General features: G+C 33.3%; 6 protein-coding genes across 6 annotated transcripts; 4 read left to right on the forward strand and 2 right to left on the reverse strand.

Moving 5' to 3' along the window:
- Positions 1–10,245: 10,245 nt before the first annotated feature.
- LOC112038101 (nuclear pore complex protein NUP58) lies at positions 10,246–17,007 on the forward strand. The gene is made up of 6 exons (XM_024070927.2): positions 10,246–10,771; positions 11,173–11,287; positions 12,919–13,392; positions 14,192–14,729; positions 16,106–16,146; positions 16,435–17,007. The coding sequence occupies exons 1-6, from the start codon at positions 10,440–10,442 to the stop codon at positions 16,471–16,473; spliced, it is 1,539 nt and encodes a 512-aa protein (XP_023926695.1). The 5' UTR covers positions 10,246–10,439; the 3' UTR covers positions 16,474–17,007.
- Positions 17,008–18,347: 1,340 nt separating this feature from the next.
- LOC112038090 (pentatricopeptide repeat-containing protein At3g50420) lies at positions 18,348–21,067 on the reverse strand. Its single transcript, XM_024070914.2, has one exon. It carries the CDS (start codon positions 20,970–20,972, stop codon positions 18,852–18,854), a length of 2,121 nt encoding a protein of 706 aa, XP_023926682.1. The 5' UTR covers positions 20,973–21,067; the 3' UTR covers positions 18,348–18,851.
- Positions 21,068–21,664: 597 nt separating this feature from the next.
- LOC112038086 (uncharacterized) lies at positions 21,665–29,180 on the forward strand. The gene is given in 10 exon segments (XM_065776031.1): positions 21,665–21,920; positions 22,017–22,166; positions 22,640–22,726; positions 22,811–23,785; positions 24,094–24,573; positions 26,297–26,358; positions 26,442–26,547; positions 26,690–26,769; positions 27,100–27,429; positions 28,477–29,180. Coding segments are annotated over 10 exon segments (2,478 nt in total). The 5' UTR covers positions 21,665–21,746; the 3' UTR covers positions 28,511–29,180.
- Positions 29,181–30,344: 1,164 nt separating this feature from the next.
- Positions 30,345–34,803, forward strand: LOC112038087 (methyl jasmonate esterase 1). Its single transcript, XM_024070912.2, has 3 exons — positions 30,345–30,825; positions 34,028–34,159; positions 34,374–34,803. Exons 1-3 carry the CDS (start codon positions 30,460–30,462, stop codon positions 34,659–34,661), a joined length of 786 nt encoding a protein of 261 aa, XP_023926680.2. The 5' UTR covers positions 30,345–30,459; the 3' UTR covers positions 34,662–34,803.
- A 13,710-nt stretch (positions 34,804–48,513) lies between these two features.
- LOC112038016 (methyl jasmonate esterase 1-like) lies at positions 48,514–57,779 on the forward strand. Its single transcript, XM_065776002.1, has 3 exons — positions 48,514–48,870; positions 56,760–56,891; positions 57,297–57,779. The coding sequence occupies exons 1-3, from the start codon at positions 48,529–48,531 to the stop codon at positions 57,582–57,584; spliced, it is 762 nt and encodes a 253-aa protein (XP_065632074.1). The 5' UTR covers positions 48,514–48,528; the 3' UTR covers positions 57,585–57,779.
- Positions 57,780–61,939: 4,160 nt separating this feature from the next.
- LOC136068619 (uncharacterized mitochondrial protein AtMg00810-like) lies at positions 61,940–63,181 on the reverse strand. The gene has a single exon (XM_065776003.1). The coding sequence runs from the start codon at positions 63,179–63,181 to the stop codon at positions 61,940–61,942; it is 1,242 nt and encodes a 413-aa protein (XP_065632075.1).
- Positions 63,182–72,089: the final 8,908 nt, after the last annotated feature.

The following is a 72,089-nucleotide window of genomic DNA, read 5'->3' on the forward strand; positions in this document are numbered from 1 at the left end:
CTTTGTGAGAGGGCTTCTGTTTTTTGGTTTATTGCACATTGGATACTTAGCAACGTGACTCTTTCTGTGCATGTGTTTTTAGGGTGAGGTGTGTGTGTGTGTGTGAGTCTTTTTTTTTTCTTTTTTTTTTTTAATTTATTTTAGGAGTCATAACTAACCATTGGTTTTGTATTAGGTGTGATTGGTCACCTATTTATCTAATTCTTTTTAAGTTACCTAATTAACTAAACCAATTTTAAGGGTTTATTAATTAAGGTAAACCAAAAGTCTCAAAGCAAAGATCTTGAACTCGGAAGTTCGGTTATATGTGTGAAAGATATTAGGCACCCTATACTGCCGATCTAAATGATAGTATCTTATTTTAATTTAATTCTAACTTTATCCTTTTAGTGAAGAAATAACATACTTAGAATTTTTTTTTTTTGAAAATTTTTTGTACAAAATATATATATATATATATATATATATACACATGTGAGTATTTATTTATTTATAATATATATATATATATATATATAAAATTCAAGTTACACCTAATGTAATTCCATAAAAGTAAAACATTTTTAGACCATTGATATTTATGAGATCTAATGGTTAAAAATAGTCAACTATCACATCAGCAAAAAAAATTTAAGCGTGATTTTTTTTTCTCTCTCCTTATTTTTTACAACCATTGATTTCTCTCACCTTATTTATTTATTCATGTGGTCAAAATGAAAAAAATTTTCTCCAAATCATTATGGTATAATTTCTTTTTTTTTATCCCACCCTTCTTGCTATGGGGACTTAATGGCATAACATCACAGTGCTTCCATTCCATCACTTGGCGTTGCATATATACGTACATCGGTACATTTATATTGTTGTTACTATGATATATTTTAAACAAGGGGTAGGCGGGGTGTATTTTGGTGCCATCATCTGAAACTTTTCATGAAGATTTTCTATCCCAAACATTGTATAATTGCCATTCAATAGTTTGCAAGATCTGATCTGGATGCCAAAAGTCTAAGTAGTGGGTTAATGAATAAGTAGGCTAATTATTGGTGATGTCCTAATTTTACAATCACAGTAATTTCACCACAATCCAGGAGCAATATATTTCTGCTACTATGTTTATGTAGTATTTCCTTCCACAATTTATGCTATAAAAGAAACTGCAACTTCTACTTTTGTTGGTCTTGACAAAATATATTTCCCCTCTATTTTGTTAAAAATGCTTTTAAATTTATCACTACGAGTTAATCAATAAGGTAAAATAAAAATAAAAATACTTGAAAATGGAAGTGGATGAGGTCTACATACAAATACAACTTTGAAAAGGATGGAAAAATTATGCAAAGTGAACTGCATACACATACTGTGTGTATTGCTCTAGTGAAAGGAAATGCTAGCAATCAGTTCTTAAGTCAATGCTTATATGTAAATAAGGTGAGAGAAATCAATGGTTATAATAAATAAGGTGAGAGAAAAAAAACACCCTTAAATAAATTTGACTAATGTGGCAGTTGAGTAGTTTTAACCATCAGATCTTATGTAAACCAATGGCCTAAAAAATGTATAACTTTTATGGAATTACACTAAATGTAACTTGAATTAATCTCATATATATATATATATATAAAACAAGAAAATCACAAATAATTCTATGCGTCCCATTTAGGGCAAGACCAAAAATATTTGTTTGGGAGAGGCTAAACTATCATATTGATTCGCAATACTTTTTTTTTTTTTTTAATATATATATATATATATATATATATAGATAAATACATATCTTTGTGCATTAGTTTAGTTGAATTAACTAGAAAATACATGCTAATACCAAAAACTGATTAGTGTCTTGATCTAATAATAAAGAGCTAATATTAGGAGTGGACGCCATAAGTTGACACTCTCTAAAAAAACAAACAAACAAACAAACAAACAAAAAAAAAAACTTGAAAATGCCTATAGTAGTTCAAGATTTTTGTTACGCACTTTTAATTAGTGTAATTCATATTAATACTCAAAGCACTAACAAAATTGAAATTAAAATGACCAATTGAGCATCTTTTTTTTATTTTTTTTTAAGATAGGCATTCCTCATCGATTTCGGTGCCGCCCGGTGACCAATTCAGCATCTAATGGATAGAAAATAACCGTTATGACTCATGGAAAATGGAATGAAAAGGAAAATGTTTCTAAAGTAAGCCAAATTAATGGCTTGATTACATGAGGCGGGTAGGTAGTTTCAATAGTAAAAGGTTCTGTATTAATAAAACCATAGAAGTAAGTAAATTGATGGAAAAATATTAAAATGTGTGGCTTTAAGCTTCAAAGCAAGCTTGAAAAGACTTGCATTGACATGGCAGGGGGGCCAAAACTTTTCCTTTGAGGGGCCAACTCTTACAAAAATGGGTTGAAATTCTCATTTTTATACTATATAAAAGACTTTAAAAAATTGGGGGGAGCCATGGTCCCTCGCCCTACAAGTCAACGTGGTTCCATCCTTGATCCCATCTGTTTACATCTCTATTTTATCCTTGTTAAACTTATTGAGTGATTGAGTAATTGAAGAAGATGAGAAAAGTGAAAGTAAGAATTTAAAGTGATTTGGCCTAATAACTTACATTCACATTGAAAAGTCTTTGCCGGCTACATCTTGTCTATTTTAAATTGCGTTAATGAAGACACTGTAAAGTTTATACACTGGAAAACTCTAAACTAACCCTAGACTAACCAAGAGTTAGTTTGCTTGCTTTACAATTACTAACAGTTCCATAAAACATTGATCGATCCTACAATGCAATTTGAATGGTACTAATATATCCCATTTGAGTGGCAAGTGCTAAAATAGCTTATATAATTTGAAATAATTATTTATCTGCAGAGGGATACCTATATAATGTTTAGCATATACGACCTTTTATATTGCCGCATTACTTAGGATTGTAAATAAGTCAAATTTATATGAGGAAATACTTGTTCATGTTCGTTTATTTAGCAAATGAGCCAAGCTCAACCCTAACTTTAGGCTCGATCACTAAACAAATCGAGTTCAAATATAATGATGTGCTCGTAAAAAAGCTTATGAGGATGAGACTCAATTTAAGTAAAAATAATATTATGGATTACTTGTCCACAAGTATAAAAATATATTTATATATGTTAAGGTCATATTTAATATGTAATTGGTTAATCCTTTGACAAAATGCACTTTACTTGTAATTTGGTAGATCTAAGTTAAGTTTAATACATTAAGAAATATGTTGTTCAAACATATCAAGTGTTAGTGTTAAAGACACGAAGATTGATCTAAGAAACAAGTGAAGAAAAGCTGTTTTATTAAAGCTCGACAAATAGTTGCTATTGAGACTACGGGAAGCTCGACACAAGCTCAATTTATCGAGAATTATGATTTCAGAATTACAAATTTGTAATTTGGCCCAAGCTAATATATTTTTTTAAGATTTCTTTTCTCACAACCCTAGACATATATAAGACTTATTTTTAAGAGCCGTCAGATGCGGATACAAAGATCAAGAGTTTAATTTTCTTTGTGAGAAGCTACTATGTTTGTACACCATACCTGATCTTCATTGTTGATGAAGTGAAAAACTTTGCAACCAACAACAATCATTTAAATTGCTAGAGTTAGTCACGTACTGGGATTCGTGTAAAGGAGTTAGTCACAGATTGAATATTTGTGTATCAAAGGAAAGAAGGCTACTACAAAATCAAATCCAATTAGATATTGGAGCAAAAGTTCAACTGTAGGTTGGTATTTTGGGATAGGCTAGGGTAGTAGCTAGATTCCTCATACTTGTAACCGCTTAATTATTGATTAGTGGATTTTTGGAAATGGTGACCTTAAATTCACCCGATGGAGTTTTTGCCATGCGAGAGGTTTTCCCTATTTGTCAACAAATTACTATGTTAATTTATTTTCTGTAGCATATTAGTTTATTTGATGATTTGTTGGTGCCTCCACGATTTGTATATAATTTTTATCTAATTAATCAACTTGAGTAATTGAATCAATTAACCGAGATCAAGCTATCTTAACCCAACAATATAGACTCGAGATTGGTTTGTATAAGTTTGTAACTAGGTGCATAAGATATAAAATTATTATTTGAAAATTTGTTGATAATACAAAAATAGTCCACACTTGTAGTAAAAATTTTAATAATACAAAGTTGGTGAACATATCAAGTATATTATATTAAGTCAAAGCATAATTAGAATTCAAATTGAATATAAATTAGTTTTCAATTATAGTTTACTTTTGAGCTCTATGTCCACTTTAATTTTCTTAATTTATTTGCTAAGTGATTCATTCATAATACGATCTACGAGAAAGCCAAGATGACCACCTTACTACTTAGGTAAGACGATCTCATGACTGTTATTAAATGTTTCTGCGCATAAGCACAAGTTACAATCTAGTTCATTATAAATTAATAACCAACAATTGTTTTATCTAATTAGCTGAAGTAACTTGAAAATAAGCTCGACCTTGTTTGATAAGAAAATAAACAAAACTTGAGCATGTAATAGAGTTTGGTAATGAACTTAAGATATGCTTGTGTTCGAAATAAAATTAAATGAATAATCTTGAACTTCTAATACTCAGCTCAACTTGGTTAGAGCCCTGGCACTAGAGCTCCCCCATTCTCGATTGCTAATTATTATTTACTTTTGTCGTGGCAAAAATGTAGAAATGATTTTCTTCTGGTCAAGAATGGTGGGAAAAGAGAGTAAACAATAAACTAGAGATGATTTTCCTCATTTACAAGGGAGGATTTTGATACTTACCAGTTCAATGGAAATAACCATCATATATTGAGAGGGAAAGCGGAACATGATTCAATGATGTATTCCACCTCCTGCACACCAATCAGTGGCTGAGCCTCTGCTCCAGCCTCCAGTGTGCAAGAGATGGAATATACCATAAACCCATGTGAGTCGAGACTTGGATATAACCACCACCATGCTATAAATTAAGACAGATTTTCTAAAACCTTATTAGAGAGGGTGTCTCTTATTTGACCTGGTTTAGACGTTTAACGTCCAGCTTGTATACATGGGGATGGAAAAGCCAAGAGATATTGCCAATACTTAGAGGTATATAAGATGGGATTTGAGTCATTTGACCTTTGGGAGGGCTAGCTAGGTTCCTCTTAAATAAGTGAGGGTAGGTAGTATAATATTGTTTTCTGAACTGACTTGTTCAAAATTTATTTATTTATTTTTTCTGTATATGAAAACAATATCCTAGCATTATGGTTGTAGACTGAGGTCTCGATCATGCCTTTCTTTTAGGAATCGCACATATTGAAGAAGAATATGGAGAATAATCAGAGACTAATTGTAGTGCTCACTGACGTGGATTTTACCGACAATATTGGGCAACTGACATCAAAGGACGACTTAGAGGAGGTAGATCATAGATGTGATGGAGTTTTTCTTTTGTTTTGGTAGAGAAATACTATCACAGTTCTAATTAACATTTCTTTCTCTTACTATTGGAGGGTTAAATAACAAATATTTGCGAATATTTTTGTTTTTGAAAATGTTTCAATCCATGACGCTTGTTTTTAATTATATTTCTTTATTAATAGACTAAGACATCAATCGATTTTTGGTATTGAAGGGGATTGAATATCAGATTTCTTATTCAATTGTCAGAGACTTTACCAGTTGAACTAATTAAAACTCACTGCATCTTGAGCTTATTAGTGGCCACTGAGGTTAAGAAAACTTTTTTATAGAATTTTTAAGGGCCAAACAACTCTTTAAAGGGGTATAGTACAATAGATTAGGTTTCTTAATTGAATTCAAATATTTGATTATTTTAAATTTAATAATCATTGAAAAACATAACATTATTTATTTATTATAGGTTAATGGAATTAAATGTTTGAATTTAATCGATTAACCTAATGCATTGAACCTAAAATATTGTTGTACCTAAATTTTCTCTTTTTGAAAAACTCAAATTTTGAAACTTTTGTCCTAAAACTAAATTTATATAATTTTTTTTGATAGATAGCGCATATTTGAATATATGACATCCGTTTTATAGTTGCTGTTTTTTATTAGTTGGGTCAAAGCATTAATTAGTTTATGAAGTATGCGAAATTCAAATCCAAGTCCCTTGTTTGAGGATAATGAATTTTAACGATTAATATTACTAGATCTATGTTGTTTTTTTCTCTTAAATAATGTAAAATATCATGAACCACTATGATTTATTTAAAAAAGATACTCAATCCTTAAAAAAAAAAACTAAAGTATTAATTAAACACATTAATAATTAATAATTGAATAATTTAAATTTAAATTTAAATATGAAATAGTTACTTCTAGAACAACAACAACAACAACTACAACAACAACAACAACGACAACTGACTTTTTTTTTTTAATAGTAAAACATGAATCGTACCAGCTTCCTAATCAACGTTCATGCTTACGCCGTCATTCTTTCTGTAATTTCATTTCCTAGATATGTATATTATTCAATTGCTTTTTATTCATTTGAAAATCTTTTGTGTGATCTTTCAGGGTATTGTGCTGAAAATATTCTTCCTCAAATCCTGAGCGATCAAAGTGAACCATAAATAGACACTGCACAAAACGGGAGTTTCGTGTGTGCATAAGAATTACAATAATTTTAATCACAAAAAATTTCACAATTATTGATTTAGGCATGTAGCAAGTTAATTGTTAATAATAAATAATATGGGGAGTGATAAAGTGACGTTAACAATGACAATGTGCCAGTATAACTATACTCAATGTGCTGACGTGGTATTTTTCAAAACCTCATGATATCTATGATATTCTAGGTTTGAAACCTTTTACTCCCATGTTCGAGTTACTCCTAAGGGATTCATTTTTATAATATCTCAGTGTGAGTGTGGCATAGGGACTACATATGTTCAAGTGAACAATTTGATACTCGAAAAGATTTGGATACATTATTTGTCAAAAAGAGTGCCAATATAAGAATTAATAAAAATCTATCAACTTAAATGTTACCAAAAAAAAAAAAAAAATTATTGTGTTTATCACCAAGCGGTCAAAGTTTGGCTACAAACTTGATTGTAGTTTAAGACTACAACTTCCTTTAAAAAAATTAATTTGGCTATATATTCTGAAAATTTAACCGTTAGATTGCATGTTCTTTATACTCTTAATACACATGCCAAATTTTGTGTCAATTGAATGCTATTGACTATATGATTAATAAACTTATATTTTATGTATAATTTTACGCTACAAAAATGTGTAATTTAAACAATTGGTTGATGGCATGGCTATTGATTTTTAATATTTTTAAAATTTTGTAAACACGAAAGATATAAAAAGAAAATGTAATCTAATGGTAGATTTTTCAAAATTTATATCTAATAAAAAGATATTGATTGATGTTGTAACCTTTAGGTTACAGCGAAGTTGGTGGTAAAATTTTGTCCTTAGCATTGATCTTATGATTAAGTTATATATATATATATATATATATATAAATCTTATGATTAAGTAGTAGGTGTTGTCTTGCCATTCCAATTTATGTAGAGTCATCAATGACGTGATTAAAAAAACAAAAAAAGCTAGATCCAAAAATTCTCAAATCATGATATACTAATTTACTTAAAATTACGTTTATATGGGGGTGTAGGTGGCTAGATTTTTTACTAAAGCAATGCTATTCATGCACGTTAATTAGTTGAAGTTGGAAGAGAAGAAGACGCCAACAATTAAAAATTGACTAATTACGTTAGCAAGGAATGGTATATTGTCTGATTATTTTGGGAGAGGAGTAATTTTTTATTTTTATTTTTAAGAGAGTTTTAATTTATGATATCTACTTCTAATGATAGTTCTTTATCATCAGACTAAAATACAATCAGTTTTTGGTGTAGTCGGGATTGAATTCCAGATCTATTATTTAACCATAAAAAACTTTACTAAGTAACCACAGAGAAAGAGTAGCAAATTGAAATTATTGAAACTAGCCACTGAGCACGAGTGCGTGCTCAGAGGCTCTTCTATTTTTTAGGTAAAGATTAATAATTTACATTTATTATAATTTGGGATTTCTACTTTTTCTAATCACAAAAAAAGAAAAAAAGAAAAAAACCAAAACAAAACGTGGGTGAGTTTTGTAGATTAGAGGAGTTTTAAAACTAACAAAAGAGTGATCATATTTTGTAGAGAGTTAGAGAGTAAAAATAGATATTTAAATTAACGTAAAAGTAGAAGTTTATTATAAGTAGGAAGGCAATTCACCGTAGAAGTAGGAATTTATTATTTTTGTTAATTTATTATTTTAACGCCATTTTTAAGTTTTAGATAGGGATATTTTTTACGGTAAAAAAAAAAAAAACTAACTTTCTTTTGCCAATTTGCTATTTTAACTTTATTTTTAAGTTGTTGATTAATTAATTTAAGGGTATTTTTAACAAAAAAAATTAATAATTAATTTTTTGAATCCTCTTAATATATAGAGAAGAGATGACATAGAATAATAGTTGTTGACCCATTTTTTTTTTATTATCATACGTTGTTATTATTTGTATTTTGGGCTTTAAAGTTTGTATGCATGTGTAGTGGCAGAGTAGGACCTCAGGCCCATTATGTAGGAGTACTAACTCAGGCGCCCAACTCTAACTTTTCGCAAAAGCCCAAACCAGCAGTTGTCCACACTTGTAGTTGTTGTGACATATTTCTTATGTCAAGGCCCTCCTAGAGTCCTAGTCTAGGGCAATATCCAAGGGAAAGAAAAGGATTCCACATTATTTTAAATTTTTTCTTAATTTTTAAAGAAGAGTCCGGTTGGTTAGCAGGTGCATTACCACATTATTTTAATAGACAATTTTAAGAAAATTTTGATACTACTTGATGAAAAATATAAAAAGCAATAAAAAAAAGTAGTGGTTTTTTTTTTTGGAGAAATTATACTTTAACACCCTAAACTATATTTTAAATTATACTTTACACCATAAACTTTTTGAAATCACATTTTGTACCATAAATTATGACTCTTATTACACTTTGCATCTCAACATCAAGTTTGCTATTAATTTGGACAGAAAAATATGGTATCACGTGAAAAGACTTACTTGTCCCTCTTCTCAATTCCTTAAAAACAAAAATAATTACATTTTACCATCCTAAATATACTCTTGATTATATTTTACACCCTAAACATTGAATTTCTATCAAAGTTAACAGCAAAATTTAATTTTGGGATGCAATGTATAATAAGAGTTATATTTTGAGGTGCAAAATGTAATATGAGGTATAATTTATGGTAGTAAAATATAATTTACCCTTTTTTATTTTACCATATGATGATGCTATAAAATACCACCTTAAAAATTGTCCATATGGCTCGTCTACAGGGAAAAGAAAGAAGCATGGGCACAGCCAAATTACCTCGTCTGTCATAAACTGGATAAGGACGGACGAGGCCTTGTTCGTCCCGAAGGACGAACGAGGCAAGCATGTTTATGCTAAGGCACGTCCACCTCAAGTTAGGGACGGACGAGCCAAGCATTCATGACTTGAACCTTACCTATAAATCAAAACCTCCATTGCTCGTAATAAGGCACCGGTTCGGATAAAGTAACTTTCATGGAAGTTATGGAAGTTACCTCCGATTTTGGTGAATTCCCCGACAATAAGAACGGTTATCAGAGCAAATAATCGTTCCATACACTATATAAACACGACTCTATGTAGAGGTAAGGGATTCTGACTTTTTCTTTTGAGAAGAGAAGAATAAACACTTAGAAATTTTTTCCTCTCTATTCCAACCCACTAACTTCATCATCGGAGGACCATAGGCCGGCCTCCACCGGTCTTTTCTCTGATTGAATTTGGTTTTACAGGATTTAACTCTCAAGATTGTCGAAGTCCGAAGATTTTCAACCCACTGATTTTCCAGAATTATCACAATAAAAAATTTCTAAAAATATTTTTTAAACAAGTAGCCTTAAGATATAAGAGAGAAAGAGAGTAAATGGGCTAAAATTGTTATACGGGCCATTGTGATACACAGTTCGATCAACGAATCAGGCCAGCCCAAAGTTTTTCAGCCCGGCAACACATTGAATCTCGAGCTAGCTAAACCCGTGAGGCCCAAAACTTAAAAAAAAAAAAAAAACCTGGGGACTAATCAGCAAATAAAAGAGTTCCTATAACGAAAAATAAAATAGCTCACAACTCCGAGGCTCTGAATTAAAAATTCCCAAACAAATAACCAAAGCCCAAAGGCGGGTCTTTCTCTTTCACACTTTCACTTCACTTCCCCTCTTTCCCTCTCAACCTAGGGTTTTAAAGACTGGGGGTTTAGTATTTTTTTTTTTTTTCTTTCAATTCCATCCCCCAATTCCCAAATCAAAACCCAGAAAACACTTTTCTCGTTCAAAACCCAAAAACACAACATGGCGTTTTCACTGTTTTCTACTCCACAGCAACAACCACAACAACAATCGCTGTTTCAACCTCAAACTCAGTCTTTTCAACAAAGTAGTCCATTCTTTCCTCAACAACAACAACAACAACAACAGCTACAACTGTTTCAACCACAACAGCAGCAACAACAACAGCAACTGTTTCAACCACAGCAGCAGCAGCAACAACAACAGCAGCAACAGCAGCAGCAGCAACATCAGCGGCATTTGTTTCTCTTCACTAACGATAAAACTCCGGCGAATTATAGTACCAAGTGGTCGGATCTCCATCCTGAGTCCCAGAAAATTCTCCTCCAGATCGAGTATGTTTTTTTTTTTTCTTATTTCCTATATCTTGATTTTTCTTTTTTGCTGGCTGTGTTTTCTGTTTGGTTGCCGAGAGAATATGGGAAAAATTAACAGAAACAATGCAAAATTGAGTCTTTTCTTTTTCCCACTTGTTAAAGTCTCTTGGGTTTCTAAATAGAGAAACCTTAAAAATTCAAGTTCTTGATTTTTTTTTTTTTTGGTACTACGATAATGTCAATTATTAAAAGGAGCTTAGGGTCCTTTTTTTTTTTTTTCATTAACTAAATGTGGCATTAATTTTGGCTTTTACTTATAGTTCTTATTATCTTTTTGTAATATATTGTTGTGGATTGAGTTTTGACATGATAATTGTTGTATGAGCTTTTTGAGTTGCTAAAGTATTTTTTGTGGATAGGGAGCGGATATTGGGGTACAGAGATGAGAGCCAGAGGCTAGATCAATGTAATCGTCTTTATGATTCTTCGGTTTCCAATGAAGGGTTTGAACTTGATGCAAGCCATATTGTTCAGGTTTACTCTTCAATTTTATCAAATTTCTTTTCTTCTCTCTTCATTGAATTAGGACTGATAGGTTTGAATATTTTCTATGTTGTCTATATATGTGTATTGTCTAACAATTCTTTGTTATTAGGAGTCATAGTTTTTCTAGCAAAGGGTTTTGCTATAGCCTATATAAAGATTTTTTACATAGTGAATAAATTTGATAAGAGAATAATATAGACAAAGAGATGGAATTCAATAAAATTCCTGCAACATATTTTAGGCTTTGGGGTGTGATTGCTTTCTCCTACCTAAGTGTGATTGCTTAGGAAATCTAGGTTATGGGGAAAAAATGTTAGGGGATTCCAATACAACAATTACCATGTTTAGGGTATGGGTTTGTAGATCTCATTCCCATTAATTTGGTTGAAGAAAGGTTTATGGGCTTGTGTAAAGAATTGCAAGGTGGTTTGATGAGTTATTTGATGGCTATGTGATAGAAGAAAGTATGTGGGGTTTTAGGGTTTTGATAGGTAAAAGAAAGGGCTTGATTTGAGGTTGTAAAGGAGGAAAATGATAGAATTTTATGGAGTTTAGGGGCTGAATGAACAGCACACGTGAACAACACCAAAAATTAAAAAAATAAATTAAAAAAATAAAAAGAAGAAAAAAAGAGAGAAGAGAAAGGGAGGAAAGTGCAAACAAAGGCCCAATATTTATATTAATCAGCTCCATTGATTCTTTGAGTGCATCGAGCACAAGATAAGGACATTTTCTTGTACTAGAAGTATTAGGACTTCTAGCTTGACTAATAAACTAAAAACCTAATAAAATATAAGATACTTAGGATCCCCTAGAAAATTCTAGATTCAATTAAACTACCAAAATACCCTTAATTTGCAGGAATCATAGAAGTTATAGATTTGCTCCTGACTACAAAATTGACCATAATTAATAAAAATAAAAAGCCCAACAAAAACCTTATTTTACACTAAGACACATATCTAGAAATTTCAAACCACAAAATTGAACGTCACATGTGAACCCATAAAATAAATCTTGAGTGGGCAAATTTGTGAAGTAGTAACAATTAGTAGTCCCATGGCTGCATCAAAGTGGTGGTGGGAGCTATAGGGTGGAAGCCAGGCTCATTCCTTGAGTGATGCAAACATGGAAATGGAAGTATAATGGGTTTTTGATCGCATGAAAACACCATAATGTTCATTGGAACCTTGGAAGGAAAACAGCTGCAATAGGAAATTTATTCCCATTCTGCTCATTGCAGGCAAGCAAATGTGGCCTTAGCAGGAGTGACTTTCCATGCTACCATGTAAGACATTGAAGTTCAACAAGTGGAAGCTTATAACCAAGTCTTCAAGTTTGTTATGAGAGGAGAGTTTTAGGTGCTTTGGTAATATAACACACATACCTCAGTCTTGTTAAGTTTCACACAAAGATTTTTAATTCAATTTATCTATAGCAAAAGTGACAATGAAATCAGTTGAAAAAAGATTTTAAGAAAAGAAACTCCTTTTTATATTATACTATTATGAAAATCTTATCGTTAAGACCTTTCTTCTGAGTCTACTGCAGTGTTTTATGTGCTTGTTATCTGGTGAGTATATTGCATGAAAATGGATATCTTTTATGTTATTTGTCAGGAGCTGGGGGGAATTAGTACTGCCATGGAACGACAGAAAGCTCTGCTGCAGGAGCTGATGTCTGTTGTGAAAGATATGTTAAGGAACACGGAGGTTGCTGTTCGTTCTTTCATGATGCTACGCCCAAGGTTCCTTCATCCAAATTCTGGAGGTGCTTCAAATGCCACTGTACCATCTCAAGCTCCAGGACCAACAGGACCATCTGGTTCAAGTAGTCAAACAGCAGCAAACTCTATAGTGCCAGTTTTTGATTTCTACAGTGGGGTTCCAAGAAAACCATCTCCTTTTTTACAGCAGACAGTTTCTAGATTTGAGAAGTATCTTGGTGAGTGCCGCCAGTGGGTTGAAGAGTTAGAGCAGCTTCTTCTCTTAGATTCTGATAGAAACTCTTCCAATTTTCGATCCTCCTTGTTACTATCTCTTCCAAAAGTCATGTCAAATGTGCATGACTTTTTTGTTCATGTGGCTGCTAAGGTAAAATAACAAATTTTTTGTGTTCAACAAGCATTATTGCTGTTAATTATCTGGTGAAATATTGTCAGTTATAATATGTATTGATAATTGCTGATTGTCCCAAAAGTTTAAGTTGTTAGTAAATGTTGAATTCAATCATTAGTCATAATTCTAACATGCCCTTTCACATGTGGGCCTAAACTCCCCCTTAATAAGTGGGGCCCAACATGTGGGATTTTTAACATTTTGAATGGGAGGTTAGAGTGGAGATAGGGATTGAACTCAAGATCCCCTGCTCTGATACCATGGTGAATTTAATCCTTTAACCATAATTCTAACATGTATCTTTTTTGGCTTTGTTTGTATAACATATAGATGATGAACTAACCCTTCATTTTCTCTCCATATTTGTCTTCTGACAAGATTTTGTAAATTTTTTAAAAGAAGAAAAAGATTTCTTTTTGCCAGTCTGCCTTTTGGGATAAAAGCTCTTTTGACTTGAGTTGAGTTGAAAAAAAAAGTCCATAATGCTGGAACATTTCCCTTTATTTATCCAGAGTATTTTTAGAAATAGAGGCTGGTTAGGTGCCTTCATTTATGAGTATGCATTAGTGGTTGACTTGAAAGCAATTGGGGTTTCCTAGAACCAAAGCAAATGCCAAAAAGTACATTATGACTCATTTATATAATCTATAAAAAAATTCGTTACCTAGTGCGATGCTTTATGTAATTGGAGTTGATCACACTCAAAATGGTTTGGTATGCTGTTTCCTGATATTTCTTATGATTAATAGCAGATGCATTAAAATGTGTTCCTTAGGTGGAGAGTATTCATCAGTACATTGAATCCATGAAAGCAGCTTATCTTGCTGACCAGCGCCGCCGAGGGGATGGGAATGATCCATTCCTTGAGGCTGATCGGCGTGAAACAGCAAGACAAGAAGCTGCTGCTAAAAGGGTACATCCAACTTTGAATTTGCCTGCAAAGTCACAACCATCGACACAAGTTGCAGGGTTGCTTTCAAGCTCAGGGACTCAGGGGGTATCATCAACTGCACAACAGACATCTGCAGCCACAACATTTGCTTCTTCTGGGAGTGGGTTGTCACTTTTTGGTACACCTGCTTCTGCCCCTTCCTCTGTGCCATCTTCTCTGTTTGCAACACCAAGCACTTCTGCTCCGGTATCCTCTCTATTTGGATCATCTGGTGCTACACCACAGACATCACTTTTTGGATCCTCATCAGCTTCTTTATTTGGGTCTGCTTCAACTCCCTCATTGTTTGGGACTGCTGTTCCATCCTTTGGTTCAGCTACTCCTCCCGGAGGTTCACTATTTTCAACACCATTTGCTTCAGGTATCCTCCTTCCTTTTTTAGTTCTACAAAAGAATGGTCACACTGTAAATTTAGTTTTGGGCTTAGAGCTTGTGACATTATGTTCTTATTTATTTTTATAATTTTGCTTGCTCATTTTTTTTTTTCTTGTTCTCTACAATTTTGTGACTCCAATCATTTTTGTATATGGGCTTGGCTTACTTTATAATATGATCCCCTTTGTGACATATTGAATGCTCCCATAAATACTCAATTATAGTTGAGCATTTGAAGCTGTAACTTTTGACCTGGGACTTAGAGAATGATGAAACTTAGGGTTGTTCATCTGTAGTTGTAGTAGGATTTTAGAGATATTTTCTCAGCACACTGATCTCATCAGTTTCCTAAACTGCCAAACTGTGCAGTGGTTTGGAAAGTGACACTTTGGGTAGTGGTTTCTGTTGGGGGAAAAGAGGGGTGGGGGGGGGGGGGGGAGGGGGGGGGGCATATTTACATAGTTGGCAGTGGGGATGTATATTTTGGTGGTGGTTGGTTTTGATTGGTGGCTGCATGTGGAGGTTTGTCTTGACAGCTCATTACATGGGATCAGGCTTGGGTTGTTGGCAGTGTGGCATGGTATATTGAGGCGGGGTTGAGCAATTTGGCTAGAGTAGGGCTTTATAATTGGTGGCCACAAGGCCAATCTGAGTGGGGCAAAGGTGCAACAGTGTTGGAGAGGGGTGAGAAGAAACCCGGGGGTGGGGATTTTATGTGAAAATGGGAAGGGTCAATCGTTTTAGGTGGTATTTAAAACCTTCTGCTGATCACCACACTAACCTCGTTGGTTTTGAAGATTTTGGTAGAGACCACTGTCACTATCTTTGTTGGAGCCTCTGTGGACAGCCAGTTTGGCTCAGCTTGGTTGTTGCTTGGAGCTTCAAAGTTTGAACAGCCCCTGATAGTGGGTTATTGTAGTGATAGAAAGTTTAGTTTAAAGAAGAAAAAAAGTCCATATTATTTCTGATTATTCTGTCTTTATTTTATTGAATAGATCAAATTCTGAATCCATATTTTCCCAGTATGTAATCAGATTAGAATATTTAGCATAATAATAATATGGAAATTGATTAAATTATATTATAATATTCTATGAAAAATATGGGTCTCATTAAATGTAGTTCTGAATCATACTATAACATTTTCATCACAATATCAGCCTTTGATGGTACTTGTTGAACTCAATTTATGTTGGATTACCAGAAAAAAGGAAGATAAATCTTGATGATTTGCAACTAATTTACAGATCATAACTTTAATTTTGTTAGTGATTTGAACTTGTGCATTTACATTTTTTTATTTTTTTATTTTTTTTAATAATATGTAATTTTATTTGCTTAATAAATTTTCCTACTTCCCAGGTGCTGCAACAGGCTCTGGGGCTAGCTTTGGGGCTGCAACGGTGAGCAGATTTTCTCACTTTTGACTTTGTGTACAAGTTTATTCGATCTTGTACTTCTTGCTTAAAGAACCATAGGAACACTAGTCCTTAATAAAATTACCATTTTTCTTTTTGGTTGGTATAAATTGATCATTCAACGCGGCAAGAAGAGTACTAAACACAATTATCTTTGCTGCAGAGCTCCTTCCATTCATCAACAGCTTTACTTTTATATGATTTCCTTACAAGTTACATGGTATGCATCTGTATATAACTATTTTTTTTCCATCTATCTATTGTCTTTTGCAGAAATCATCAAAGACAAAATCTCGAACTAATCGACGGTAGCCACAGTGGCTTTGGGTTATGAAATCTGGAGGAAACCTCTTGTATTTCTGAAGATATTAGCATATTTTTATGTTCAGAAGCCTTATCTTTGCTCTCCACTTTTCGTAAATGCGGTTTATTATGCTGTGGAGTTTGTGTTTCTACAAAGATTTCTCACTCAATTGAGGATTGCATATTGAATGCTTCTGTATCATGACATCCCAATGCTGTGCTAATCCCTTGTGTTTCTGATATTGTCAGTGAGATGCTGGGAGATCCATGTTACTGTAACATTGTAGGGTACAATATTAGATAAAATGTCTGGATGTGGACTCCCATGAAAAAGATGTAGTTCATTTGTTGAGATATTAGAATGTGTCGAATAAACTATTCATCTGTTATCTTGCTTTGACTTTGCTGGATGAGTCCTGTCAATGCTAATCATGTACTTCAAACAGTTTCAGTTGATAGAACCTCTATTTGACATGTATTCAACACTCACAACTTGTGTATTTCATATTTTTTTTGTTATTATATGTTATTTTTTTGATTAAATGTTTTGGAGTGATAGAACAGATGGTACACAATTGGTCTGAATCCCAGAATTAAAAGATATATGCTTTAGCCACTGTTGCTTGCTTGTATAAATCGTGGTCAGATGGTTTAGTAAGTTCAATTGTGGGCGGTGCTCCGGTTGAAATAGGGTTTCTCAGAATAATATGGAAGTATTTATTTCAATGGAAAAATACTGACTAGGGGTGTAATCGGTTTGGTTCGGTTGGTTTTTTTAGTTTTGGCCAACCGAAACCGAAATTTTCGGTTTGTGAAATTCACGACCGAAACTGACCGAAATAATTGGAAATCGATTGGTTTTGGTTGTATTTCGGTTTTAGTTGGTTTTCGGTTTCAGTTAACATCACAGATTCACAGTTACAAAAAGAAAAAAACAACTCAATATCACATGGGGTTATCGATTTTTTCAATAAGAAAATAACAACTCAAAATCCTATTTAAAAAAAAAAAATCACAATCACAAATTCACAGAAAATAGCATTGATTCAGTATTAAACAAAACCCAAAATACAAAAAAGAGAGAGGGTAATCGAGAAATGTCATTGTGAGAAACTGAGAATGAAAAGATCAAGCCGGCGTGGAGAGGCCGGCGTGTGGAGGTGGCGACAGAGGCCAATTCGTCTGGAGGCGGCGGCAGAGGTAGATCGAGGCAGCGGCAAAGGTAGATTCATGTGGAGGTTGACGTGTGAAGGCGGTGGCAGAGATGTGAAGGTAGCGCAGAGGTAGATTTGCGTGGAAGTCGGCGTGGAGTGGAGGCTGTGAGAGGGATTGGAGTGGAGGCTATGAGAGGAGACTGTGAGAGCTGAGAGGGATTGGAGTGGAGGCTGAGAGTGAGGGTGAGAACATGTGGGTTATAGGGTTTTTTTTGTTTTGTTTTTATAGTTTAATTAGATTAAGTTTAATTATATATCTAATTAGTAATTAGTTTAATAATAGTTACTTAATCTAATGATAAAATGAAAAATGAAAACATGAAATGTAAAGCCCGGATCATATTTAGCAAAGAAAGGCCCAAATGTTTTTAAACAAAATGAAAAACCCAAATATGTATAGGAGGCCAAATATTTATAAAATTTATATTATATATAAAATATATTATAATATGATTCGGTTCGGTTCGGTTAGTTCGGTTCATTCAAACTTGCAACCGAAAACCGAATCGAATATTTTCGGTTTTAAAAATTCAAAACTAAAACCAAACCGAACTAAAACCGAACCGAAAATTTGACAACGGTTTGGTTGGTTTCGGCCGGTTCGTTTGGTTCGTTGGTTTTTTGCACGCCTCTAATACTGACTGTATTTGCTAGGGCTTGGAATATTTTTCTGAAGAATGTGATATCTATAGAGTTTCCTTACTGTGTTTATGAGGTGACAAATCTTACCATTTTGGGAAAATTAACCCGTACAAGAACTTTGAAGAAGGTCCAGACATTTTTGGACTGAAATATTGTAAGTGAAGGAAAATGTATTGCTTCGACGTTTATGAATATGACAATTTATTTACCCCAAAAAAAAAAAAATGACAACTCTTTAATATAATTGTCAGGTTTCTAAGACTGAAATATTGTTACAAAAAAAGAGTTTGAAGTTCCGCTTTCTTCTCATGCAAACTTGGCTGGAGGGCACAGATATTGGACATTTATGGCTTAAGAATTTTGTAGAACACAGAACTGTTAGTCGTGTTGCCTGATCAACCATGTCTAAGCCAAGCCTGAATTGAACGCCTTGGATTGAAGGTGAGCTTAAAACCCGTGTGAAGGCATGGTCATATGGTTGGTTAGGCTGCAGGTATATTTGCTATTGCTTTGTTTCCCAGTTTGTATATCCTATGTAGAATAAACCCTAGCATCAAATTCATCTGTTTCTGATATCATCATGTTTGGTTGTAGCCTCTTTAGTTCGTCTTGGGCTTTTTCAACCTTGGGGTGTATTTGGTCGCCGGAGGCAAATACGTGAATATTATTCTCGGCCTCAAACCAGCTTAGTCCAGGATCCTTTTCCAACATCAATCCCCTTATCTTCTGTCTCATTTCTGCAACGTCATCCCATCTCCCCGCAGCAGCATAAAGATTTGAAAGCAAGATGTGGGTAGCACTGTCTTCAGCATCCAACCTTAGAACTTGCTCTGCTGCATGAACTCCTACTCTCAAATTTCCTCTGATTACACATGAGCTTAGCAAAATTCTCCATAGTTCAAGTTTATCTTCACTAAAAGGTGATTCGATTATCATTTCCTCTGCCTCATCCAATAATCCAGCTCGACTTAGCAAACTTACCATGCAAGAGTAGTGTTTAGGCCCAGGTGATAAACCATTTTCCTCCATATAATTCCACAAGAACTTTCCCTTTTCTACTAATCCACTGTAGTTACAAGCAGAGAGAACAGACAAAAATGTTATTTGATCTGGTCTTAGACCGGAATTTATTATCTCTTCGAAGAGCTGCAATGCCTCCATCACCATTCCATGATGACCGTATCCTCCGAGCATTGAGTTCCAGCACTTTAAATCAGGGTTTGAAACTTGGGAAAATATTAATTGAGCTGAGTGAAGGTCACCATTTTTGACATATATATCTATCAAACTCCCAGTGACAGACATTTCAGCATCATATCCCCTTTTTACCACCTGAGAATGAATCATTTCCCCGGGTTTCAATATTACAAGGTCAGCGCATGCACTCAACGCTCCACTGAGAGCAAAACTATCAATCTTATGGCCTTCCCTACACATTCCATTGAAGAATTTAATTGCACTCTCCCCATCAGTCATTCTAGTATGGCCTAAGATCATTTCAGTCCAGAGAACAACATCCTTCTCTGAAATCAAATTAAAGATCTTCTTGGCAGATTCAGCTTCAGCATTTTTGAAATACATGGACACTAGTGTACTTCCTACAAAGACACTCCTCTCAAATCCTGCTTTTGTAACTTGGGCATGGAGAGGTTTCCCATAATTAGAGGCAAGGAACACACAAGTCGCAGATATGATGGCTGCATAAGTATACTCATCTGGTTTAAGAAGAGACATACCTTGCAACTGGACAAATAGAGCCATGGCTTCCTCTCCTTCCTCATTCTCTGAATACCCAGAAATCATTGAGTTCCATGAAACTAAATCTGGATTTTCAATTCTACAAAAAACACTAAATGCTATCTGGGTATCACCACAACTACAATACATGTCAAGCAGGGCATTTTGCAAAGGCAAATCAGCAAGCGCATCTGAAACAATAACTTGGGCATGGATAAGTTGCCCAGAATGAAAATCTCCCAATCTGCTGCACGCATTTAAAACCATTGAATACGTAAACTCGGTTGGAATAACACCTGTCCTTACCATCCTACCAAAGACATCAAGCCCTTCCTTGAGCTCATCATTCTTGAAGTTCCCAAATATTATAGAATTCCAAGCCATGACATCTTTATCATCTATAGACTCAAAAACTCTTTTTGCAGATTCCAAATCCCCACAATTTGAGTACATCCCAAGTAAAGAGGTTTGAACACAAACATCATTCAAGAACCCAAATTTCACAACTTGGGCATGAAGCAAAGACCCAACCAACCAATCCCCATACAAAGAGGACGCTTGTAACAAGCTGGTGAAAGTAGAACCATTTGGCCTCAAGTATTCAATTCCCATTTGAGCAAGCAATTCAAAGGCCAAGATTGCATGGTCCGGCACTCGAGAATACGCTGTAATAAGCGCATTGAAGGAAACAAGATTTCTCTGAGGCATTTTGTCGAACACCAAGTGGGAATCGCGGAGGGAGCCACAGCGTGCATACATGGAGAGGAGATTGTTGTTCAGATAGGGAGTTCGTGCATTGACAGTTGTGGTAGTTAGGAGGAGAGCGTGAAGTTGGCGCGCTTTTCTCAGTGAGGTTATAGTGGTGCATTTTTGTATAAGGCTTGCCAGGCAAGATGTCTCATGCAATGGTGGCATATAAAGGTTAGTACTTACTACTTATTAGTAACACTTCACTTTTACTTCTAAGTTCTTCTTACCTACAAAAACTGCAGAGAATTTGTATTTATTTTGAGTAGGCGCGTGTGTAACTATCATTTACTATATTGTTTATATATATATATATATATAAAATCAGTTATTATTTTTGATAGAGTTTAATTAGAGGATTTAAATAGAATTTTAAACCATATATTTATATTTTAGTGCTCCTTATCAATTTTTTTTCCTTTTGAAATAAATTGATGCTGGGGAATGAATAAGTGAAGTGGAGTTTGGTTTTTGGTTTTTTATTTTTAATTATTATTTTGAAATCAAAGACATAAATTAGTAAAATACTATAAAAGAGTTCTCAAAAAAAATAATATATATATATATATAAAAGATGCCATTTCTTTGAGAATTAAAGATGCCATTTCTTGAAAGTTGAAATCTTAAACCAAAGTTAAAATAAACTAATTAAAAAAAATCTCCCATAATAAGATATACACATTACACATATTCACAATAGATTCTAGTCTTTAATGATTGAATAAAAAATTTAGAGTTTAATTCTTACTTATGCATAAAAATTAATAGTGTTTTAAATTGATAATAAAAAATTATATTTAAGTGGAATAAGTTGAAACCAAAAAAAAAAAAAAAAAACAAAAAACAAACAAACAAACAAACAAACAAGAGCAGAGCTAGGCGCGGAAAAACGCATCGTTTTGAGTCTGAAGTCTGAGTCTGAACCGAAAGGCAAAGTTAAACATGTTAGCCGCTTCTTCTTCTTCTTCTTCAAATTGTTCACGTCTCTGCCGTCTGATCGACGACTCTCTCGATCAATTCACGGTTCATCATACATACCACTCTCACTCCACTTCTGTTTCTTCTTTACCCAAAGACAGAGACAAAGAGAAACAGATTCTGATTGCTCTTTCTGAGGTTCGCTTCTCAATCTCAAACTGCTTCTCCATTTGGACCCTAAATTAAAAATTATCTCAATCATAATTCTAATAATCTTTCTTTTTGGTATTTCAGGTCTTGAAACAAATTCAGCTTTGGACTCCAAAACTCAATGCCTACTACTCTCACAGTGTTAAGGACTTGGAATCGGCTTCGTGCTCAGGTGGATGTGCATCACATTCTGACGAAGACAATCACTGTTTGGCTAACATTGTAGCTCACTTGGTATTCTTTCTTTATTTCACTTTTATTTGTTCTTTTAAATATCAACCTTTCTATTGCAATTTATCAAAATCTCTCTAGGGTTTCTGACTTTTTTTTACGATTCTTCTTTTTCTTTGTTTTGCTTAAATTTGGTTCAGTTTCATTTTCATCTCCCTAATTTCAAAAGTTACAATTTTTTCACTATATAATTTAAAGGGGACTAGTTTATGCACAAGGATGAAATTGCAGCTTTTAAAATTTAGGAGGCAAATATTGAATTTAGACTAAATTCAAGGGCACAAAGTAGATTAATGACTCTTTATTTAATTTTTAAGAGTTGAGCCTGTTTTAGCAATGCCCTTGTTTTCGTTATTCTTGATTTTTTTTTTTTTTTTTTTCGATTTCTGTGTTCTCTAAATTTGTAGTGCGTAGTTGGCGATGCTATCATTTCAGTTTCTGCAATCCTTAGGTTTGATTTTGCTTTTTCATGGCAGATAGTTTTGCTTACTTTGGAGAATCAATATATTCAACATCTGGCAGGCAATGTCCTTAGTTTCATTTCCGAGTTTGTTGCGACATCTGTATGTTACAATTTTCTGTTTTGAAAGCTCAATTTATAAACCTTGTAGTCGGCGTTATATTCATGACTATGAATGTTTTTGCAGAAAACCAACTGGGATGGATTCATTCATTTGGTGTGTGTTTGCTTGGAATTGGCTATCAATAACACACTTTCATATCCTTCTGCACCATCAAGTAGTGAAGCTGAAGATTTTAATTCTGATTCATCGAAGTTTGATGATGTCATAAGACCAAGACTGACAAATGCTAACTGGTGCACAGTGGCTGGCATTATCCGAGTTTTACGTAATATATTGAAATATTTGAAGCGAGAAGACGATGGTCAACTTCTTGAAGTATATTTAAATTCTGTAGATTCTTGTCTTTCAAATGTGCATTGGGATTTATTTGAAGAGGTTCATGTTGGTCAGAACAGTGTCACTCAGAAAAAACTATGAATGTTTTTGCAGAAAACCAACTGGGATGGATTCATTCATTTGGTGTGTGTTTGCTTGGAATTGGCTATCAATAACACACTTTCATATCCTTCTGCACCATCAAGTAGTGAAGCTGAAGATTTTAATTCTGATTCATCGAAGTTTGATGATGTCATAAGACCAAGACTGACAAATGCTAACTGGTGCACAGTGGCTGGCATTATCCGAGTTTTACGTAATATATTGAAATATTTGAAGCGAGAAGACGATGGTCAACTTCTTGAAGTATATTTAAATTCTGTAGATTCTTGTCTTTCAAATGTGCATTGGGATTTATTTGAAGAGGTTCATGTTGGTCAGAACAGTGTCACTCAGAAAAATTTTTGTGCGGATGCCTTATTTTTCAGAAACATCAGTGGGTGTCATGAGCCAAGCATCATTTTTCTTGGAAATTTTCTTCAGCTACTTTGTTCATTGGTTGATGAAAGTGATTTCATGGAAGCTGCAGGTGGTTGCATAGATAAGCACCCAATTCGTTATAAAATCATTAACCTTGTGCCTAAAGTTTTATACTGGTGCCTTGGCAAGGAAGGAGATTATGTCGATACATGCATCTCTCAGTACTTTAGACACAAGTTATTGGTATGGATTGACGATAATTTTTGCTTATAAAAAGTAAAGGTTTGGACTTAAAGTTTTTGCTTGATGAACTTAATTAGAGATTCTTTGAACTTCATATAAACTCCAACAAGGATAACTGAATAGTAACATAAATAGCTGTTGGTATTAAAGATTCTAGGAAATATGTTGTGGTGATCACTTATATATATGTAAAAGAATGCAGCCCTGTTCATTGCACTATAAATGTGTGTTTACCTTACAATTCCAGTCAGTCTCTGTCTCTAATAAGTCTGGTTTAAGTAGTAAAGCAACTTAAATATTTTCTGCAGGTTCTAATGATCAGGCTTAGTTTTCAAACATGTCTGGAATGTTCCACTCTTGTTTCATGGTTGCAACTTCTTCATACTTACTTTCAAGAGCTTTTGTGGCAACCCATAACCCAAGCTGAGTCTTCTCTGGATGATTGTCTAGAAGGCTCTCCATTTTTTATTTGTGTTTCTGATGGAGAAACACATCTGCATTCACGCCATATACAGAGGCAGACTATTTTTCTTTTCTTAAAAATCTCCTTCACTTTGATAAGTCTGAAAGAAAACACTGAGAAGCAATGTCTGTGTGCAACTCCGAACTCATGCATAATGTATGAGACAAATTCAGGCCTGGAATGCTGCTTTAGGAAGAAGGGTATGTTAGAGCTCCATAAGTGGCTTCAAGGGCATTTTCCAACTGAAACATTTTTGGACCATGAAATGTATATGGAAAGATGTGTAAATTTTGCCTCATCCTTCCTCCAATTATTTATGCATGAGGTTTGTCTGTCCTACCCCTTTAACAATGTTGTGATTTTGTGCAAGTTTATAAGGTTGTATGCTTTGCTATATTCCTGAATTGTGCATGGGCAAAAATAGGTACTGGGATCCCCACAAATTTTGAAAAATTTATATATAAATTTTTTTTGTTCCTCTGCACCCCCACCCCCCCAAAAAAAAAAAAAAAAGAGTTAGTTATTTTAGATTCCAATATTCAATTAGGTTAAGACTTTCAAGTAGCAAAAATTATCTCATAGAATGAGAATAAAGCTATAATTATATGACATAAAAAATATAAATATCTTATTCACATTCATTTTTTTAGTGTAAAATTTAAGTCTATATAGTTCTTAATATTGTATGAAATTTTTTTATTGAGCTTTATACAATCTGATATGAAAGAATGATATCTAATCAAAATTCATAATGTTAAATATTCTAAAAGAGAAATTGAATCAAGACCTTCTTGGTGGTGTTTGTTTATATATGTGTGTCAATTAATTAATTAATTATATATTGAGATTAAAGTCCTCTCCCCCTCCCCAAGCAAAAAATCATGATTTGCACCTGAATATGCATATATCGTGAACTTGCATTTGTACATGCTGAGTTCTTGTACTTATTCAGCTTATATTTGATGTACTGAATACTTGTGTCATAATTTGTGACTTGTTAAAAAAAAGTCTATACTTCTTGTTGGTCTCATTTTTTTTATTTTTTATTTTTATTTTTTTTATTTTTTTTTATCTATTGTAACATTTGTTTTGGCTAAGTTCTTATGTTGTAGCTAAACATATAACTACTCTCAGTCACAGACAGACACACACACCCACAAAAAGCTGTGCATGCTTTCTTCACTGAACTCCGGCTTGAATAGTTTCCACTTTGCAGCCTGTCACATTCTGCTAGGAAGTACAAGGAAATTCTTGAACTCTGGTAGGAAGATTTTAGAGGTTTCAGTATCCATGCACATTCTGATCTGATAACATCCTGGATTGTGTGAAGAGCTTAGGTTGGCATATATATGCGATAGGAATTCCTTAACTCAACTTCTTGTTCTTTAGGGACATATCTATGCAAAAAACTGGACAAGTTGTTAGGGATTTGAAATTTCCCTAATTTGAGCAATACATACTGTAGACATCAGTTGACGATCAAAGTGGGAGGGTTTCCATTTTTGTTTTTACTCGTCTTTCCTCATATTTGTATGGTTAAGCAACGTGGTAGCCAATAAATTGCTGATTGGAACAGAACATATCCCAAAATAATTTATAATGTGATGACGTATTACATCTTTCTCTCTTCTTTTGGTAGGAAAAGAGGTAATATAGTTAACACTGATCTTAAGTATCAGTTGAGTTAATGCAGTTGCTTTAATAGCATAAGTGCTTGTAGAATAATAATTTTCTAGACGAGGAAGCTATTTTTCACAGGTTATTTGATTCATGGATTTCAATTTGTTTTAGAGGCATATTGTTTGTATTCAAAATAATTTATTTTCCTTGAACTCCAAAGCAATAAAATTGTATTTGGCTGCATAAGAATAATCATGTTATTGATGTATGGAAATTACCAAGAGAAAAGGCATATTACTCTGAGAATGCCATTTTTTGCTCACTGCAATGTACCATTATTCCAAATTCTGTTCTTTCTTCTTTTCTTATATATTTTCTTCTCATAGAATTTCTATATTCTAATTTCTTGTTCTTCTCTTGAACTGTAGGATGATATATTATTTAAAATGCTCTTGCAACTGCTTGGCATACCTTTTTGCACAGAGCAACAGTGAGCAATTCATGTTGTGGTTGTTTTAATTGATAATTAAGTTGGTTGGAAACTAATCTAACAATCTCTTGGGTTGTACCTAGGTATCACAAAGAGAAAGGGACATTTCAGGATGTAAACGAAGATAATCCTTCCCATGTTTCAAATGTTTTTAGTCCCATATGCCTGTTCCATCTATTTCTTTCGAAGGCAAGTTTTATGCAACCTGAAAAATGGAACATTTTGGACAATCCCTCCCTCTTATGAATGTTGTCTAATCATTAGTTTGAACTAAAGTCAATTTGAAAGGGAAAAAAAAGAATTATGACGTGCTTCTATTTATAATTTGCAGTTACACTATGATCATGAAGTTCTTCTTGATTACCTTATATCTAAAGATATAGGAATCAGTTGTGCAGAATATCTTTTAAGGTACGTATACTAGTTGCTCCCCACCTCAAAAAAGAGAAGATAAACTTTGGAAAGCTATTAACTTTCAATCACTGATGGGAACTTTTCCTGCTTTGACCTTCATGCCTGTATGCAGTTCACTAGTGATGGTTACTTAGGCTGTTAGGTTAGGCTAATTCAATGGTTTTACTTCATTAACTTTTGGTCTTCCTTGCTTTTAATGAATTCTTTCTTACATCTATAACTCAAGGCAGAAAACAAGCAGAGTTCTGTTTCTCATGCTTTCTTTATATATGATATTGCTGTAATGGTGACATTTAATTTCTCTGGTTTTTATATGTTTCTTCATAGGTGCTTGCGTATAATATGTGACTCATGGAGCTTATTTGTGGAATTTTTATTAAATTGGAAAGATATTAATCAATCTTCTTGCAAGAAAAGAAAAGTTTCATTGGATGGCTCAAATTTTGGGGCAGATGTAACACCTATGCTTGTGAAAAACAATGGAATTATCACATCACAGGAGAAGGAATATGAGAGAGACCATAGATATGGAAGTCAGCACTATATAACAAAGCCATTTGAAGAAGCCAAAGAGTGCTTGCTTTCATTGAGAAATTCTGTTGAAAGTCTTCACAAGAAGAACCTCTTTCCATATAATCCCACAGTGCTTTTGAAACGGTGGGTAGTCATAACATTGAACACATCGTGCTTCCAGTAAACTTCTCATCACTGTTACATTAAGAAAAAGGAAGTTGTGTTATTAATTTATTCTAAGTGGCTAATCTCAGTTACCTAAAACTGGCTGATGCCCTGTACAATATGGATGATATACTTAATATTTCTCAACATACTCATTTCTTAACAGCAGCTAAGGCTTATTGACGTCAACGTAGTGTTGTTTTTCTTTATGAATAATTTGGGAAAATGATATAAACTTGTAGTCTGTTTCTTCTTAGTACTAGTTGTATGTCTATAGCTACAATTTACATACACCTTTACATAATAATCTTATGACTCTGTATATGGTACTTAATATCTGGGAGCTGCATTTCAGTATTCATTTGTTTTGCCCCTCACAGTGCTTCTTAGATGAAATGACTTAATTCACCAATTTTCGATTTTGATATAATATTGGAGCATTCGTTCTATTTATCTTGTCCATAACATTCTACTTAATTTTTATCAAGAGTTTGAGAGATGTTTTAGATTCTACATTGAAAAAGGTCTCAGGACTGGTTAGTAAGCAGGTAATCTAAAAGATGTTTCTATTCTTTCTCAAAAAGAAAAGATGATGTTTCTATTGATGGTCCTTTATACATGTATTGCTCTAAATCATTTTGTCATTTCAGATTGTAAAAACTTAAAACTTTTGAAAATTCTCTTCAAGATACAACGACATACATATGGAGACTAATGGGGCAGTTACCTGTTGAAATTGAAACCGCTTCACCATGGTATCTGTAGAACAGGGGGTATGTGGGAATACTATTTGCTTTAAAAAAAAAAAAAAGAGTATTTCTTGTACACTTATCTGTAGAACAGGGGGTATGTGGGAATACTATTTGCTTTAAAAAAAAAAAAAAGAGTATTTCTTGTACACTTGTCTTGATTGCCTTCTTCTTTCTTTATTTTATTTTTCAATGAATTAAAGGATCAGAATTAATAAAGAACTTGGGGATCCTAGAGAGACTACAGTTATCTAAGCTGCTTGCCCTTGTCTTGCAGTTTGACAAGATTTCAGGAGCTCTGCTTCAAGTAAGAGAAATATTATTGAGGCATTGCTTAGGAGCTTGAACCCAACAAACTTCACAGAGCATCATTTATTTCTTTGGAGTAATGTCAGCTAGATGGCTTAGCTGTTCCAGATGTTTCAGATGAATATGGTTACTAGTGATGGAAAGATATCCAGGCAACTGGGACACAATTGCAAAGAGAACTTTGAAGCTCATCTCAAGTCTCTGTGTGATATTCTTGCAGACATTCTGTTGCGTTGTTTGATTTTACCAATTGAATGAATATTGAGCAGTGGATGAATAGGAGTAATAGCCACCTGACTGCAACAGCCAGTTGAGGTAGTTTACAGTTAAATCCTGTCATATATAATCCGCTTAGTTTTCTTCGGTTTTCCTAAAAAATGAGTAAAAGGGAAGAATGAATTGTATTGCATCATTGAGCAGAAAATGTCCGCATAGCCAAGTGGATGCTTGCAAGAAAAGCAAGGAATGCAGGAGCTAGAGAAAAGAAGAAGTAGAAAGAATGAGAGAATGAAAATGTATTTCTCTAACTATTTTGTAATCTGTACAGGTATGATATATATGCAAGATGTAGGCTAACTGCACTGACTAGAGAGCTCAAACTAGTAACAAATTTGTAACTGATGCTTACAAACTCTACATTTAAGTAATTTAACTAATCTTCAGTTTTCTTTACACGGTAGGACTTATAATACATTCTAGGTCTAAACAGCATGTCATCAATATCAAAGGAACCATCTATTTAGAAGACTAAAAAGGACTTGTAGTTGTAGCAGAGAGTGCTTTACTTGATTCGGCCTCTAGCTTATCTTCAACATCTTCAACTTCTGGTTTAACAATGCTAAGACACGACTTATACATTCCTTGAGTATTGTACCCACAAATGTAGACGTCATCTGAAAATGTTAAAATTAAAAGTTATTACAAAATTTCCAACAAAATGTTTACAAAGTTGTGTGTGGATAATTTAGCTCAAAATTCATTATCAGAAAAACAGAGTACAACACAAGCCATCAAAAGACCACCGGCAATAAACAAAGAAACTCACACTGCCTCAAAAGACAGGCACAATAACACTAATAAATATACAACGAACCAAGATTCTTTAGAGTTCTTAGGATACTCTACCACATAGAAAAATGGTTAAGATATTGTCTATAATCAATCACCAACTAAATCCCTAAAATAAAGACTTTTAGAAACAACTGAAAAGAAATCTAATGCCAACATCATTAAACTTAAAACAGTTTCTCAAAAATATTTTAGAGGAAATAATAAAACAGAATGTGTTCTTTTTGACCATCAACCCTAGTTCCACATAAAGAGAAATTATGTTTACTACTTTAGCTCGTTTGGAATGAGCTACAAATAAGCTTTAGCTTATTTTAGTTTTTAGCATCTTTTTGGTATCATTTATAGGTCCCATTATATTATTTAGCTAGTTTTTAACATTATTTTCTATACTTTTAATAAAAAATTATCAATTTCAGCCAAATGAGCTATTCTCAAATAGAAATGTGCGGACAAATAAGAAAGAGAGTCAAGATTTTACTGTTATTCATTGATTTTGATATAGATTGGCTCCTAAAGCTTTAACATCCCATTTTACTTTTTTGACAATTTGCTCCTTAATAACATCACTTCCATGGCTCCATGGAAATGTTTACAACGTACATGTGAGTTTTAAGGCTACCATGGAAAGTGTGTACAATGTAATGAATGTGAGTTAGATTTTAATAAGTATTATATAGTAAAATTTGTAATATTGCACGGTGACGCTTTAAGTCACTTGGGAGTAGCGCCAAAATGTCACGATCAAATTTTCTCCTCAGAAAGAAAAAAAGGCAAGCTAGCGTGACCTATTATTGAGACTTCTAGATCTAGTTTTTCTTCTACAAAGTAAAAGATGAAGCAATTGTCAGTAGACACACACAACTGACAACACAAGGGGGAGATGGAGAAGGGGGAGAGGCACTTTGTGCTGGTTCATGGAGCTGGTCATGGAGCATGGAGTTGGTACAGAGTGTTAACCTTGCTGAAATCGGCTGGTCATAAAGTAACAGCGTTGGACTTAGCTGCCAGTGGGATTCACCCAAAGCAAGCACATGAGCTCAGAACACTATCAGATTACCTTGAGCCTTTAATGGAATTCATGGCATCTCTTCCAGCAGGGGAAAGAGTGATCCTTGTGGGCCACAGCTTGGGTGGAGCCTGTAACTCTGTTGCCATGGAAAAGTTCCCTGAGAAAGTTTCTGTTGCAGTATATGCTGCAGCCCTTATGCCTGGTCCTGACTTCGATTTCTCTGCAGTATATGATGAGGTACTATTCTCTCTCTCTCTCTCTAAGTTGCTGCTATTAGATATATTGTAAGACAATCTAACTTGACAATCTTAAGATAATAGATGGGTATGGCAATGCCATGAAAAAAATGGACTCAGAAAAATTCTGAACAGGCTTTGGTTTCTTCTTAAACATAACTCATCAAATCTTTCCTCTACATTTGAAGCTTTCTCCCCCCAAAAAGTAATAGGACATGTTTGAACATAGTCAGATCATTTTATCATTAAAAATGACATTAAAATTTGTATGGCATAGATTTTATTATAAAAAAAAAAAAAATGCTTATGATAAGTTAAAGTTGAGGTCTCGATACTGAAAAGAAGCCTGTTACATATATGGCAAAAGGTGACCACCTTTTATCACTGCACGAGTCTCCACCCGAGCAAAGCCACTGCTCTGGTGTTGCAAGGTGAGCAATTACATGGATGAGCAGTCTTGAATTTTATTTATTTATTTTTGCTGAGTAAGACATTATTACCAGAGAAAGGAGAACATCACAAACAAAACCAGAGAAATGAGCAGTGTTGATTAGTAGACCCGTTTTAGTATTGTATTATTAGTTGAAAGGACCATGCCATTATTGTGACCCTTAGAACCATCCGTGCGGGGTTGCCTAGTAATGGACCAGACCAAGCTTATTTTCTTTGAGATTGAGATTTTATTCTTATGCAGGCCTCAGCCTCGCACGTGACTCGCTCTTTTCTCAACATTGAAAAAGTTTGTGGTTCTTTTTAATCTCTTATTAAAGAAGAGTCTTGTTAACTGAGTGTCTTTAAGGACACCAAAAAAAAAAAAAAACTCAATTATGAGTTATTATAATGCTCATTTTTTTGAAAAAGGAATGCACTTGTCAATATTGTAATGGCTTGCATAATGATCAAATTTTTTTTTCTATGACAATATTATACTGACTTGCATATGTAAATTCATTGTGATTGTATGTGTCTTTTGGAATGTGTGCCCAAATATACACATTCACACTGCTACAAATATTGCATATGTGTAACAAGAGTTTCAAATATTGGATCGTTCCTTACATCACCCATTAAAAAAATGTACATGATGATTTTAACGTTACACTTGTTTCAACATAAAATATCTTTTGGAAACTTCCCCCCCCCACCCCCCCCCCCCCCCCCCCCCTTTTTTGTTTTTGTTATTTTTTTCCCACGTATTTGGCATGATTGAAAATGGTTAAAACAATTTACACCCCAAAGCTTTAGAATACGAGACCTTCTCCCTCCCCTCTTTCAAATTTTCCACCCCCCATAACTACCACACTCCTCTTCATCAAGATCACCACCCCAAACCATTGTCAACCACCCACACCATGACTCAACATATCGAGACCTAAGGAGATCAGTGGTGCTTGTCTTGGCAACGTCGTTTTGATGGTGTTGAAGCGTTGCATGGTGGTGAGATCAGCTATTGAGATGACTCTCCCTTTCGCTCAATCAAATTTTTTTTTTCTTCAGATCTACAACTAGTTCGCAATGAGATTGGCGATTGGGAAGACTCTTCTTGCTTGATCAATTTTTTTTTTTCTCTAAATCTACTGGTAGTTTGTGGTAAGATTGACAAAGGGTTCATTAGTGATTTTCTATTCAGACTAAACTCCAAAAATCAAAACATTTTGCATCGAAACAAATGTGCTCTTATTTGCAATATCACTAAAGTCTATTGGAGTTTGTATCCTCCCTTTGTTTTGTTTATTATTTTTGTGTTAGAAGGTAGGATTTGGATTCATTGCAATAGCGTAATTGAGCTGTGAGAGGTAAAAACAAGGATGGATTTTTTTATTTTCTCAACACAAATAAAAACAAACTCCTTTTTCCTATAACAAAAAATCTGATCATTAATCAAATTTTTGTCTGGATGTGGCATCACCTCTTTGACGCTTTGCTGAAATGAATTTGCAAGAGGGTTTTTTCTTCTCTCTCTCTAAAAATCATCATCATTCTTTTATCATTATTCTTGCTATATGATAATATACAACGACTATGAAAACTTGTCAAAACAAGACTTTTTTTTTTTTTTGTGGGTGGATATTTTTGTATAATGTTTATAGCGAACTAAACGATTTTTGTTTGTTTATTAATGTTTAAGAATATTGTGATATATCAAAGATGATAATTTTGTATTTAATAAATTTATGAATTATGATTATTGTATTAATACTACAATTCGGCCTCCCCTAGTAAAAAATTTTGGCTACACCCTTGGGTAAAAGGTATCAAGGTAAAAAAAAGTAAAAAAAAAAAAGATAAAAATTTAAAAGGTTAAAGATTTTTTTGATTCAACGATTGAGACTCAAAGTGAACTTATCAAGTTTCAACCATAACCCTTAAAAGTGGTATTGCATGGTGCAATACCTACCAGATCTCAATCCTTGAATTCATGCCCCACTTTACAATGGTTTTAAGTCATTGTTGACCACTAGTTCAATGTGGTTATCAAGTTTCTTTACCACACATCAAGTCATAGAAGTTATGGGATGGGGCCTAGTGATCAACAACGGATTGAGATTAGGTTGAGATTGAGAATTGGAAAAAGCAACTTTCTATCTCAACCATTAAATAAAATAAAGTAAAAAATAGTTAAAAAGTGGGTGTGGTAAAACTTTTTGTAAGAGAAGAGAGGGTAATTGTATGGTGTAATTGCACTGAATCTTAATTCATCAACAACAGTTATATATACATGGGATGTTAAAGGGCCTTTTTAATCTAGCCTAATCTAAGTGTAAATGTCTGTGAAGCTCACTCCTAGAGACTTGAATCCCGACCTTTGTCCCTTACACCTCACAAGTACTTATAGTAACTATCGCGCTAAGGATGCGTAGTGGTAATGTTAAAGGGCTTGAAACTATTGAGAATAGACTTTGATTGTTTTTTATTATAAACAAAACCGTTGAGCTTGGGTATGTGATGTGATCTTATGGAGGATACACCTATGAGGGATAGTATCATAGGAATGTACCATGAAAAGATTAGCTGAAACGGTAAATGAAATTATTACACGTTTTGCTGTGAATTCGAAAATGTTTAGATCATGGATTTCCAATTTGCCTCTCTCAAATTTAGGACAATCAAAGGGGCTCCAAATCCCTCATTAAGTCAGTGGTCACTGCTCTTTCCCATACTAGTTCCCAAATGTGCATAATGATACCTTTGGTTATATGTAGTTCTTTCGGAGGTTGGAATCGTTCATGGACTCACAATTCACATTCAATCAAGGGCCCAACAACCCACCAACCTCGTGGCTATTTGGGTCCAATTTCATGGCAACCAAGTTATACCAGCTCTCCCCACCTGAGGTAAGATATAGAGTTTATACTTTTCTTTAACCTCATATATATTCAACACTGTCACACGTTGATTAGGAAGAAAACATTAAAAAGAAAAATCAGAAGAGTTAGTCGGGCATGCAATCATCAATTTAACTTGTATAAGTTTCAAATTCTTAAACAATTAGCTAATATATTTAAATTTTAAATTTACTTGACAATGATTAATGATGAACTGAATTAGGATTTGATGCTTGCCAAGTCTTTGGTGAGACCTTTCCGTCTTTATGGTGATGATGCATTGTGGTTAAAAGAAGCAGAACTAACTAAGGAGAAATATGGGTCTGTTCGTAGAGTTTATATTGTGTGTGACCAAGACAATGTTGTAAAGGAGGATTTTCAAAGGTGGATGATCGAGAATAATCCAACAGATGAAGTGAAGGTGATAACTGGTTCTGATCACATGGTCATGTTTTCTAAACCGAAGGAGTTGTGCTTATGCCTCCAAGAGATTGCGAATAAATATTCTTAAATTTCTTATTTATGCCGTTTTTGTGCTAGAGTTTGGAATGTATTTTTCACTGTGTATCTTTAATATAATGTATTTTTCTAAAAAGACATTATGTTAGGGAAATTACAAATGCACAATAACAAATAGTCCACCCTTGCTGTCCCTTATGAGGTATTGAATATGATTTACTGGCATTTTGTATACGTGTGCTCAACGCAATATTGTATTTGTCTAAAAAATGATGGGTAATTCTATGGTCCATATGAGACTATTATTGTGGTTCCATACAACAAAAGCAAGTGAAAAAATGCTCAATTTCAAAATCTGCACATTTAAATTAATTAACCATTCATAATAGTTGTTTCAAAATGTGGCATACATTGATAAAACCATCTATTTTGTTTAGTCCTAGCCATGTTTAAACAGGTGGCTACCTCCATATGAACATAATCCCCAACCATACTTATTTGCACTTAACAAAATTATACAATTTCATCAAAATAAAAGCTAAACTACTACCTTGCAACTTGCATGATAGTGTAACCATCCACAATTATAAATATAGAATTGTCTACAAACATAACATACATATTGTGCTTTATCTGAAATGATGTCAAAGTTTAAATACAGTAATTAAAGCTACAAAATGAGAATCCATTCAAGATCACAGTCAGATGATGAGTGATTTTGATTATGATAAGTATGAACACCCGATTCTCTGGCAAGTACCATTGTTGGCGTTAACTTCAACAGACTCTAAGAACAAACAAGAGACCCTCATTCTATATAAGAGGTACGCTCCGATCCACACCGCTAGTACTACTACAGGACATAATTCATGAATTCTTGAATTTTGAAAGTTTTTGTTCCTTACTCGGCAATATCTGCATATTTGATGTGACTTGTGACCAGCAGTGCTAGAGTTAGAAAATTGCTTACGTAACTTTGCTTGGAGTTACATTATCTAATAATTTATTATAAAATTCATATTTGAAAAATTCCACCGTTGAAATTACATGTTTTTATATATTCTTAACATTTATGCCAATTGGATGCTATTTACTATTCAATCAATAACTCATTTTTTATGTATTATTTTAAACTACAAAAACTTGAATTTAAACAATTAATTGATGACATGGCTATTAATTTTTGATCACCTTGAAATTTGGCAAGCATGGAGAATATACAAAGATAATGTAATTTAACGGTGGATTTGTAAAGTTCACATCCAATTAAAAAATATTGAGTGGAGTAACATTGCTTAAAGTTACACCAATTATAACTTAAACCTAACCCATATATATATGAGATGGGTTCAAGTTATACCTAGCATAATGTGATAGACCATGTCCTCAGCCCCATTTTTTTATGAATGTTGGGCTAAACCCACATGAATGGGTGGAGTCGTGTTATTGCCTTTTAAAATGGAGGTTCGACTGATTATATTTCCCCCTTTAGATTAAGGATTTTACAATGGAGTCGCTACTTATTTAATTATTGGAATAAATAAGAAAATCAAAATTGAAAAATTCATCATTTTATTAATTTGAAATTGAATTTATATTGATCATAGAAAATTACATGGCTTTGGTCCTAAATACAATCTAAGACAAAGTATATGTCTTTGTTTCTTAATTACAATCTAGAAATCGAAAATTACATGGAATAACATTTGCTCTACTAACCCTTGATCTAAGTTCAGAGGTTATGTTACAAGGTGGGAAGGTGTTAGGCACCCACCTTGCCCAGTGAAACCGGTCTTTTTAGACTATGGTGGCCAACATTTATATCATATCATCCAATATGTCAATCAATTTGCATGTTGAATTTAATGTGTGTATATGTGATAAACCCTAATTCAATTTAAGCATTGCATTTGGATTAAAAAAATAAATTTTAGTGAATGTGTGTGGATGGTGATATCTTAGATTCAAGATGTAAGGTTGAATTTAATCAACCATCTTGTTGGCTTTATTCCATACCAAATTTGCTTGTATTTTAGCATTTAGTAACCCTGTATTTAGGTGGGAATCTTGTAAAGGTAGTGAGTGAGAGAATGTGAAGAAATGATCAAGATTGTACAAAGAAACAGGGACTCGCGACTGGATTTCGCAGGTGGCTCGCGGCTTGCAAGTCACCAGAAGTCGCGCCAGCTGTCGCATTACAGGATAAAAGTCTCAGGTTGGCCAGACCGTTATCTCGCGGCTTGAACTTGTGACTCAGCCAAGTCACGAGGCCAAGTCACCAACTTGCCTTGTTTGGCAAAAACTGACGTTTAACATTTCATTCTCAACCTAGTATAAATACTCTTCATTCCCATGAAATGTAGAGAGCTTTCAAAGAGAATTTTGAGAGAGAAACTCTAGAGAAAACAAGATTGCCTCATCCACAATCTTTATCCAAGAGACTCTTCAAATTCCTTTACTCTCTTCTTCTCCATTGATACATCCTTGAGAGATTCTTGACCAAATCCTTTTCTCACCATATCCACATTTGTGAGAAGGTTCATTTGGTGTTAAGAGAAGCAGTTTGGAAAGGACCAATAACTATTGGTTGATGCTATGGTTTATAGTGAAATTTGGTAAGTTAGAAAAGAAAAAGGTTCGACGCAACCTCGTCAGAGCAAGAAGCTTGGAGGGCTTAGGTGCCTGGGTAGATTAGGCTTGGAGGGTCTATTGTTGTTCATGTATTCCAATTACATTTTCTAGTGGATTATTTACCACTTGGAGGGTGGCGGAGAGGTATTACGCTGAGGGCTTTGGTTTCCTCTTCGATAACACATCGTGTGTTGTCCTTGTGTTTGCATCTCTTTTCCTTTATCTTTGCCTTTTATTTTCTGTTGTGGATGTGATTATAATTGGCTTAGATTGTTTATCAATTCTGTGGTTGGCTTATGTTCATGTTCCGCACGTTAATTGTTTGATAATAAACTTGAATTGATATTTTGTAATTGGGGATCAAAACGTTCATAGTGTTTTCAACGCTATTTGAATTTTCACAAGGATTTGAAAGAATTATGAAACAAATATGTTTTTCATATTTTTGATATGGATTTAAGATTAAAACTAGTGTTATGTATGAAAATGTGATGAACAACTAAGAACATGTAAAGAATACATAAGAACATTTAAGAACATTCAAACATATTCAAGAGAATTTAAATAATTACTGTCATGCTTTAATCTTAAATTTTCATAATGGTAACATAAAAAACTAGTTAGGGAAAGGAGTTATACTCATGCAAGATCCATACGATGAAGGAGGAGACTCTTGATGGAGATCTTAAGGGTGGAGGAAAAGAAGAGTTAGGAAAGGGAGAATGAGTCTCACTCAATACTTTGAGTCTCAGGGACAAGACTACTCAACTTTACTAGAACTCAAGAGAGGAGAAGAGATGAGGTTTTTGTTGTGCTTTGGAATGGATGAGAGGGGGGTTTATATAATAGTGGTGGAGAAAATATAAATGGAAGGTCATTTAATGAAGGTTGACAAAGAATTGGAGAAAATATAAATGGAAGGTTATTTAATGAGGGTTGACAAAGAATTATGAATCTAAACCTTATTTTTAGCCTTTGGGGAAATCAGATTCATTAAATGTAGAGATTGGTGGTAGTAAAGAGCAAGTAAAATTCGGTTTTTCCGTAACTACTATAATGGCATGTAAAGCCAAATTCGAAAAATCATACCTTACTCAATTTTGATCAGAATTGTCTCGTTCTTATGCTTAAATTGAAGCATCGGATGTCTAGTTTCTGGAAAAATTAACATCATTTACAGATTCAAAATATTATGATAGATATCAACGAAATCATGAGCAAATGTCATTTGTTAGAAAACAATTTCAGCACAATTAGCATTAATAGGTCCCAAATTAGTTTTCAATTAACATTAATAGGCTCCAATTACTCTTATTTCAGACTTAATTACTTCCAAATTTACCCTAATTAAAAGATAATTGCACAAATTACTCATTAAAAAATTAATGTTTAACTATCTAGTTAATTAGGTGTGTGCAACCTTACTATAAAATGTAATCCTAACCAATTAAATTTTGACACATCATTAATCTTAAATTGATTATAATTATGACTAATTGAAATCAATTATTCATAATCACATATAGTCGAACCCAATTTGTGATAGTGCATCTCGGCCATTAAAACTTGATTTGATGATAACTTTCAATTTAGTGGTCCGATTAGGGCTTATGATCAATAGATTTGATCGTTACAACATCAAGATCATTTTGGTGAAATGAAATTAAGGATCTAATGACCAGAATCAAGATGTATATTTTCAAGGCGAAATTACCCTTTTACCCTCCATGTGAGGTTAAATGCGAGTTGCAAAATGGGGTGTCAACACGTAACTCAATAAAAGTTATACATTTTTTAGGCCATTGATTTACATGAGATCTAATGGTTAAAAATACTCAACTGCCACATTAGCCAAACTTATTTAAGGGTTTTTTTTTTTTTTTTCTCTCTCTCACCTTCTTTATTATAACCACTAATTTTTCTCACCTTATTTACATATAAGCATTAATTGGACAACTGATTGCTAGCATTCCTTTTAGTACTAGAGCAATACACATAGTATGTGTATGCAGTTTAATGTGCATAATTTTTCCATCCTTTTCAAAGTTGTAATTGTATGTAGACCTCATTTACTTCCATTTTCAAGTATTTTTATTTTTATTTTACCATATTGATCAATAAGCTAAAATAAATTTATCACTATGAGTTAATCATGATTAACTCGCAGTGATAAATTTAAAAGCATTTTTAACAAAATAGAGGGGAAATTTATTTTGTCAAGACCAACAAAAGTAGAATACTACAAAAAACTCATCCTACACCAACGTTTTTTTCCCAGCACTTTTCAAAACCTCTGTAATAGGTCAACCTATAGCAGTGTTTTTAGAAATTGCCAGTATAGGTTGACCTATTACAGCAGGTCAAAGTCGGCACTTTCAAAACCGCTGGTAAAGGTGGACCTATTATGGCATTTCACAAGCGCCGCTATAGGATTGAATTTTCATTTTTTGTTTTTTTTTTTTTTGTTTTTGTTTTGCAAACAACCTATACCGACGGTTTTAAAACCACCGCTACAGGGTTTTCCATATGTAAAACCTATTACAGCACTTTTAAAAGCATTGTAATAGGGTTTACTCTTTTCCTTCTGTGGATAGCCTATTACAACGCTTTTAAAAGCGTTGTAATAGGGTTTACTCTTTTTTGGTTTTTAAGAGGCTTTTCCTAAAATTTACCAAAATACCCCTTTAAACGTAGAAAATGACTAAAATACCTCCGAACTTAGGAAAATGACCAAAATACCCCTAATGCCTAGAAAATGACCAAAATACCCTCGATGCCTAAAATAAGACCAACATACCCCCCAAATCCTAAAAAATGACCAAAATGCTCTCATAAATGTAAATTGTGGAAGGAAATACTGCATAAATATAGTAGCCAAAATATATTGCTCTTCAATTGTGGTGAAATTACTATAATCTTAAAATCAGGACATCATCAATAATTAGCCTACTTATTCATTAACCCACTACTTAGACTTTTGGCATCCAGATCAGATCTTACAAACTATTGAATGGCAATTATACAATGTTTGGGATAGAAAATCTTAATGAAAAGTTTTAGATTATGGCACCAATATACACCCCCGCCTACCCCTTGTTTAAATAAATCCTAGTAACATCAATATATATGTACCGATGTACATATATATGCAATGCAAGTGATGGAACAGAAGCACTATGATGTTATGGGTTGAGTTAAAGTTACACTTGGTGTAACTTTAAACAATGTTACACTACTTAATATTTTTTAATTAAATGCAAATTTTAACAAATTCACCATTGGATTACATTATCTTCTTGCATTCTCCATGCTTGCAAAATTTCGAGATGATTAAATATCAATAGTCATGTCAACAATCAATTATTTAAATTTAAGTTTTTGTAGTTTAAAATAATGAATAAAATATGAGTTTATGGAGTTTTATTATATAATATATTGTTAAATCATGCAACTTGAGGAAAAAAAACAAAACAAAAAAATGTGGGGTTGTGTGGGATTTAAGTTTAGAAATTTTTTATATCAAACTTTTTGTTTGAATAGAATTTAAATTTATTTTAAATTATTGTTAAATATTATCCCTTAGTCAAAACATGGGTTGTTGTTTTTTTAGAAAGAAAAACGTTGGTTGTTATGTGGGATTAAAGTTTAAAAAATTTTATAATATACTTTTAGTTTGGCTACAATTTAAATTAGTTGAAATTTAAATAATAAATTTTTACCCAAATAAACTATTGTTAAATATCATCCCTTAATTGAGGAAAAATATTCTAACAAAAAATATATATAATTAAGTAACTAATTAATGAGAGTAGCCACTTGACACAACCATGGTTTCTAAGCCCAAATTTTATTATATATATGTGTGTGTGTGTGTATGTGTGTGTGGGTTGGGTTCAGGTTACATCTAGTGTAATTTTTAAACAATATTACATCACTTAATATTTTTTAATTGAATGCGAATTTTAACAAATTCACTATTGGATTACATTATCTTCATGCATTCTTCATGCTTGCAAAATTTCAAGATGATTAAATATCAATAGTCATGTTATCAATTAATTGTTGAAATTCAAGATTCTGTAGTTTAAAATAATGAATAAAATATGAGTTTATGATTGAATGGTAAAGAACAATTGATTGACATGAAAATTGGTATGAATGTTAAGAATGTATAAAACATGTAATTCAATGGAGGGATTTTCAATATATATATATATATATAAATAAAATATTTATTTATTACTTATACATGAAATATTTGTAATTTTGATTTAACATATAATATTAGACTAATAAGTTTTTTTTAATAGCCCTTTAAAAAGATCATAATATTGTCGAGGAGGCAAAGTGCGATTTTATTGAAGCAAATTGCTAAAATTACATATATATATATATCACTGGTATTTTTTTTTTTTTTTTTTGAAAATTTTAGGTGGGGCCATTGCCTCCCCAGTCCAAGAATAGCCGTCCTTGCTTACTGAGTTACTTAAAAAGGTCAACCTACAATATTACAAAATTTAGTACATAATACTTATAAAGTATTATAAAGTGATGATTCACCAATCAATGTTGTTATTAAAATTGTCACTCACATTCATTACATTGTACACACATTTCATGGAGGTTTTAAACATCTCCTTGGAGGCGATGTCATTAAGGAGCAAATTGTCAAAAAAGTAAAAATGGGATGTTAAATCTTTGGAAGCCAATCTATATCAAAATCAATGAATAACAGCAAAATATTGACTGTTTATGTTCTTTGTCGTCACATTAAGTTGTAAATATAATTTTGTGGAGATACGGTAGAAAGAACACATTCAGTTTTGTTATTTCCCCTAGAATATTCTTTGAGAAACTATTTTAAGTTTAAGCTTAATGATGTTGGCGTTATATTTGTTTTCAGTTGTTTCTAAAATTCTTTATTTTAGGGATTTAGTTGGTGATTGATTATAGACAATATCTTAACCCTTTTCTCTATATATATTAAATCATTCAACAATCTCAATAGATAGAAAATCAAGATTATAAATAAAAATATGAAAATATTGATATTTAATATATTTGTAATGGTAAAAATTAGGTTCAATATTTTAGGTGTTATACATTATAAATAAAAATTGAAAATATAGATATTTAATATATTTGTAATGGTAAAAATTGGGTTCAATATTTTAGTGTTATACCTTAAATTTTCAATCAAATTCAACCAGACAGTAAGTTTAATAATTCAATATAAATTTTGTTATCTTTATTTTAAGAACAATAAATTCAATCATATGGTTCATTGATCAATGCAAACATGTGATTTAATTTTAATCAAAGATCCTAGGGTACAACATCAAAGAAATAGTACCTAAATTTTGCTCAAATAATAAAAGATGAAACTAGCTTTTTTTTTTTTTTTTTTGATAATTATGTTGCCATATTTCATAATAGTACTTGAAATACTAATTAATAAACTATTATAATGAATATTAGAGCATTAGATTTGTAGTGAAATTGTAATATTTTGTACAAGTATAATTGGGGAAACTTAGTAATTATTTTATATTTTTATAAATAAAAAATAAAGAACATGAATTTTTCAAAATAATTTTCCCAACTTATAACAACCCAAGTTTGTAGTGACCGAATGCAGGGCTATTGCATGGCGTTTGGAATAGTAATAGAGCAACTGATGCTCTTTGCCAAAATCGGTGTAATCAATTTGATGTTTTTGTTTTAAACTCTTGCCTAACTAGTAATCAATCTTTTCTTTTTCTTTTTCTTTTTTCAATAAAAAAAATGGTTAGATGAGGCAACAAGTGTGACTTTCCTACTTGAGGGTGATCATAGTACTACTCTAACCACTTTCAAGCTAAGACCCCACACCACAATTACTGATGAGTTAGGTGATCATCTTGCAAGTGAGGTATAAGGAGCCGCAATATCTTATTAGTGGTAGAACTCAAGCCATTCCCTAAGACATGTTGGCTCAAACCCTTACTACTAAGCTAATGACGTGTTTGGGTTATTAATGATTCATTAATATGCATTTTGTTCTAACCAAAATCAAATACAAGCCAAGGCCAGAACAATGAAAAGTAAAGAAAAATCCTCTCATCTTTGGTCAAAATTTCTTCAACTTTTAGCTCTTGATTCCACTCTTGGGAGACGGAGTATCTCAAACAAAACCTCAGACTTCAGTTTTGTCACGGTAACAATCCCCCTATGCCTGTGTCCCGCACCAATAGTAAAATGGAATTTTGAGTTGGACCATAACGACAACAGAGGATTTTTGGTGTTTATTTGGTGTGCTAATAAATACNTTAGATAGAAAATCAAGATTATAAATAAAAATATGAAAATATTGATATTTAATATATTTGTAATGGTAAAAATTAGGTTCAATATTTTAGGTGTTATACATTATAAATAAAAATTGAAAATATAGATATTTAATATATTTGTAATGGTAAAAATTGGGTTCAATATTTTAGTGTTATACCTTAAATTTTCAATCAAATTCAACCAGACAGTAAGTTTAATAATTCAATATAAATTTTGTTATCTTTATTTTAAGAACAATAAATTCAATCATATGGTTCATTGATCAATGCAAACATGTGATTTAATTTTAATCAAAGATCCTAGGGTACAACATCAAAGAAATAGTACCTAAATTTTGCTCAAATAATAAAAGATGAAACTAGCTTTTTTTTTTTTTTTTTTGATAATTATGTTGCCATATTTCATAATAGTACTTGAAATACTAATTAATAAACTATTATAATGAATATTAGAGCATTAGATTTGTAGTGAAATTGTAATATTTTGTACAAGTATAATTGGGGAAACTTAGTAATTATTTTATATTTTATAAATAAAAAATAAAGAACATGAATTTTTCAAAATAATTTTCCCAACTTATAACAACCCAAGTTTGTAGTGACCGAATGCAGGGCTATTGCATGGCGTTTGGAATAGTAATAGAGCAACTGATGCTCTTTGCCAAAATCGGTGTAATCAATTTGATGTTTTTGTTTTAAACTCTTGCCTAACTAGTAATCAATCTTTTTCTTTTTCTTTTTCTTTTTTCAATAAAAAAAATGGTTAGATGAGGCAACAAGTGTGACTTTCCTACTTGAGGGTGATCATAGTACTACTCTAACCACTTTCAAGCTAAGACCCCACACCACAATTACTGATGAGTTAGGTGATCATCTTGCAAGTGAGGTATAAGGAGCCGCAATATCTTATTAGTGGTAGAACTCAAGCCATTCCCTAAGACATGTTGGCTCAAACCCTTACTACTAAGCTAATGACGTGTTTGGGTTATTAATGATTCATTAATATGCATTTTGTTCTAACCAAAATCAAATACAAGCCAAGGCCAGAACAATGAAAAGTAAAGAAAAATCCTCTCATCTTTGGTCAAAATTTCTTCAACTTTTAGCTCTTGATTCCACTCTTGGGAGACGGAGTATCTCAAACAAAACCTCAGACTTCAGTTTTGTCACGGTAACAATCCCCCTATGCCTGTGTCCCGCACCAATAGTAAAATGGAATTTTGAGTTGGACCATAACGACAACAGAGGATTTTTTGTGCTTATTTGGTGTGCTAATAAATACTAAATTATCTTATCTAGTGCTCTAATAAACGAATTAGCAAGAAAATCCAAGTGTCTAACCACTCTTAATCAAATAAATATGCAGTTCAAAAATTTAAATGTCAAATTGGCTTTGGGAGCTCACAAGTGGAGGCGGGGCAGAGGGAGGGAACTAGGGGGACTATGGCCCTTTTGACTTTTCAAAAATCCTCCCACCCTCTTGTATTTTTGATATAAAAAGTATATATATATATATATATATATATATAATTTTGGACATAAATTTCAATAATAGTCCCCCTAGATTTTTACTAAAAACATGTATAGCATTTATATAGTTGACTAGTGATTTTTTATTCCCTCTAATTACTCTTATGTCATACATAGAGAGTAATTTTTAGGGATTCTCAGTCCTACAACACAAAAAATAGTGCTCCCTCTCTTCATATTTATGGTAGGGTCCACTCAATAAATTCATGATGGGATCTATTATAAATGTGAGAGAAGCAGGACTATTTTACTATACTCTGGGAATACCTAAGAATTTTTTCATACTTAGCTCATTAAATTTAAAGTGTATTTAATGTATACCATACATAATTTAATTATATTTTATTTTTATTAAATTGACTCGTATATTTTTAAACATGTCAAAACTTACTTTCTTTCTTTTTTTTGCAAAGATGTAAACACTTGTTTGATGTAAATATATTTTTTTAACATTAGAAAAAATTTAAAATAAATTTAACCAGCTCAAAAATTAGCTTAAGTCCAAACAATACCCAAGCAGACATACACCAAAAAAAAGAAAAAAAAAAAGAAAAAAAGAAAAAGAAACCTAAACTAAGTGTGACCAGGGATTGGGAGGCAAGGAGTGGGAGGTATTGGGCCTAGGGGTGGCAATTCGTATTCGCGGGTCGGGTCGTGTTGTGTTGAGTCATGAGTATTCGGCTATATATGTTAACTCAAACCCGATCTATTTAGTAAACGTGTCAATAATCCTTAACCCTAACCCGACCTATTTATTAAACAGGTTGACCTGACATGATACGTTTAACCTGTTTATTTAACAAGTCATATAAATGACCCATTTAATAATCCATTTGATTAATAGGTCATACCTGACCTGAATAACCTATTATCAATTCCCATATATCTAAAATTAAAATACAATTACTACCATAAATATAGTAATAAACATATAATTACAACAAAAATTAAGCAATAATAACAAAAGTTAATACATTTATAAGCTAAACGGGTCAAATGGGTTAGACAGGTTCACGTGTTGAACACGAACACAACCTGTTTATTAAATGGGTCAGCTGTGCCAACCAAAATATGATCTGAACCCGTTTAGCCTCAACCTTCGACCTGTTTATAAATTGGTTAATCGTGTCGGGTTCGCGAGTCGCATCAAATTTTGCCACCCCTAGCTGGGCCTAGTTAATTGGGCAATAGCAGCACATGCTACACAACACAACACAGCACAACACAGCAGTAGCAGTAAATATACTAGCACCGTGTCAACACTAGTCCACCACTCTCAAGTTTGGTATTATATCTAATCTATCCTCTTTTTGGGATTGGAATATCTTATCTCTCATATCTAAATCTCTAGTGCCAAAAATTACTAAACTTTTGTTGGTTGATTAGCTTGATTTGATTATCTAAGTTGTGAAGAAAATAAAAGAGAGGCAAAGATGAGAGAATTCTTAGGAAAAATGGGCATTTGTCCTTAATTTACAAACTATGCAGCAAAATGCCTCTGTTTTAAAACTATTTAGAAAATATTCCCTATTTTTTAAACTTGATTTTAACAAAATCAAGTTCTATATAAAACTCGATATCCTCAAAATTGAGTTCTATGTATATTTTTAAGCGGAACTCAATATTGCTAATACCGAGTATCAAGTTCCACTTAAAATTTCAAAAAAATTTAAATGAAAAAATTTGCATAGAACTCGACATTGCTAATGTCGAAATTCCACCTGTAACTCGTTTTTGTTAAAATTGAGTTTAAAAATAGGAATATTTTGCTAAATAATTTCAAAATAAAGACATTTTACTTCGTAGTTTATAAATTATGAACAAATATCCATTTTCCTCAAGATATCTCTCCACAATTTACACTCACTGACTCACCGAAAATAGAAGAGAGAGAGAGAGTGGGGGCAGATAACATCTAATGCTCTATCTTTTTCTCTTTCCCACTTCAATAAAGCTAAAGTAATATTTTATTATAAAAAATACTGTAGTAGTGACTAACCCATCAACCATGTCCCTGTAGATTTGTTACTTGATAGCGTTAAATTTTGTTGAGAAAACCATTTTCGTCCTTAAACTTTTACAAAAGTTTGTTTTTCGCACTTAAACTTTTAAAAATTTGTTTTTCATTCTTAACCTTTGCAAATTGTTATAGTTTTCACCCTGTTAATTTATGTCCTATTTGGCCTAATGGTACGCTAACATGTTATATGACTTAAATAAAACCATTTAATTTTAAAAAGTTTGGACACTAGGCGTACAACTATTGGCATACGCGGAACAAATATTTCTTTGAGAAAAAAATAGCCCTCACTATCACAGTTACAGCTTTACGGCAAAAATTAAAATATCAACATGAACCCCCAGTGCCAATGTCCAACTGTGAAATCCCCTCCCCCAATCGGCGACCGCCAACCCGAACCGCGAAATTCCCATCAACAGCACTCTCGCCGGTGAGTCCACATCACTGATCCACAGATGGTTTTGGCCGATCATCACAATACCGGTGAACAGTGAACCCCACACATCGATTCCCATGACAACAAGTAAAGCTCTAAACCCAGCTCTAAGAAAAAAATGATTAAGTAATTTTCTTCTACGACACCATTTTTACTAAAGCAGTAGTAGAGAAAGAGTCTTCGAATCCATGACCATAATCTCCTTCCAGCTCAAACATTTCCTCTGTTCTCTGTGTATATTTTACTTTTGCTTCTGCCTTTATTTTTTTGGTTGAGAAGGTATGCAAATGTGGTGGATATGGTATTATGGTGGAACTTTAGTTTTGTGATTTGGGTTTGTGAAATGATTTAATGTTCTATTGGTTATTTGGTTGATATATTGACTAAATGCTTACGAAATGCCTCCAACAAATATAATTTTGCGTACGCCAAGCGAAGTGGGAAGCAAAGCATGGCAAGGCAGATCAGCGCAAAGTATAACAATTTGGAAGAAAATGATATTTTACCCAATTTTGTTTGTACTATGCTTGTCTTTTAGTGTTTGTCTTTAGTATCTTTAAAAAAAATTGAGATTATTTTCAACTTTGAAATTCATTGATTAGTTGTGGAGTGTTTGTGTAATGATTTATAGATTATTGAATATTTAATGCGATGATAAGTTCAAATTATATTTTATTTGTAGAGATTATGAGAAAATCAACTATAATATTTAATTTTTTTTTTGAAAAGAAAAGATTCAAATGATTTGAAAGATTTTTTTTTTTTTTAAAAGTCAAGTTCTCTTTTCAATCATTTTGTGTATTTGTGAGTTTCATAATTTTTTTTTTCCGGTTTATACTTCTGTCTCCCGCTAATTCCAAGTCTAAGCTCCATTAAAAAAAAAAAATAAAAAAAAAAAAACAATTGCCAAGCTAGCGTGTCCAATAATTGAGACTTCTAGTTTTTCTTCTAAAAAGTATAAAAGATTAAGCAAATGTCAAAAGTCACATACAACTGGCAACACAAGGTGGAGGAGATGGAGAAGAAGGAGAGGCATTTTGTGCTGGTTCATGGAGCCTGTCATGGAGCATGGAGTTGGTACAAAGTGGCAACCCTACTGAAATCGGCTGGTCATAAAGTAACAGCCTTGGACTTAGCTGCGAGCGGGATTCACCCAAAGCAAGCACGTGAGCTCAGATCACTATCAGATTACCTTGAGCCTTTGATGGAATTCATGGCATCTCTTCCAGCAGATGAAAGAGTTATCCTTGTGGGCCACAGCTTTGGTGGAGCCTGTATCTCTGTTGCCATGGAAAAGTTCCCTGAGAAAGTTTCTGTAGAGAAAAGGTTTGATTAGTTAAGTAAGAAGAAACAAAAGGCTGTACAGAATTTTTCGAGTCCATTATTTTCATGACATTGCCATACCCATCTATTATCCAAGATTGTCAAGCTAGATTGTCTTATATAATATCTAATAGCAGTAACTTAGAGAGTAGTACCTCATCATACACTGCATAGAAATTGAGGTCAGGACCGAACATATGGGCTGTAGCATATACTGCAACAGAAACTTTCTCAGGGAACTTTTCCATGGCAACAGAGATACAGGCTCCACCAAAGCTGTAGCCCACNTGTTGTGACATTGATGAATGAGACAATAAAGGAATGATTGATTCAATGGAAGAGATAAGAGTGAGTCACTTGTGAGGCTGAGGCCTGCATAAACTCTCAAAGCCAATGTCTGTCCAAGTGTACATTGCATTTCTTAGGTAACTGACTAGTTTTGGATCATAAATTATTTTACAATTTTTTTACATAATTTCAATGTCAAACTATAAGTGATTAATTATTACTTATATATGAATTAATTATTTTTCTTCACTAATCACACTCTACTGTATTACAGTTGTAATAAGAAATTGTAAAAAATTTGTGTTCCTCAACTTTTCAACTCTTATGAAAAGTGATTGTCGAAGGGTCATAATGGCCTTTCAATTAATAATAAAGCACTAAAAGTCTTAAGGAAAAAATTAACTGCCAAGTGTTTTCGGTTAAGAAAATATTTTTAAATGTTTTGAAAAAAAAAAAACTGACTTTAGCTTTATATATGACTCATAGGGTAGAATCAAAACTTTCCTAGAAACTCAACTTAATCCCTCACCTTTTTTTTCCAAATTTAGCCAAGTACTTGATTTTTTGCTTTGACATCCCAAGAATCGATGGATTTAACATCACTTTAGGGTGCGTTTGTTTTGGCTTCAAACCACTTCCGGAAATGCTTTTCCGTAAAAGTGTGTGTTTGGTAGTTACTGAAATTGGGTCAAATTGAAATGGTTTTCTGCGTTGACCGTAAAATAAGGCTCACGGGCATAAAAGCATTTCCGTTTTTATTTTACCTTCAAATCACTTCTGGAAAGAGAGAAAGAGAGAGAGAAAAAAGGACCAGACGCGCAAAGAGAGAAAGAGAGAGAGAAAGAAGAGAGAGTAGGGAGAGTGAGCTATTGCGCCTCAACCCCAGACGCAGCGGCGAGATTGCACCGTCGATCTCTCTCTTTCTCGATCTCCCTCTCCCTTTTGAACCGAAATCCACCGAACACCACCACCGCTGAGTCCGAGTTCCGTCAACGAGTTCCCACTCTCAAAATCCAACCAGACAAGGACGTGTACTGTCCCGGCGATCCTCTGATCGTCACAATCTAGATCTCCTACCCCGACACCGCATTGTCGCTCTTGCTCGACTGAATCGGTTTCGAAATCAGGGCCGTCGAGAAGCTGGATTCTCAATGGTTCGCCACTCATAAACCCTTACCTAGATCATCGCCAATCTACTAGATTGTCGACGATCTACTTGATCGCCGATCACTCTCTCGCCGATCTCTCTCTCGCCGATCTCTTTGATCTCTTTGATCTTTGATTTTTTTGTTGTTGTTGTTGTTGTGGTGGTGTGGGTGGTGGCGTTTTGGTGGTTTCTGTGTTGTGTGGTGGTGGGTTTTGGGTGGATAATGATATATTTTCTGTGGGTGCTGGTGTGTGGATAGTGGTGAATTTTCTGTAGGTGTTGATGTGTGGGTGGTGGTGGATTTTTTTATATAAACTTTGTTTGGAAGCTGAGAAAATGGTTGAGAAAGTGTGAAAAATTTGTAGGAAAATAGCATTTTCAGATTATTACCAAACACTAAAAATTGTTTTCTAATATAATTTTTAAAATGCAACTAAACACTAGAAAATATTTTCCTTTCTTGAAAATATTTTCACCTGAAAATATTTTACACCCGAAAAATATTTTACGTTGAAACAAACACAGCCTTAATTGATTACAAAAAGTAAAAGTACTCTTGAGAATATACATAATACAATTAAATATAATTATAATTATAATTATACATATATATGATGAGATGATTTTAAATTATAATCTGTGTAATTTTGTAAAAGTTACATATTTTTTAAACTATTGATTCTTATTAAATTTAATGGTAGATAAAAAGTAGTAGTCATGTCATTAACTCCCTCCAGCCAACTTATTAAATGTTTTGTCTTCTTATAGAAAATTCATAAACTTTCCTTTTTTTTTACTATAATTTTCTCACCACATTTTCGTATAATTGATTTTCCAACATAAACATATATCTCCCCACTATAAAATCCAGCCACTGAGTCTATAGAGAAAAAAAAAAAAAAAAAATCCTGCTACCGTCCTTATTTTTTTAAGAATTTAGATTCTACATGGAGCTCACCAAGCAATTCAAAGATACAAACCTAGGAGAGGGCTTAGGATTTTGGGAGAGTGCTATACCAGCATATACGTTTTCGACTAATTTTTGGTGTTTGCCAATTGCTATGGAGATCAGGTGAGGTCATGGGTGACATACGATTCTTTTGCGCAGAATGAATTATAGGAAAATGAGGATATTGTGGTGTGAAAAATTAGAGTAAAGATAAACTTCAATGTTCAACCATAATAAGTTTTCTATAAGGGTACAAAACATTTATGAACATAGTTGGAGATAATTAATGTTATTATATACCCCATGCACTAGAACAAAATGCTTTTGTACTTTGGGAGCTGCCATTTTTTCTTTGCGGACAATGAGAGTCTTAGTTAAGCTTTATGTTGCCAAAATTGACAAAGGTCATATGGAGAACGTAACTCTGGTTTCATGGTTAAATATGATGAAGGCTGTGGGGGATAAAGATGGAGAAGTCCAATAAGTCTAAGAATACAAATAATTTGACAAATAATTTCTCACCTACCTAAGTGGCAAATTGTTGATGATAAGTAAAAGAAAGAAGTTAATAGTGGATTTTTTTTTTTGGGTTAAAACAGTTAATAGTGGATTAAGACCTAGGATGAAAACTCTAAAAGCTTGCCAATTTAATTATGGTAAAAATTATTATGCATTGATATGGAGAAGTCTCGAAACATGGTCAACTTCTTCTTTTCTTCTTGTTTATATTAAAACTTAAGGCTGTATTTGTTTCGTGTAAAACGTTTTCCGGAAAATACATATTTTCCGGAAATGTTATTTTCTGGAAAAGGAAAATATTTTTAAGTGTTTGGTTGAATTATGAAAATTGTTGTGGAAAATATTTTCATGTGTTTGGATGTATTCTAAAAATGCTATTTTCCGGAAAATTTTTCACATTTTCTCAATTTTTTTTTTTGGGTTAAAACAGTTAATAGTGGATTAAGACCTAGGATGAAAACTCTAAAAGCTTGCCAATTTAATTATGGTAAAAATTATTATGCATTGATATGGAGAAGTCTCGAAACATGGTCAATTTCCACTACCTTGAGTTTACTTGATTTTTCTTGAACGACACCTCGCTATGAGGTGTCCATTTGCATGCTTCTTCAACTTCATTTACTGCCACATATTTGCTGAATTGCTTCTTTTTTTGACACCTGGGAGCCATTTGGAAGATTTTTTTTTTTTATTTTTAAAAGTCAAGTTCTCTTTTTAATAATTTTGTGTATTTGTGAGTTTCATAAGTGACTAACACATCAACCATGTCCTATTCTGTGTATTTGTTCCTTGATAGTGTTAAATTTTGTTTTTACTATGCTTGTCTCTTAGTGTTTGTCTGTTAGTATCTTTAAAAAAAAAAAATTAAAATTAAAATTTGAGATTATTTTCAACTTTGAAATTCATTGGTTAGTTGTTGAGTGTTTGTGTATAAGGATTTGTAGATTATTGAATATTTAATGAGATGATAAGTTCAAATTATATTTTATTTGTAGAGATTATGAAAAAATCAACTACAATATTTATTATTTTTTTTTTTCAAAAGAAAATGTTCAAATGATTTGGAAGATTTTTTTTAAAAAAAAAAAAAAAGGTCAAGTTCTCTTTTCAATAATTTTGTGTATTTGTGGGTTTCATATTTTTTTATTTTTCGGTTTATACTTCTGTCTCCCCCAATTCCAAGTCTTGGATCCATCCCTACTGGCGAGTAATGCCTTAGTGTCATTATAAAATTTACTCCTCATAAAAAAAGAAAATAAAAATGCCAAGCTAGGTTGTCCAATTATTGAGGCTTCTAGTTTTTCTTCTAAAAAGTATAGAAGATTAAGCAATTGTCAATAGTCACACACAACTGACAACACAAGGTGGAGGAGATGGAGAAGAAGGAGAGGCATTTTGTGCTGGTTCATGGAGCCTGTCATGGAGCATGGAGTTGGTACAAAGTGGCAACCCTACTGAAAAAAACTTTTTTTTTTTTTTGATAAAACATTTTAAAAAATATTTTCTAAAACGAAACACTTAGGCCGTTAATTTTTTCCTTAAAACTTTTAGTGCGTTATTATTAGTTGAAAGGATGATGACATGACCCTTCAACTATCACTTTTCATAAGAGTTGCTTGGAAAAGTCTAGTACCACAAATGTTTTTACAATTTTTTGTCACAATTATGACGTAGCAAAGTGTAATTGGTAAAAAAAAAAATAGTTGATCTATGTATAAGTAATAGTTAATCACTCATAATTTATCACATCAAAATTGTGTCAAAAAAATTATAAAATAATTTATTATCCTAGTACTCGGTTACCTAGGAAAATGCAATGGATAGACACTGGCTTTGAGATTGAGATTTTAGTCTTATTCAGGCCTCAGCCACACTCATGACCCGCTCTTATCTCTTCCTTTCAACAAGCATTCCTTTATTGTCTCATTCATCAATGTCACGACTTTTTTTTTTTTCCAAATTTAGATAAGTACTTTTTTTTGTATTTAACTTTAGATTTTTTTTTGAGGAAGTATTTAAATTTAGATAAGTACTTGATTATTCTGCTTTGACATCCCAAGAATTGATGGATTTAACATCACTTTAATTGATTACAAAAAGGAAACATACGTTATATAACTCGTGCATATATACAACGCAATTAAAAACAATTATAATTACACATATATATGATATATGAGTTCAAATTAAACTTAGCGTAAGAATTACACATTTTTTAAGTCATAGATATGCACATAAATGTTTTGGATATACACATCAGTTTACTTTTTCTTCTTCTTCTTCTTTTTTGTTTATTAGGTTTTTTATGATTTATTTATATAAGACTCTTCGTCTTTTGCATAACATTAACTTACCTAGAACAATTTTATAAAAAAACAATTTTATAAAAAAAAAATTATAGGATATGTAGCGCAAAATTAGACAACAATTGGAATCTAATTTAGAATCTAATTAATTTTCTCTCAATTTTGGTTTTAAATATATACTAATGTGTAGCCCTATACATATGCATGATACAATTAAAAAAAATCACAATTATACTTTTTTTTTAAGAGATTCAAATTATACATAGTATTAACTTACACTTTTTTAAACCATACATTTCTAAAATATGTAATGGTTTCTCATATTATATATACATATGATTTAGAATTTAATTAGATTTAGACTCTTTATTTTTTTTACCAAATAATTCACTTGTCACAAAATTAAAAATAAATAAATAAATGGAAATGTGGCAGAAAATTGGACTTCAATTGAAAATCAACTTAGAATCTAATTGGATTTGGACTCTTCTATTTTTACACTCAATAATTCATTTGGCACAAAATTAAAAATTAAATAGAACACGTGGCACAAAATTGAGAATCCAATTAAAATATAATTGAATTTTCTCCGAACTTTGGCTATATATATATATATAGATTTGAGAGAGAGAAGAATGTATTATTATTATTATTAAATGATTAGAAGTCATAATATATTAATTTGAAGCATATTTGAGTGTTCTCTTTGTTCATCTCTTCCGCTTCTTCTATCTAAACTTAGGATAAAATGAAAATCTCTTTTACTGCACACTCACAATATGTCACCTCAACATTAAAAAGTTGTGATTTTTTTTTTCTATTTTTTTTTCTCTTATTAAAGAAGTTTTTTTTTTTTTTTTTTTTGAGAGAGAGAGAGAGTTTCAACATATAGCTTTAGCTCCTGATGATAATCCTTTATCATCAACCTAAGATATTAATCATTTTTTTAGTGTAGACAGTGATTGAACCTCAATTCAATCATTAGAGACTTTATTAGTTGAGTTAATTGGAAACCTAGATCTCTTATCAATGACTGCCCTTTTATTTATTTATTTATTTATTTATTTATACAAGATAGAATTTCTACTCTAGTTTAATCTAAGTGTATATGTGCGTGAAACTCCCTTCTGGAGACTTGAACTCCAGTCCTTGCCCCTCACACCTCATAAGCATTTATATTTGTGGAGTGATCACCGCACCAAGGATACACAGTGGTCAATGAGTGCCCTTAAGAACACAAGTTTTTTTATTATTAATTTTTTAATTCTCAATTATAAGTTATTATAATGCACATTTTTGGAAAAAAAAGAAAAAAAGAAAAAAAAAAGAATGCACTTGTCAATAATGTATATTTGGCTTGCATAATGCTCTTTTTTTATTATTATTATTTTTTTAATGTTAAGAACTTGCATACGTAAATTCATTGTGATATATATAAACGTGATCACAAATATTGCATATATGCAAAAGAGTTTCAAATGTTGGATCATTCCTTACACCACCCATAAAAAAATATACGATAATTTTAAGGCTACACTAGTTCAACATAGTTCAACATAATGTTTGGCATGACTAAGAATGGTGTAAAACAATTTACACCCCAAAGCTTTTAAATTGGAGACCTCCTCCCTCCCCACCGCACTCTTCATCATGGCCACCGCCCCCAACCACCCCATGACTTAACATATAGAGACCTAAGGAGATTTGGTGCTTGCCTTGACAACATCGTTTTGATGGTGTTGAAGCTTTGCATGGTGTGGTGAGATCTGCGGTTAGGAGATTCTCCCTCCCTTCAATCATCTTTTTATTTTTATTTTTTTTTAAAGATTTGCGACTAGTTCGCAATGAGATTGGTGATTGGGAAGACTCTCTTTCTTGCTCGATCAATTTTTTCTAGATATACGAGTAGTTCGTAGTAAGATCGACCGATTGGTTCTTTAGTAATTTTCCATTCAGAATAAACACCAAAAATCAAAACATTTTGCGTCGAAACAAATGTGCTCTTATTTTCAATATCACTAAAGTTTATTGTAGTTAGTATATATCCTTCATTTGTTTTGCTAGTTATTTTGTAGGATTTGAATTTGGTGTAATAGCATAATTGAATTGTAAGAGGTAATAGCAGGGGTGAATTTTCCATCTTATCTTATAGATATACTAGTTTCGTGCTCCGCTTCACAATGGACTTAAGTCATTGTCGACCGCTGGTTCAATGAGGTTACCGGGTTTCTTTACCACACATCAAGTCATAGAAGTTATGGGATGGGGCCTAGTAATTAACAACAGTTATATATATTTGGGATGTTAAAGGACTTGAAACTATAGAGAATAAACTTTAATTGTTTTTTATTATAAACTAATAACCCAACCGTTGAGCTTGGATATGTGATGTGACCTTATGGAGGAATAAGGATACACTTATGGAGGAATGAGGATACGCCTATGAGGGATAGTATCATAGGAATGTAGCATGAAAAGATTAACTAAAAAGGTAAATGAAATTATTACATATTTTGTTGTGAATTAGATCTTGTTTAGATCATGGATTCCAATCTGCCTCTCTCAAGTTTAGGACAATAAAGGGCTCTCTAAATCTCTCATTGAGTCAGTGATCATTGCTCATTCCATACTAGTTCCCAAATGTGCATAATGATATCTTTGGTTATATGTAGATCTTTCGGAAGTTGGATTTTCCCATGGACTCACAATTCACATTCGATCAAGGGCCCAACAACCCACCAACCACAATGCTATTTGGGTCCAATTTGATGGCATCCAAGTTATACCAGCTCTCTCCACCTGAGGTAAGAAGTTAGAGTTGAGACTTTCCTTTAACCTCATAGTTATTCAACATTGTCACATGTTAATTAGGAAGAAAACATTATAATAATAAAAAAAAAATCAGAAAAGTTAGTCGGGCATGCAATCATCAATTTAAAAGCTTGTATAAGTTTCAATTTCTTAATAAATTAGCTAATATCTTGGATGCAAGAACATGAACACGAACATAGGTATGATGTGATGACATGATGTGATGACATGAGCAATTTTTGAAAAATTATAACATGATACAGCAGATATAACATTGTTACGACATATGTATGATATAGATACAACACGGGTATGACACCCCAAATGAAGTGTCCATCTATATATATATATATATATATTAGATTTATTTAACAATGATCAATGATGAACTAAACTAGGATTTGGCGCTTGCTGTGTCATTGGTGAGACCTTGTCGTCTTTATGGTCATGGTGCATTGTTGTTAAAAGAACCAGAACTAACCAAGGAAAAATATGGGTCTGTTCGTAGAGTTTATATTGTGTGTGACCAAGACAGTGCTATAAATGAGGATTTACAAAGGTGGATGATCGAGAAAAATCCAACAGATGAAGTGAAGGTGATAACTGGTTCCGATCACATGGTTATGTTTTCTAAACCGAAGGAGCTGTGCTCATGTCTCGAAGAGATTGTGGAGAAATATTCTTAAATTTCTTATTTATGCCATTTTCGGGTAGGACTTATATTTTTCACGATGGATCTGATATAATGTATGGGTAAAATCCATTATACTGTGTGTAATAAGCATCGTCCATAATATATTTTTCTAAAAAAAACATAATGTCAGTGAAATTATTACAAATGTGCAATAACATATAATCAACTCTTGTTATTCCTTCTGAGGTATCGAATGGGATTTACGTGCATCATGTGTATGCATCATGTGTATGTGTGCACAATGCAATGTTGTATGTGTCTCAAAAATACTGGTAATTATGTGCCCAAATAAAACTATTTTTGTGGTTCTGTACAACAAACGCAAGTAAAAAAATGCTCAATTTCAAAACCTACACATATAAATTAGTAACCATTCATAATATTTGTTGCAAAATGTGGCATTCCTTCCACAATGAACATTAATAAAACCATCTATTTTGTTTAGTCCTAGCCATGTTTAAACATGTGGCCACCTCCATATGCACATAATCCCCAACCAATCAACCGTACTTATCTGAACGTACTTAACAAAATTATACACTATCATCAAAATAAAAGCTGAACTACCACCTTGCATAGTAGTGTAACCATCCACAATTATAAATATAGAATCGTCTACAAACATAACATACATATATCTTGTGCTTTATATGATATGGTACGTGTCAAAGTTTAAATACAGCGATGAGAGCTACAAAATGAGAATCATTCAAGATACAAATTTTATAAGGGTATGCATTAATAAACTATTTCAAGAAATTTTTATGAAAAACTAATTAACTTTTTAACAGTTTTTTTTTTTAATATTATTAAATACTATAGTAAGAGGATGAGTGATTTTGATTATGATAAGTTCGAACAACCAATTCTTTGGCAAGCACCATTGTCAAATGATGTGGCTATTTGTTGAGTGGTATATACTATATAGCTTAGATGGTGAGTTCTAGAGCTGGATGTCATAGTTGGCGTTAACTTCATCCAACCGACTCCAAGAACAAGAGTTGACCCACACAGCTAGTAGCCTAGTACTACTACACGAGAAGTTATGAGTGAGACCCACCAAATGTGAGAGAGAGAGGAAACATATACCCGATGCATGTGTAAGGTATATTTTTCCCTACTACAGGGCATAATTCTTGAGTTCTCACTCCTCAACAATAACTGCATATGTGATGTGACTTGTGAGCTTCCAAAACCAATTTGACATTTAAACTACATATTTGTTTGATTTAGTCCATTTGGGAAGAGCTTATTTAGTTAAAAGTAAAATTTTTTTACTGAAAGTACAGTAGAAAAAAGCTAAAAACTAGCTGAATAGTATAATGAGATTAATGAATAGTACCAAAAAGTGCAATGAGACCCATAAATAATAGCAAAAATAAGCTAAAAACTCTAATAAGCTGTGGGTTTCATCACTTCCCAAACAAACTCTAAGAGTAGTGAGATTTTTCTTGCTAATTCATTTGTTAGAGCACTATCATCCGATGTTTTAGCATTTATTATTAGCACACCAAAACACACACAAAAAAATAATAATAATAATAATAACAACTAGACACTAACCCATGCTATGCATGGAAAACTAATAAAAATGAGATCTTAAAAATTTTGTGATAATTTTTCTATTAAATTATGTCCACTTTGCTTTAATAATAATTTTTTAAAATAAATCTTATTTTTAAGTAGCCAAAAAAAAAAAAAAAAAACCAAAACCAAAACCAAAACGACACATAAAGAGGATGAGTGATTTTGATTATGATAAGTTCGAACAACCAATTCTTTGGCAAGCACCATTGTCAAATGATGTGGCTATTTGTTGAGTGGTATATACTATATAGCTTAGATGGTGAGTTCTAGAGCTGGATGTCATAGTTGGCGTTAACTTCATCCAACCGACTCCAAGAACAAGAGTCGACCCACACAGCTAGTAGCCTAGTACTACTACACGAGAAGTTATGAGTGAGACCCACCAAATGTGAGAGAGAGGAAACATATACCCGATGCATGTGTAAGGTATATTTTTCCCTACTACAGGGCATAATTCTTGAGTTCTCACTCCTCAACAATAACTGCATATGTGATGTGACTTGTGAGCTTCCAAAACCAATTTGACATTTAAACTACATATTTGTTTGATTTGGTCCATTTGGGAAGAGCTTATTTAGTTAAAAGTAAAAATTTTTTACTGAAAGTACAGTAGAAAAAAGCTAAAAACTAGTTGAATAGTATAATGAGACTAATGAATAGTACCAAAAAGTGCAATAAGACCCATAAATAATAGCAAAAAGAAGCTAAAAACTCTAATAAGCTGTGGGTTTCATCACTTCCCAAACAAACTCTAAGAGTAGTGAGATTTTTCTTGCTAATTCATTTGTTAGAGCACTATCATCGGATGTTTTAGCATTTATTATTAGCACACCAAAACACACACAAAAAAAATAATAATAATAATAATAACAACTAGACACTAACCCATGCTATGCATGGAAAACTAATAAAAATGAGATCTTAAAAATTTTGTGATAATTTTTCTATTAAATTATGTCCACTTTGCTTTAATAATAAACTTTTAAAATAAATCTTATTTTTAAGTAGCCAAAAAAAAAAAAAACCAAAACCAAAACCAAAACGACACATAGTTTGATTAAATTTTCACCAAACTTGATAACTCTAAAATTCACATACCTTGAGGACAAAGAGTTTGTAGAAACCAAAAGAATAAGCAAAGTGAGTTTTAGAGTGGTGTGTCATATATATATACTATTAGAGAAGTAGGTCTCTCTTGTGGAGAGTTATTATGATGTGAATCAGATTTGTGCTGGTGTTTTCCATGGGGGAAAGGATTTAGTGGCAGATAAATTTTGAAAGAGAAGGAGATCGGTGGAGCATCTGAGTTTTTGGGAAGAATTACATCATTGGAAGTTGAAGCAGAAGCATGAGCACTTATCATTGATAGAAGTTGCTTGCATTGCTTTGAAGTAAATGGAAAAGAAGCAGTCTGAGAGGTGAAGTCAAATTGAGCTTGATCACCATCAGTTATGACCTGATTAGCCATGGATACTTTGCCCTTCTGCTTGTATCCTGGTGGAAAACCCATAAGCTTGTAGCACTTTTCCATCACATGACCAACTTTCCCACAATGGTTGCAAATAGGTCTTCCTTTCCCCCATTACCTTTGATATTCCTGCCAGCATTGCCAGAAAAATTCGAGCTTTGATTGAACCCCTTGGTTCTTGACTGCTAAAGCAGTAGACTCAACAGAAGGATTGACATTGAATCCCAAAGCTCTTTGTCTCTCTTCTTGAATGACCAAAGAAAAAGCTTTATCCAGAGAAGGAATGGGCTCCATCATCAAGATTTGAGTTCTGACTTGTGAATAGCATCATTCAATCAATTGAGAAATTGCATTAACGAATCTTGATGTTGAAAAGATGTAATTTTTCATTAACTCCACAGGTACATTTACCACAAGCACAACACAGCAAAGGCCTGAAATTCAATAACCGATCCCAAGCTGTTTGAAGACCAGTAAAGAAGCTTGTTATTATTGAATCTCCTTGCATGATCGTGGATATCTGCTTCTGAAGCTGAGAAATTCTTGGTCCATTAGCTTGAGAGAAACGGTTTCTGAGAGCATTCCAGACTTCAAAAGCCATATCTCTGTAAATCACACCGGCTGTGATGTGAGGAGAAACCAAATTCAAGATCCATGATGAAATCATGGAATTGTTCTTGGACCAAGCCAGTTTCTCAAGAGGCGTGACTGCCATGGAAGCAGTGATAGATCCATCCACGAATCCGAGTTTGCTTTTGGCATCCAAAGCCATTCGCATAGCGCTGGCCTATGTAGAATAATTCTCTTCTGTCAAGGATTGAGAAACCAAAATTGCACCAGGTGATTCACCGTGGTGAAGGAAGAGCGGACTTCGAGGATCCTCCACTGGAGTGAGCTCACGCTGAGCAGAAGTAGAGGAAGAAGAAGAAGAAGAAGAGGAATTTTGGCTAGGGTTGACACCATTGATAGGAGCTTTAAGCTCTGATACCATAAAAGAATCTAATACTATCAAAGAAAGAAGAAAAACAGAGAGCAATAGATCAAGAAAGATGAGAAATCTCTGATTGTATTAGCTTAAATGATTTCTGTACATCAAGATCGTATTTATACAAGAAAACTAAGCTAACTAACTTGCTAAGCTCTAACTAATTGTGCACATTATAAGGAACACATGCAAGGGATAGTTACAGATGATTGTGGCACGTGTGAACACTAAAAATATAATTAAAGTAACAAAAACGTCTTGTAGCTTTGTCATATGTACAGATACATTTTTCTGTCGTATAACCCATTCAAGTCTTCTTATCTGATGCTTGTAGTTGGTTCTTCTTCTTGCTTCTGGGTGTTGAACTTTGACAGTCCTCCTCAAGATGAGAACCAGAACCATGAATATTAACTTTGCTCATCTTGGTTAATAAGTGTTTGAGTTGTTGACCACTCAAAGCTTTAGTGAGCAAATCTGCCAACTGTGTGTGTGAGGGAGTATAAAACAATCTTACAACTTTATCTTGCACTTTATCTCTAACCAAATGACAATCAACTTCGATATGCTTGGTTCTTTCATGAAAAACAGGGTTTTCACCAATGTGAATGGCTGCCTGATTATCATAGAAAAGTAGGGCAGGCTGTGGGTGATAAACCTCCAAATCCTTCAGCAAAACAAGTAGCCATGTCATCTCACATACTGTCACTGCCATAGCTCGATATTCAGCTTCTGCAGAAGATCGGGACACTATAGACTGCTTTTTAGACTTCCATGATATCAAGGAATCTCCCAAAAATACACAAAATCCAGTAGTTGACCTTCTTGTATCTACACAAGAAGCCCAATCAGCATCTGTGTAAGCCTTCAGCTGCAAATCAGACCTGGTTGATAGCAAAATGCCTTGGCCAGGACACCCTTTTATGTATTGAAGGACTTTATAAGCTGCATCTAAGTGTGGTTTCCTAGGCTTAGAAACAAATTGACTGAGTTTGTTCACTGCATAACCTATATCTGGTCTAGTAATGGTAAGATATAATAACCTTCCCACCAGTCTTCTATAAATCCCTGGATCAGAAAGTACTTTGCCATGAAACTTACTTAACTTCAGATTTTGCTCCATTGGCACCTTACTAGGCTTGCATGCTGTCATACCTGCTTCCATCAAAATTTCTAGAGCATATTTCCTTTGACAAATGGAAATGCCCTTATTTGATCTAGCCACTTCAAGTCCAAGGAAATATTTTAGAACTCCAAGATCCTTGAGTTTAAATTCCTGATCTAATGAAACCTTCAACTTATCAACAGCCTGAATATCATTGCTAGCAATTAATATGTCATCCACATAGACAAGTAATGCTATGAATGAATTATTGGACCTCTTAGTAAACAAAGAGTAATCTGCCCTGGACTGCTTGAAACCATACTTCAATAAGGTATTTGAAAACTTAGAATACCATTGCCTTGAGGCCTGCTTAAGACCATACAAGGACTTGTTGAGCTTGCACACTATATTGCCCCCCTTGCTGTGAAATCCTTGAGGAAGTTGCATATACACCTCTTCATGCAAATCACCATGAAGGAATGCGTTATTGACATCCAATTGACTCAAATGCTAGCCTTTCACAGCAGCAATGGCAAGGAGAGTTTTGACAGTAGCCATCTTAGCAACAGGAGAGAACGTTTCAGTGAAATCCAACCCTTCTTGTTGAGTAAACCCTTTTGCAACCAGCCGTGCTTTGTACCTTTCCACAGACCCATCAGCCTTGTACTTCACTTTATATACCCATTTACAGCCTATAGCCCTTTTATGAGGAGGCAAAGGAGAAAGAGTCCAAGTATTGTTGGATTCTAAGGCATCAATCTCAGCTGTCATGGCATCTTGCCATTTGGGGTCTTTAACAGCCTCATGATAGAATTTAGGCTCAGGAATAGCAGCAATTAAGGAACAATAAAGGGAATAAGAAGAGGACAATTTAGAGGAGTCAAGATAGTGAGATAAGGGGTATTTTGTACCTGAAGTGATAGGAGCAGAACCAGACTTGTTGGAAAAAGTGGAAAGAGCAGGATCATCACAAGTAACATTGCTGCATTTATAATCTTGTAAGTAAGCTGGAGGTTTGGAAACTCTAGCAGATTTTCTTAAAGGAGGATTAGAAGTAAGTGATGGAGAAGAAGAATCATCAGAAGCTGTAGGAAGATTATTGAGATCAGCAGAAACACTAGGATTAGGAATAGTAGGTAAAGGGAAGGCTGTCTCAGAAGATTGAAGAATGGGTGGAGTCACTGGATCGAATGCACTAGGATCAATAGAAATGTCTATAGGTGAAGAAGGAAAAGATGTAGGGACAAGAGGAGATGTAAAGTCAGGTTCATTAGCAACTGAAGGGAATATATGAGGCAAAGAAAGAGAGGAATGGGGAGAATAAGTAGTAGAAACAAAAGGAAACACAGTTTCATGGAAGAGTATATCCCTAGAGATAAAAATTTTCTTGGTGAGTAAGTTGAGAAGCTTGTAACCCTTGACACCAAAGGGATACCCAAGAAAAACACAAGGTGTGGATCTAGGTTCAAATTTATTTCTATTATGGGCTAATGTGGAAGCAAAGCATAGACAACCAAAGACCTTCAAGTGATCAAAAGATGGGAGTTGACCATAAAGCTTCTCAAATGGTGTTTTATTCTCTAAAACTGAAGTAGGCAGTCTATTGATTATGTACACAGCAGTTAAAACACAGTCACCCCAATAAGAAATAGGTACATTGGACTGAAATTTTAATGCTCTAGCTATATTAAGGATATGTTGGTGTTTTCTTTCCACAACTGAATTTTGTTATGGAGTAGCAATACAAGAATGTTGGTGAATTATACCATGACTAGCATAGAAATCTTTTAAGAAAAATTCTGGAGCATTGTCAAACCTAATGGCTTTAATGTTGGTATTAAACTGTGTGCATATCATATTATAGAAAGACATCAATAGAGGCCTAGTTTCAGATTTAGATTTCATGAGATATAACCATGTAGATCTAGTGGCATCATCTACAATAGTAAGGAAATATTGAAAACCATCATGAGTAGCTTTGACAAATGGCCCCCAAACATCACAATGAATAAGATCAAAAGCATTAGAAGATATATGATTAGAACAAGGGAAGGGAAGCCGTTTCTGCTTAGCAATAGGACAAACAATGCAATCTTTATTACTGTGTAAAGATGGTACATCAGGTAAACAATGATGTAAAGCTTGAAACTTATCATCAGACACATGGTCTAGCCTAAGATGCCAAAGATATGGCTTAGAAACAGTAGAAACAGAATTTACAAAGGACTTGAAAACTGACTACAGAATAGAAGAAACATCTGAAACAGAATCACAAATGCTTGAAGATTGTAGTAAGTACAGATTGTGATGAAGTTTACCCACTCCAATCGTTTTCCAACAAATAAGGTCCTGTATGAAACAATAATGGATAGAAAAACAAGGCAACAAGATAGAGACTTAGTCAATTTACTCACTGATATGAGTTTGAAGGTAAAGGTTGGTACACAAAGCACATTCTCAAGAAGTAAAATAGAAGTGACTTGAATGGTACCTATGTGAGTAACAGTTACCTTCTCACCATTGGGTAATTGAACAAAAGTAGCAACACAACTAGTAATTTTAGTGAATAGGGTAAGAGAATGAACTATATGATCTGTTGCCCCAGTATCTAGAACCCAAGTCTCATTACCAAAACTAGTTTTATTGCTAGGATTAACAGCAAATATTGAATGCTCCATGCTCAGGCATATAGATTCTTGAAACAAATCACAAGAATTACCTGAAAGTGCAGAATTGGCTAAATGAATTACATCATTGGAAGTTGAAGCAGAAGCATGAGCACTTATCATTGATAGAAGTTGCTTGCATTGCTCTGAAGTAAATGGAAAAGAAGCAGTCTGAGAGGTGAAGTCAAATTGAGCTTGATCACCATCAGTTATGACCTGATTAGCCATGGATACTTTGCCCTTCTGCTTGTATCCTGGTGGAAAACCCATAAGCTTGTAGCACTTTTCCATCACATGACCAACTTTCCCACAATGGTTGCAAATAGGTCTTCCTTTTCCCCCATTACCTTTGATATTCCTGCCAGCATTGCCAGAAAAATTCGAGCTTTGATTGAACCCCTTGGTTCTTGACTGCTAAAGCAGTAGACTCAACAGAAGGATTGACATTGAATCCCAAAGCTCTTTGTCTCTCTTCTTGAATGACCAAAGAAAAAGCTTTATCCAGAGAAGGAATGGGCTCCATCATCAAGATTTGAGTTCTGACTTGTGAATAGCATCATTCAATCAATTGAGAAATTGCATTAACGAATCTTGATGTTGAAAAGATGTAATTTTTTCATTAACTCCACAGGTACATTTACCACAAGCACAACACAGCAAAGGCCTGAAATTCAATAACCGATCCCAAGCTGTTTGAAGACCAGTAAAGAAGCTTGTTATTATTGAATCTCCTTGCATGATCGTGGATATCTGCTTCTGAAGCTGAGAAATTCTTGGTCCATTAGCTTGAGAGAAACGGTTTCTGAGAGCATTCCAGACTTCAAAAGCCATATCTCTGTAAATCACACCGGCTGTGATGTGAGGAGAAACCAAATTCAAGATCCATGATGAAATCATGGAATTGTTCTTGGACCAAGCCAGTTTCTCAAGAGGCGTGACTGCCATGGAAGCAGTGATAGATCCATCCACGAATCCGAGTTTGCTTTTGGCATCCAAAGCCATTCGCATAGCGCTGGCCTATGTAGAATAATTCTCTTCTGTCAAGGATTGAGAAACCAAAATTGCACCAGGTGATTCACCGTGGTGAAGGAAGAGCGGACTTCGAGGATCCTCCACTGGAGTGAGCTCACGCTGAGCAGAAGTAGAGGAAGAAGAAGAAGAAGAAGAGGAATTTTGGCTAGGGTTGACACCATTGATAGGAGCTTTAAGCTCTGATACCATAAAAGAATCTAATACTATCAAAGAAAGAAGAAAAACAGAGAGCAATAGATCAAGAAAGATGAGAAATCTCTGATTGTATTAGCTTAAATGATTTCTGTACATCAAGATCGTATTTATACAAGAAAACTAAGCTAACTAACTTGCTAAGCTCTAACTAATTGTGCACATTATAAGGAACACATGCAAGGGATAGTTACAGATGATTGTGGCACGTGTGAACACTAAAAATATAATTAAAGTAACAAAAACGTCTTGTAGCTTTGTCATATGTACAGAGACATTTTTCTGCCGTATAACCCATGTTTAAGTCTTCTTATCTGATGCTTGTAGCTGGTTCTTCTTCTTGCTTCTGGGTGCTGAACTTTGATAATAAGTTACAACTAGAGGCCGGTAAGACTTAAAAACAAAAGTATCGGATTGATTACACCCATTTTGGCAAAGAGCATTGGTTGCTCTATTACTTTTCTAAAAGCTGTGCCAAAACTTGATTTCATGAAAAGCTCTAAAAATAGTCTTGCATTCAATCACGACAAAGTTGGGTTGTAATCAGTTGGGAAAAATATTTTGAAAAAAATCATGCTTTTTATTCATAAAAAAAAAATAAAATAATTACTAAATATTTCCCCAAATATACTTGTACAAAATACTATAATTTCACTACAAATCTAATACTCTTATATTAATTATAATCATTTATTAGTATTTCAAGTATTATTATGAAATACGGCAATACAATTATCAAAAAAAAAAAAAAAATTTAGTTTCATCTTTTATTATTTGAGCAAAAATTAGGTACTATTTCTTTGATGTTGTACCCTAAGTTTTTTGTCAAAATTCAGTAACTTATTTGCATTGATGAATGAACCATATGATCGAGCTAAATTTCCTTTAAAAAAAAATAACAAAATTTATATTGTATTATTCAACATAGTCACTTGGTTGAATTTGATTGGAAAATTTAAGGTATAAGACTAAAATATTGAACCTAAGTTTTACCATAAGCATTTAGGTTAAATATCAATATTTTCATATTTTTAATCTTGATTTTCTATCTATTGTGATTGTTCAATGATTTAATACACACACACACACACACACACACACACACACACACATATATATATATATATATCTCAAACTATTAGAAAATAAATTACCACCAAAGCTTGTCAATGGAAGGGTATGAGCTCAAATTCTTTGCCATAAGCACTTGAGATAGAATCTCACCAATAGGTGGGATGAGGCAGACCTAAATCTAGGGTTTAAAATACTCTTGTATCTGCCCCATTTATGGGAACACTCACGCAGCATTGTAAGAGACACCATTATCTCTCCTTCAACATATACTTTTTTTTTCTTCCAAAAAATAAAAAGAGAAGAAAATATATAATTTTGTTAAGTTGGACCAAATACCTTTGTTGAGGTCTAAAAAGTTATAATACCAAGGCCCAAAATAGCATAGTAGGTGAACCCCATATAAAAGGATTGAATTCATCACAAGAGAAAAGGATGGTAGGCCCAAGTCCATTACAAAAAGATTAGAACCCATGAAAGGAAAGGTCTTAGGGCCCATCAAACGAAGGAAAGAAAAAAAGAAGCCCAGCTTTTCAAAATCAGAAAATCAAAAGGGAGTCCAGTGATAAAAAGGAAACTGGGATACCTAGGGACTGCCAGAAGCCCGGGTTCTCGGGACATGCAGCAAAGCTAGGATGAGATTAAGACAACTCAAAAGAAATGTCCAGAAAACACAAGAAACGAAGAACAAATACATCTTTATCAGCCACTCAACAATGCAGAAAGGAATCAAGAGCTTGGGACTAAACAGTTCAAGAGCCTAGGCCGGTACCTTGAGGAACCTAGAAGGAAGAACCACGAAGGGAAGTAGTTGGGAAAACTTTCAACCTGATAGAGATGGAATCAGCTCACTCAGAGAAAAATGACAAAAGGAAAGGTAGCCAAAAAAAAAAAAAAAAGCTGAACCTGGAAAGGTGAGGTGTAGAAGTCTTGAAGGAAGAGATATTAGAAGTCAGCTCTATAGGGACACCCCAGAAAGAAAGTCAGCAAGGAGCTTTGGGGAAAAAGGCATCAAAAGAAGGAAATTATGAGAAAATAAAGAAGGGACCAGCCACCGAAGTGGCTGGCATGACATAGGCGCTGGTATCCAAGGAAATAGAGGGGGGGAATCAGTGGTACCNGGGGGGGGGGGGGGGGGGGGGGAGGTTAGCAAGGATGAATTAGAACAGAATCATTGAGAAAATTCTATCAAAAACTTAAAGAAAGTAGTAAAAAGAAAGAAGAATATCGCTCGGTATCCTGAAACAACCACTATAGAACACACTTGGATTCAAAGGGATTCAAATCTTAGAAGTCTTAGAAGCTTGGATAGCCATCTAAGTCTATGATTTTTGAGCTTATTTGGACCTTGTGACACGTCTTAGTGAGCACATTGTAATTTACAACTAATGAAAATAATGAAATATTTCACAATGTTTTAAGGATCCTTAACAATTATTTTGTTTCTCTCTTTATTGCATTGTTCCTTTACTGTTTCTGTTAGGTTCTAAAGATTTAGGAATTTATGTATTTAAAATTCTAATGTGTAATGTTGACAAACCATGATCAAAACAGGTTATTTAGTCCTGTTTAGGCTTACTCAAATTTGTGCATTTATGTAAAGTTAGAATCATGTGGCTGCAGAAAGTATAAGTGACTTTCGACCTGGTTCAATTGATCGAAGGATAGACTCGATCGATCGAATCTTAGGCAGAATTTTTTTTTTTGCAGAATTTCCAACTCAGCCCAAGCCCATTAAGGATTAGGGTTTCAGATCTAATTCTCCTAGTATATAAAGAAAACCCTAGCCACGTTTTGGAGTGCAGTCCTTGTTGCTCATATTGTGGTTTGTGTGAATCTCTTGTGAGATCTTTGATGAGCTTTCCTTCACATAAACTTAGGATTTTCTAGGTAAAGATATTTTTCAATACCTTGATGATCAACTCAGTTGCTGCCATTGGAGCTTAAAGAATAACAAGCGTGGGTGCTTGTATCTTGTGGAGAATCCAAGAAAGAAGGAGTCCGTAGATTCGGAGCTTGCATGTGGTCATGTTAGTAAGTTCTACTGGTGGGTAGCATTAGGAAGTCAAGCGGGGAGCTTGTAAGTCCTTTTGTATGAACTTCGATTCTTTCAAGATAGTGGATTCAGGTTTACCTTGAGGATAGCTAGGTCAAATCCTCCCCAGGTTTTTACCGTGTGGTTTCCTAGGTCATCATATCTTGTGTTATTTACTTTTCCGCTGCTTTATATTTTTGATATGATTGTTTGATTGTGTTAACATAGATTTGCATAATTTGACTAAGTTAATCACTTGGCTAATTAATTAGGTTAATCTGGTTGGGTTAAGGGGTTTAAAATCATTCAAGTGGTATCAGAGCGGGTAGCTCTTTATCTGTAAATCTTTTGATCAAAGCTGATCCTTGACCCTTGTTATCATGGACAATTTGAAATGTCTTTCTGCTCATGTTTGTGATGATTTGAATAAAAAGGACACTGTTGTTTCTGTTGATTTTATTGATGTCTGTAAAACTCTTCGTAAGGAATTATCTAAATCTTTGAAAATTTCTAAGAAATTTAAAAAAGAGTTAAAATTGGCTAATCTTGAAAAAGAGGAATTGATTGTTAGATTAGATGAATCTAATAAAAAGAATGAATTTTTAAGAAATCAAATTTCCTCTCAAGATAAGAAGATGAAAAGCTTGGAACAAGAGTTAGTTGAATCTAAAACTAAAATTGAAAATTTGACTAGTACCAAGCTTGCTGTTGATAACAGAAGCGTTTCTGTTTCTTTTAAGCCTAAAACTGAGAAAGTTTATATCCCTCATTTTAAGAGGAACAATAAAGAAAAGACTTATTTTGCTAGGTTAGACAAAGGTAAAAGTTCTGATGTAGACGCTGAAATTTCTAAACCTAAGTCTAAACCTACTGTTGAGAGCATAATAAATCTGTTTTTGTGCCTACCTATCACCTTTGTGGTGTTGTTGGTCATATTAGACCAAATTGTTCTTTGTTGATGCAAAAACCAAAATCTGAGACTAGATTTATTGTTAGGAATACTGATATTCCTAAATTTGTTCTTGTCTACCACTTTTGTGGTGTTCATGGTCACATTCGTTCTAATTGTCATAAATTGAAATTTAATCATTCTGTGTTTCAATCTAGAATATGTGATGATATTTCTCCTGCCATAAGTCCAAATAAATTGTTTCATACGCTTTTGAAAAATTTAAGCTTATTGGCTTGTGAAAGGAATTTGCTGGATTTTAGTCTTTCTCAGAAGATTGGTGTAATCTCTCAAATACACTCTGCCTCTCATGGATTTTCACCTACAAAGCTGAAGACCCGTGCTATATGGGTGAGAAAAGATTCTACAAGGTGAGTGTTGCTAACTTGTCCTTGATTTAATTCTTTCAATTAATTGTGGACGTGTTTTGTTTCTGTTTTTGGTTGTTTTGTTTTTTAGGTTTTTTTTTATTAAAAAAAAATCCAAAAACATTGAAAAATTTTCAAAAAGACAAAAATATTTTATTTTGAGTCTTGTTTTATTTTTCTTGAGGATTACATGAGTTATAATATCTATATCTTGATTTAGAATATGTTTGATATTGTGGAGAAACTTGAATAGTATGTGTTATATAAATGCTAAGCTATTTCTGATTTTGTGTGAGTATGTACTATTTTGTACATGTACTCAAGGGTTAATTAAGAAATTGATATTTCTTGTTTGTGTACCATGTATAGCTTAGTTAAGCACTGTCATGTATTGCATTTGCATTGTTCATTTAGTATAATATGTGCTTTTCTGTTTTTGGTCATATAGTTTTTAAAACCAAAAAGATTTTTGTGTTTTGTATTTCACATCTTGGATTTATAATCAAGGATTGGCCATATTATCTTTACATAACAAGTTTATGCACCTTGTTTAGTTTTGATGAGTTTATTTATTGCACTTGACTAGTTAAAGTTTTGTAGTGCATGTTGTATGGGAAAGATGTTTATGGTGTTTATCACTTTGTCTTGATCTTGAAGTCACGTGTCTTTGATTGTCGGACTTGAACCTTTTGAGAAAAGCATAAATAACCATCTCATCACTGTTCACTAGCCAATCATGAACACCTTAGTGCATATCGTAAGATTCTGTGCTCGAGAAAATGTAGTACATACACAAAAAGAACATAAGGTGTAGCTTCAGTTTAATTGCTTAATGCTTAAAATTGGTGTGTATATTATGAGGCAAAATTCAAGAAACTTACATGATTGCAAGCTTATGATCTAGGAGATGTGGGAGTTATATGATGTAACTCTTTAGGTGGTAGTCTCTTTTAAATTCCATGTGATGAATTTTGTAGACTTTGTGATTGATTGCTATTCATATATCACCTCACATGTATCTCAAGCTTTATATTTATGAGTT

This window comes from Quercus suber, unplaced genomic scaffold, assembly GCF_002906115.3.
Source record: "Quercus suber isolate HL8 unplaced genomic scaffold, Cork oak 2.0 scaffold_125, whole genome shotgun sequence".
In the NCBI taxonomy this organism is placed as follows: domain Eukaryota; kingdom Viridiplantae; phylum Streptophyta; class Magnoliopsida; order Fagales; family Fagaceae; genus Quercus; species Quercus suber.

What these genes read in the sequence shown, in the direction of transcription:
- LOC112038101 (XM_024070927.2), top strand. Translation starts at nt 10,440, where the DNA reads ATGGCGTTTTCACTGTTTTCTACTCCACAGCAACAACCACAACAACAA. An exon ending in ATGCAAGCCATATTGTTCAG is followed by an intron (nt 11,288 to 12,918) that starts GTTTACTCTTCA and finishes GTTATTTGTCAG; the next exon opens with GAGCTGGGGGGAATTAGTAC. An exon ending in TTGTTCATGTGGCTGCTAAG is followed by an intron (nt 13,393 to 14,191) that starts GTAAAATAACAA and finishes TGTGTTCCTTAG; the next exon opens with GTGGAGAGTATTCATCAGTA.
- LOC112038090 (XM_024070914.2), bottom strand. Translation starts at nt 20,972, where the DNA reads ATGCCACCATTGCATGAGACATCTTGCCTGGCAAGCCTTATACAAAAA.
- LOC136068619 (XM_065776003.1), bottom strand. Translation starts at nt 63,181, where the DNA reads ATGCAACTTCCTCAAGGATTTCACAGCAAGGGGGGCAATATAGTGTGC.
- LOC112038087 (XM_024070912.2), top strand. Translation starts at nt 30,460, where the DNA reads ATGGAGAAGGGGGAGAGGCACTTTGTGCTGGTTCATGGAGCTGGTCAT. An exon ending in TCTCTGCAGTATATGATGAG is followed by an intron (nt 30,826 to 34,027) that starts GTACTATTCTCT and finishes GGTTATATGTAG; the next exon opens with TTCTTTCGGAGGTTGGAATC. An exon ending in ACCAGCTCTCCCCACCTGAG is followed by an intron (nt 34,160 to 34,373) that starts GTAAGATATAGA and finishes GAACTGAATTAG; the next exon opens with GATTTGATGCTTGCCAAGTC.
- LOC112038016 (XM_065776002.1), top strand. Translation starts at nt 48,529, where the DNA reads ATGTCAAAAGTCACATACAACTGGCAACACAAGGTGGAGGAGATGGAG. An exon ending in AGTTCCCTGAGAAAGTTTCT is followed by an intron (nt 48,871 to 56,759) that starts GTAGAGAAAAGG and finishes GGTTATATGTAG; the next exon opens with ATCTTTCGGAAGTTGGATTT. An exon ending in ACCAGCTCTCTCCACCTGAG is followed by an intron (nt 56,892 to 57,296) that starts GTAAGAAGTTAG and finishes GAACTAAACTAG; the next exon opens with GATTTGGCGCTTGCTGTGTC.